General features: G+C 45.4%; 3 protein-coding genes across 5 annotated transcripts; 1 reads left to right on the top strand and 2 right to left on the bottom strand.

Annotated features, from left to right (window-relative positions):
* Positions 1-9,229: 9,229 nt before the first annotated feature.
* On the bottom strand, positions 9,230-9,609 carry LOC101678977 (P antigen family member 4-like). The gene has a single exon (XM_045073269.1). The coding sequence runs from the start codon at positions 9,593-9,595 to the stop codon at positions 9,260-9,262; it is 336 nt and encodes a 111-aa protein (XP_044929204.1). The 5' UTR covers positions 9,596-9,609; the 3' UTR covers positions 9,230-9,259.
* Positions 9,610-16,358: 6,749 nt separating this feature from the next.
* On the top strand, positions 16,359-50,058 carry FAM234B (family with sequence similarity 234 member B). Its single transcript, XM_004755804.3, has 13 exons — positions 16,359-16,490; positions 25,813-26,211; positions 29,743-29,841; positions 32,245-32,433; positions 33,488-33,618; positions 37,258-37,405; positions 37,983-38,124; positions 39,144-39,287; positions 39,457-39,538; positions 42,393-42,548; positions 44,644-44,761; positions 46,752-46,972; positions 47,551-50,058. Exons 1-13 carry the CDS (start codon positions 16,454-16,456, stop codon positions 47,554-47,556), a joined length of 1,872 nt encoding a protein of 623 aa, XP_004755861.1. The 5' UTR covers positions 16,359-16,453; the 3' UTR covers positions 47,557-50,058.
* A 712-nt stretch (positions 50,059-50,770) lies between these two features.
* GSG1 (germ cell associated 1) lies at positions 50,771-66,190 on the bottom strand. Of its 3 annotated transcripts, none has more exons than XM_004755800.3 (6): positions 65,943-66,190; positions 56,122-56,440; positions 54,754-54,924; positions 53,837-53,989; positions 53,127-53,238; positions 50,771-51,189 (listed from the first exon to the last, which is right to left on the bottom strand). In XM_004755800.3, exons 1-6 carry the CDS (start codon positions 65,988-65,990, stop codon positions 50,847-50,849), a joined length of 1,146 nt encoding a protein of 381 aa, XP_004755857.2. In that variant the 5' UTR covers positions 65,991-66,190; the 3' UTR covers positions 50,771-50,846. The 3 variants fall into 3 exon arrangements, with proteins under 3 accessions (XP_004755857.2, XP_004755858.1, XP_012913336.1); XM_004755801.2 differs by having other exon boundaries at positions 54,877-54,924; XM_013057882.2 differs by lacking the exon at positions 53,127-53,238 and having other exon boundaries at positions 50,771-51,184.
* Positions 66,191-66,438: the final 248 nt, after the last annotated feature.

Raw genomic sequence — 66,438 nt, 5'->3', positions numbered from 1 at the left:
TAACCCTGTTCCCTTTAACCTGCTTCCTTTTTCCTCTTAACAGTAACCATTTTCCATCACATTTTAACTTATTCTTCCACTTTTGAAAATGTATGCATTTTTTTTATTTCCTCACTTGTAAGATGAAAAAATGTAGAAGAGTATACATTTTATATTGTACCTTGCTTTTCTAACTGAACTAAATATAAACATCGTGGAATTACTGCCATAGCAGTATACAGAAATCTTTTTTTTTTAAGATTTTATTTATTTATTTGAGAGAGACAGAAAAAGAGTATCACTGCAAGAGAAGGAAGAGGGGCAGAGGGAGAAGCAGGCTCCCCATTGAGCAGGGAGCCGATGAGGGGCTCCATCCCAGGATTCCGGGAGCTGAAGGCAGATGCTTAACCAACTGAGCCATCCAGGTGCCCCAGAATTTTTACTCCTTTCTACAGTTGCATGGTTCTCCACTGTGTGCATTTATCCACATACAAACTGAAGACAGCACCAATAGATTTGAAATCAGTATCTTGAAGGATTACATTACTTACTGCAATGGGGAAGACTGCGAAAAGAACCGGTTTAAGGAGAATATTGGGAGTCTAGTTGAAGACATATTTTGTTGGAGGTGTCTATTCACATTTCGGGAGAGTTAGAGTAAGCACTTGTCTATTGGACTCTGGAGTTTAAGGGCAAGGTCCAGGCTGGGCATATAACGTGGAAGTTAACAGCCAGATGGCGAAGCATTGGAAGTGTAAATGCTTCGGTCTGGCGCCCAGTTCTCCCCTGTCTTCATTAACTCCTAACTCTAGCTAAGATTCGAGTTGCTTGATTTTATCCCCTGGGCCCCTATCTGACTGATTTCCCTGGTGAACAGGAAGACAATCTTTGCCTCAAAGCGGAGTAAGAAGAGGCAAGAGGAAATGTAAACTTGTTTTCACTAATCCATTTCTCCCTGCCAGTCGTCTGCCCCAGATTGTGGCCAACCTGTGCCCCCACCCGCTGCAGGGGAACCACCACCATCGCCCCAGCCCTTCTGACGGTCCATGTCATTAGTTCCTGGAATTCATATCCCCCGTAAGCCTTTCCTCACTTGATTCTGGGAAAGGGAGCCAGCACCCTGGGCCAGGTTTCCGTCTTTGCAGGAAGCAGAAATTCTATTTGATTTCTAAAATTAACAAGAGAAAGGGATATTTATTTTTTTTAAAGAGAGAGAGAATATGGGGAAACTCTGGTTTATCATCTCTTTCAAATACTCTATGAAAACATCCCACAAAGATTGAACCTGATTAGAGTCAAGTCGAGGAAAACAGGCATTCAACAAAGGTGGGAACTGCATGCTGGGTGAGAAAATAAAATATTGACTACTGCTAGGAAAAGGAAAGTATTCCTTGTGAAGAATTCTTATAATATAAAAACTCTGAAATTCTACTGTGGGCAAACACGTATAATGACTCCTTAAGAGATATTTCCCTAGTCTTCCGTATGCAAGGTGAAAGATATCAAAGTTCTATCACAGACCATTTTATAGGAAAATTGCAATTGATTTTAAACACAATCACCACTAGACTATAAAATTAAATGACGCGACATCATTTAAATAGACATTAGAAAAGTATTCTGATAGAAAACAATGTCTACATTTTCTAGAATTCCTTTTGATTGACCCTATCATTTTAGTACATCTTCTTTTTTCTATTTCTGTTCTGGTGGCAACTTGAAAAATATTTTTACAGGGAATATGCGCTTGTTATCTTATATTAACAAATGAATATAGAGTCAAAAATGAAAGTTGTTCTGTAACAGTACTCTCCTTCATGGATGCAGCACAACATGCCTCCCAGAGATAACCACTTTTGACAGTTGTAGACTTATCTTTCCTCTCTTAGTCCGTCTGGGCTATCATAACCAAAATGCCATATGTTGGGTGGCTTATAAAGAACAAAAACTTATTTCTCACAGTTCTGGAGACTGAAAAGTCCAAGATCAAGGTGCCATCACTTTGGTGTCATATTTGGGTTTCCTGGTTCATAGATGGCTAATTGCTGTGTCTTCATATGGCAAAGTGGTGAGGGAGCTTTCTGGGGTCTCTTTTATTAGAGCACGAATTCCATTCATGAGGGTTCTGCCCTCTTTATATAATCACCTCCCAAAGCTTTCGTCTCCAAATACCATCACACTGGGGGTTATCTCCAAATACTACCACATTCCCGTGAATTTTGGGAGGACACAAACATTCAGTCCATTGCACCTTTTTATATATGCTAAACATTTTTACATGTACTCACATACACACTGGATTATATATATATGTATGTATGTGTTTCTGAAAATTCTTATGGAATGATAGATATTTCCACATTGGTACATTTAGATCTGTCATAATTTTAAATCACTGAAATTCATTTTCTACATATATTAATAAATTACATTTTTTGAAATCTATTTTTTAAATTTGAACAACTCAGTAGAATGATGGGCAAAAGATATAATTGACAATTTTCAGGAAAAGAGGCATATAGGAGAAGGAACATATGAAAATATTCTTTTTTTTTCATATGAAAATATTCTTAACCTCATTAGTAATCAGGGAATTACATACTGCATACACCCCCCCCTTTATTTTAAATATTTTATTTCTTTATTTGAGAGAGAGTCAGAGAGAGAGCCTGCACAAGCTGGGGAGTGGCAGAGGGAGAGGGAGAAAGGAGCCCTCTGCCGGGTCAATCCTAGGACCCCAGGACCATAATCTGAGTTGAAGGCAGACATTAACCGACTAAGCCACCAAAGCGTCCATGCATATACCCTTCTGATTAGCAAAAAGAAGTCTTGGCAATACCATGTGTTGGCAAGGATGTATGTACATCAAAAGACTCTTACACATTGCTAGTGTGAATGACATTAATACAACTATTAATGATATTAGTACTACTTTCAAAAGCAAGTTGTTATTTTTATTTATTATTTTTATTTTTATTTTTTTAAGATTTTATTTATTTATTTGACAGAGAAAAATCACAAGTAGATGGAGAGGCAGGCAGAGAGAGAGAGAGAGAGGGAAGCAGGCTCCCTGCCGAGCAGAGAGTCCGATGCGGGACTCGATCCCAGGACCCTGAGATCATGACCTGAGCCGAAGGCAGCGGCTTAACCCACTGAGCCACCCAGGCGCCCCTATTATTGTTATTTTTAAAAGATTTTACTTATTTATTTGTCAGAGAGAAAGAGTGCACAAGTGGGGGGAGAAGCAGGCAGAGGAAGAAGCAGTCTCCCCACTGAGCAAGGAGCCTGATGAGAGACTCAATCCCAGGACACTGAGATCATGACTTGAGTTGAAGGCAGCTGCTTAACCAACTGAGCCACCCAATGTCCTGCAAGCTGCTCTTTTTAAATTTTTATTTTTTTAGTTGGACACTTAACAGGACACTCAGTTGGACACCTAACTGACTGAGCCACCCAGGTACCCCTAAATTTTCAAATTTTGATATTTAAATGTTAATTTTTTGTGCAGCTGTACATTTACATTTCCTTCAACACAGCAATTCGATCCCTATCCCAGGTAAACTTACCCACAAATACAAGAATACTTACAACAGTGCTCGCATATATGGAAAAAATATGAAAACAACCAACATACATTAACAGGAGAATAGCTATGCCAGCTATGATACATTCACCCAATGGAATATTGTACAAAGAAAAAGTGGTGAAATATAGCTACATGGATGAATCTTTGAAACATTTTGTTGAAGGAAAAAGCAAATCCAGAAGACGATATATGTATGATACTATTTTCATAAAATCAGAAACAGGCAAAATTAAATAGCTATTGTTTAGGTATATGACCATTTGTATTAGAACATTTTCATAAAGTAAGGAAACTGAAAGGCAGTCTTCAGTATATTGCTATCACTTGTGGAAAGCATAGAACAGAAAGTTATAGAAAATAAATACATGGGTATAAACTGACGGGAATGTTTTAGTTCTTGGGTTGGATATCAAGTTCAAGCATGACCACTAAATCATTACATTTGTAACATATATTTTATATCATGTATTCCTTTGTATCAAAACTTTTGTTTTGATGTGTAGTTGACATACTGTATTGTTACTTAGTTGCAAGTATTCAACACAGAGATTCAACATTTATTCCTCTTATGAAGTGCTCACCATGATAAATCTAACCTCCATCTGTCACCACAAAGTTGTTAATACTATTAACTATATTCCCTATGTATACATTGTATAGCTGTGTCTTACTTATTTTATAACTGGAAGTCTATACCTTTTAATCCGCTTCCCCTATTTTGCCCATCCTTCCCACAAATGTAATGAATTACATTTTTATTTCATTGAAATGATACACAAAAAGATAAAATCAAATGAACCATACCATTCTTTTATTTTTTTTTAAATGAAAACATTATACATATAATCTGAATAAGTAGTACCTGGTAATTGGTCCCAGTTGTATCTATTCTCTAAATTGCCAGTTTGTATTTTTTTTTTTTTAAAGATTTTATTTATTTATTTATTTATTTATTTATTTTGCTTATTCCCCCAGGGGTACAGGTCTGTGAATCACCAGGTTTACACACTTCACAGCACTCACCAAATCACATACCCTCCCCAATGTCCATAATCCCACCCCCTTCTCCCAAACCCCCTCCCCCCGGCAACCCTCAGTTTGTTTTGTGAGATTAAGAGTCACTTATGGTTTGTCTCCCTCCCAATCCCATCTTGTTTCATTTATTCTTCTTCTACCCACTTAAGCCTCCATGTTGCATGCCAGTTTGTATTTTTGACTCATTCACTAAAAGAGAGAACAAATCCACAGATCTATAAGGCTAAGGTGTAAAAAGCAATACATTTGTAACAGAAGCCAATGGACTCTTGCACCCCTGATCTTTAATCAGGGAAAGTGGGTGCCTGGGTGGCTCAGTCAGTTAAGTGCCTACCTTTGGCTCAGGTCATGATCCCAGGGTCCTGGGATGGAGCCCCACATCGGGCTCCCTGCTCAGCGGGGAGCCATGCTTGTGTTCTCGCTCACTGTCTCTCCCCTACCTGACAAATAAGTAAGTAAAAAAAAAAAAAAAAGATGAGAGAGTGGAGGAAAATGTAACCAATGATTTCTCAGATGAGAGAACTGAGTTGCTGGACTAAAATTAAGGCTAGAAAAAGAATTTGTAAAGAATTATATGAAATGGGCAGAAAAACATGCAAAAATCCTTTCTCTAAAGTGCTTTCTCTTATTTAGGGTTGACCTACTAAAGAATAAAGGAGTTTCATTCTTAGGAATGAGAACAAAAACTTGGTTCTTTAAGGTTAACACAGAAAGGGAAATAGAGAGTTCTGTGATAGAATAGGATAGGTCCAAGTAGCTCTAGGTACATTCTCTTCTCTTAAAAAAAAAAAAAAAAAAAGCCATTCTTGGGGTGCCTAGGTGGCTCAGTCGGTTAAGCGGCTGGTTTTGGCTCATATCATGATCTCGGAGTCCTGGAATGGAGCCTCACATCTGGCTCTCTGCTCCACGGGGAGCCTGTTTCTCCCTCTCCCTCTACTACTCTCCCTGCTTGTGGTCTCTCTTTCCCTGCCTCTCAAATAAATAAATAAAATCTTAAATAAAAATAAAAAGAACCCTCCTTGATCATCAAGCCTCTACAATGAAAATGGACATTTTCAGCTTTTAGAATACATACCTAAGGTCTGTAAAGATTTAAAGCCATGAACTGAGAGAAAACCTTTTTGAGAGGAAGGAGGAATTAACCCCATAAAACTTACTCTCCAAGAAATGTGAGGCTTGATTGCCGAAGAATTAATGTCAAAGGAAATATCTCGCACTAGTAGACAAGACCTTATATACCTACGGCAAAAGGTAGGAAGGAGAAAAAAATAATTTTGATAGAAAAGAGCAAGTAACTTCAAGTGAAATTTCTTGGGAACACTGCCTCGTATTTCAGACCTGTTAAGGATTGCCATATGGCACAGGGATTAGGCCTTGTTCCCTATGGCTTCAGAAGGGAGTATTACTGTTGCTGGCTGGGGGTCACATGGAGCAGGACTGAAATGACTAGGGAGTACAGAAGCAATTCTTACACAGTGGGGGTTATATTTGCAGACCTCTGAAATCCCTTCCAACACTGAGATCCTATTATTAAAAGAAACAACCCTCCCCCGCTTAGATCCCTTTCAGCAGGGTGGACACTGGACGTGGGGGTGGAAGTGAGGTGGGGTGGCTCTGTGTGGTGGAGAAATTATTAGTGGGTGTGGGGGGTGACCTGGGGAAATATTTCTAGCACGGCTTCACTAGTATAAACAGGAGTCTTCTCTGCCCTGGTGTGAGGGCTATACTTACTGTCCTTTCGTCTAAAGTTGTCATTCTGGATTTACTTAGAAGGCATGCCATTAAAGTTGGTGGATGAATGATGTTGGAGGCAAGTACATGGAGTGTGATTAAGGTTAAGGAAGTTTTTAAAATTTATTCCCTCTTAAACTAGATTTTTTGCCAAATTTTCTCCTCTACTCCATCATTCGAATGAAAACTTGAGAACATGTAATTAACTATGTACCAGGAACTGGAGGAGAGGATATATTATCAATGAGATTAATATTTTAAAACCTGCATAATGATGTAATAGAAGACAGATTGAAAATTAAATTGTTATTCCACTTGGAAAGAATTATGTAACATAAAGCCAAAGGGTAATACATTCTCCAGTGTCTAATATTTCTAGCCCAGTTTCAAGGTGAAAGAGAGAAGATGCACACACATTTTCTCAATAATGGAACTCAATCATAGGTATTTAAGGCTGGGAGGAAAAAAAAGAAAAAGAATTTTTTACTCTTAAAGAATGGGTTGACGTTATGCGCTATGTCCACTATCAGAAATCTACTTGTCTTAAAGGAGAAAGTTTTATGTCAATAAATAAAAATAAGTTTCTCATAGGCATGAGAAAGTAGTTTCATGTATAATCTCCTGAATAAAAGAATAAAATCTTACCACTTGGGTGAGGGGTTAGAATGAAAATGAAGTATAGTTGATGATAATAAGGAAATAACTTCAGGTATATCTAAGAATCCTACTTAACAGTTTGTAAAGCAGTTGATAAGGCAAACAACAATAGCAAAAAAAAAATCCAAGGTCTTAAACTCTAAGGTAAAAGAAAGAATGAAGAAAAAAACGGTTTTAAGTTCATGCAAGAGTAGTCCCAAGCACCATTATATCTCTAATAAATCCCAATTGGTTTATTTGGGGCTCTTTCAAAATTGGGGCCAGTGTCCTCTCTCAGCTAGACTGCACCTTGATGCTTTTGACCTTGAGAGAGAAATTTCAGATACAAAGGGCCAGAGGCCCCCAGAGAATTGCCTAGCACCCTTATGACCTTTGTGGCTCCTATTGTTTGTGGGAGGAGGTCTTTCTTAAAGCTTCGGGGGGTCCTTGGTCCAGATTCTGTTGTCTTATCCTATGAGGACATGGAAGAGACACCTGAGTGTCTGCAGGTATGACGTGCTGACTTTCAAACAGTAGGACTGTTTTTCACTTCATGTATTGCTTTGCTCAGAGCAGACACTGTGGGCTCATTGGAGATATTCCATCATTTCCTCTTCTTTGTTTGGGTCACCAAAGGGCATAGTATTCCTGTCCTCTTAGATACAGGAAAAGATACAAGCTTGGTTTCTCCATAAAGAGGGGTTTTTAATGGCAAAGTTGTTAAAAAAAAAAAAAATCCAGGGGCGCCTGGGTGGCTCAGTGGGTTGGGCCGCTGCCTTCGGCTTGGGTCATGATCTCAGGGTCCTGGAATCCAGCCCCGCGTCGGGCTCTCTGCTCAGCGGGGAGCCTGCTTCCCCCTCTCTCTCTGCCTGCCTCCCTGCCTACTTGTGATCTGTCTCTGTCCAATAAATGAATGAAATCTTTAAAAAAAAAATCCACCTTCTCCTCCTTTGTGTCTGATGTACAGCCTGGCTTCTGGGAAGAGGTTTATGAACCTTGCAGTACCTTGTGTATGAACAATAATTAAGAATGGTCTGTTGATCGCATCTGCTCTCCATTAGAAGGAGGAATCACTACATGGCTGGATTAGGATCTGGGTCCTTGTCAAGGTATCTACAACTACTATGATAGGTGTTAAAAGCTGAGCTAAAGAAGAAGAAAGTCACCTGGGAGAGAATCTAAGAGCAAGAAGAGGAAATAATATCATTTGGGAAACATGGTATAAGAGAATAGACATTCATACATATCAAGCAGAGATACAAAAAAAAAAAAAAAAAAGAAAGAAAGAAAGAGAGAAAGAAAAGAATATTTATGACCATTGAAGGTTTGGGGGACAATAAATTAATACCCATCTTCCCTGCACAGCTTTGACTGAACTAAGGATAGATCAAAGGGATAGGAAGATGAAGATAAAAATAGCAGCTTCACTATTAAAAGAAAGCTAGACCGAATGACATGGCTTAGATCTGTGGTCAAAAGGGCTTACAAATTCTTTCCTTGGGTTAGAGAGACTTATCCGGCAGGACAACTGCAGAGAGTAGACCACAGTGAATGCTCTGAAAGTGGGCAGATCACTCCCGGTCTATTCTCACTTGGTCTCTCTGCAGCATTACAAGCTTTCGATTACACGCCTACCCCCAAATACATTTTTCTCTTGGCTTCTGGGATACCAAATTCTCCTCATTATTTTCTGATCTCACTGGTTACTCCTGGTGGTTTCCTCTGCTGGTTCTTCCCCTTCTCCAAGAACCTCCAGTGTAGAAATGCCTCTGGGCTCATTCTCCCCTCCTTCCCCTTCTCCCCTCTCCTCTACTCACTGTTTGAGCGGACCTCTTTGAATACGGGCTCTATGCTTAACAACTCCCAAATTTGCACCTCCACCTAGGACTTCTCCCTCAACTCCACTGCCTAATCACCATTTTCATTTGTATGTCCAGCTGGACGTCCAAATTGGCACACCCCAAACGAAACCTTCATCTCCCCTTTCATCCTGGTCATCTCTGTCTCCCCTTCATGGTTTTTCCAGTTGTTCAGGCCAAAAGCCTCAAAGTCTCCTTAATTTCTCTTTCTTTCATAGCTCACATTTAATTCATCAGTAAATCCTGTAGGCTCTACCTTCAAGATCTATTAAGAGTCTTACCACTTCTCCTTAATTCTTCTGCCACCATTTTGGTCTAAACCACCATCAATTTTTTTTTCCAGAGTAAACTTTAAATCTTTATTGAGAGAATTTAAGCCATATTATCAATATAACAAACTGTATGTGTGGTTTCAGCTTCTCTTCTTTTTCACTTATGACTGTCCATCACCTGCTTCTTGAACTTCAGCAAATGCTAGATCAGGTGTAGTCTTCCCTTTCACATCAGGGCCATCTCCACGCTCACCCCCAGTCTTTTCCAGACCCTCTTCCTTTTCCTGGCTTTCAGCTTCCAATTCAGGTTCGTGAACCCCACATGCTCCTTCTTCTCTCTCTTGTCCAGGCTCAATATCTGGATCCTCAGTAGGTGGTTCCTTTTTTTGAGGTGTTTTTTTTTTACCTGGTTGCTTAGCAACTCCAGGTTCATCCAGCTTAGAAGATTTTTTTCCATCTCCCTTTCCTCTAGATTTTGATCTTACTCGAGCACTCATATTTCTTGCTATTGAGTCTTAGTGAGGAAAAAAAGCTTTTTTTTTTTTTTTTAAAGATTTACTTATTTATTTGATGGAGGTATATGGGTTAGGGGGGCAGAATCTTCAAGCAGACTCCCTACTGAGCACAGAGCCCTTAGTGAGGCTGGATCCCATGACCCATCAGATCGTGACCTAAGCCCAAACCAAGAGCTGGACGCTTAACCGACCAAGCCCCCAGGTACCCCCACCATCAATTTTTACTGGGATTATTGCAGTAGCCAAAAGCATTCACCACCCCTACCACCCCTACAGCCTGTTTTCGAACAACAAAGTGATCCAAAAGAATCCTTTTGAAATTTAAGTCAAATCAATACTTCTGTGCCCCAAACTTTCAAAGGCTTCCTATTTAACACAGACTAAATGTCAAAAAGTCTTTGCTTGGGCCTCCTACAAACTCTGCATACCCTGTTTCTGCTCTGGCTATATCTGATCTCATCTCTTATGAAACTTACCCTTGAACCACCTTTCCAGCCACATTTTTGCTAGTCCTCAAGCAGGCCAGGCTTCTGCCTCTGAGATTTTTCACTTGCTCCTCATCCTGCCTCCCTAAACTTTTGTTCAACTATTACCCTCTTTAACCCTCCCATTTAAAATTGGGCCCCCTGACCCCCTCACTGCCTATAGCTTCCATACTTCATTTTCTCCTCCCTATTCTGTTTTTCTCCTAACATATATCACCATCTGCTACAGCATATATTTTATTTATTTATCTACTGTCTTCCCTGCCTGACTCCACTGCTCCCACAAACACATTTCACTCTTTGGATGGCTGTGTAATATTCCATTGTATATACCTATACCACATCTTCTTTAACCATTCATCTGTTGATGGACATCTGGGCTCTTTCCATAGTTTGGCTATTATGGACATTGCTGTTACAAATATTGGGCTTCTTCTCTCATTTTTTAAGAACTTTTTTCTGAGTTGATTTCATTCTACTCTCACGTGAGTCATTTGTGAATTCACATTTATCCAATAAGCCATCTGAGGGCAGTGTGCTCTGCATTGTGTAGGGCTTAAAAAGACACAAGAATCTCACTTCTGTTCTTTAGGAACTCAACATTTAGCATGGGAGCTTTAATATGGTAGAAACATATTCAAATCATTACAAAACACAGCTGTCTATGACAAATAGTCTAAGAAAGGCAGAAAAAAGAGGCCAGTTAGACAACCTGGGGTACCTTCATGTACTGACTTTAAGAGCATCACTTAGAACTTATCCAGTGAGCTAGAAGTGTAGACCTAAAAAGACTCAACCAGGGGTAGAGTCTAAACGTTAACATATCAATACTGCCTAGGTCCTGACCAACCAGAGCGTGTCTGGCTCAGCAGCTAGGAGTCCCGACCACTCAGAGCAATTATTGGCCAAACATCAGTTACACTTAACACTGAATACATGAATCAGGGACCATCTTTAAAGGGGCTTTTGGTGTGGTTACTATGCTCTGAATGAGGCAGGGGTTACAAACAGTTTTTAGTTTTGAGGCCAAATAGAATTGACAGGTCCTGGCTCCCCGGAAAGCTGAGTTAAAGATGCGGAAGCTGTGTGCAGGCTCACTGGGAAAGAATATGGTGGTGACGGATGTTTGCCAGGGATGAAGAAAGGACAAACTGTAGTCCACGTGCCATGTATTTGGTGTCCCTGCCTGTGATTAAAAACCAGACAAACCTGCATTTGCGTCTGGGTGGCTCAGTGGAATAAAGCCTCTGTCTTCAGCTCAGGTCATGATCTCAGGGTCCTGGGATGGAGGCCCGCATCAGGCTCTCTGCTCAGTGGGGAGCCTGCTTCGCCCTCTCTCTCTGCCTGCCTCTCTGCCTACTTGTGACCTTTCTTTCTCTCTGTCAAATAAATAAATAAATTCTTAAACAAACAAACAAACACCTGCATTTGAATCCTCCTTCCTGCGTCTAGGGTGGGTGCGACTTTGGGCCAGTGGCTTTATCCATCCAGCTTATACATCGTCGTGGTAAGATTGGGGTGATAAGACCTAAGGGACAATATGGCACACATTGTGTCAGAATGCCCACTGTGTGAGGTAGATGACTTCCATGCCTGCTTCAGGATGGACATTAGATTCCAGCCTCCTATCAAGGCTAATGGCAGCAGAAGGCAGAAAAGGGAGAAGAAGAAAGAGCTTAAAAGTGTGGCAGACACAAGAGGGCCCCAGTGGAGAAAGACACAGTGATGAAGCTAGTAGCAAGGGTCCGGGAGAACACCTGTGCTGAACAGATATTTTTGGTGAAATGCTATGTGTCCCCTGTAACTCCATCCCTAGCCCCCTTAAATCTTCAGGAAAACTACATAAATCAAAATATACTTGGTTCACTGGATTTTTTTTTTTTTTTTGAAAGCTAGTGAAGGGCCAAGTTTTGGTTTTGGGTCAAGGTTGGCAAGGGTCCTCAACAACGTCCTCTACTGTAGGAGATCAGTACTCAGTACATGGTAGCTATTGGCACACCCATTACAACCACAAGTGCTTTGGTAGACATTGGAACAAGCTAGGATAAAGGCCAAGAGGAATGGGAACCAAGCTGCCCTGGGCAGATCTGTCCTTAATTATAGTGTTATTCTTAAACATATGTTCCAGCTAAAGACTTAAGGAGAACCTTTGTTTTAATCTCAGGGCCCAGAAGGCATTTTATAGTCGAGACTCTAGAAAGTTCTATAGACTGGGTGTCTGTATGAATCCACACCGGATGGGCCTTATGTTTGATTAAGGGACGCTCTGAGAACATAAACCTGTTTGTCTTCACCATAAGCCATGCAACTCCTGGTCCCAGAGTCCAGTTGTCTGTGATGACAAGTGAATACACCATGTGTGCGTGCCCTTTTAGAATGTCCTGATCCGAAAGCAAGGCTGATTTCATAAGACCCTTGACATGGACATTTAGCCCCATAATCATCTTTGCTGAGCACCTCTTTTGCTCTTTTCAGTCTCCCGGGTCTCAGTGCTATTTGCTTTTCTTTTTGTTTTTAAAATCTTATTATTGCTTCCTGATTCTATGTCTTTGGTACCAGTGTGGCAGAGGGTAGTACTCTGAGCCGGAGATGGGCCTGCCAGTTGGTTTGAACTTGTCCATGCCCTGCTGACCATTGTAAGAATGGCGCCTAGAGAGACCGAGGGGCCTCTTGGGAGAGCCTTACCTTACACGCAGTGGAAAGTCTTAACTCAGGACAAGGAGCTCAGTTCAGGAACAAAGCTTTAGTCTCTAGAGGAGAGGGGCGATTCTAAGTAGAGCAGTGCCAAACCCTCTCCCCACTACCAAGAACTCAAGTCTGTACCCCATAAAGATGTAGGGTGTCTCCTACATCACAGCTGAATAGATACTCACTAAACTGTTCCCTTTTCTTCCTGGGCTCATACCTTCCTGGCATACATGTTCTGTTTCTGAGTTCTGGCCAAATAAATGTGGGCAGAAGTCACATAAGCCATGGCACAGAAAACTTCCTGCCTGGTTGGGGATGCAAATAATCTAATGGAGGAATCCAAGGCCTAAGGATGAAGAAAGAAGCCCGAAAGAAACCCTGAAAATCTGGGAGGACCAGAACCCCTATCACTGCCTAGTCCCCTTCTCACTTTGACTGTGAGGTGAGCCCAAATGAACACTTAGTCTCTAAAACCACTGAAACTGTGAGGTTGTTCGTTAAGAGCAGAAACCCTGCCCTGGTTGACTTACTAAGTAAAAATGGAAAGCTCTGTTTAATGAAAACACTGTCTCTGACCTTGAAGAAGAGGCAGCATAGCATTTGTATTTTTTCTAATTAATAGTAACATAAAAATAGAAGAGAGGCAATCTTCCCTGCCCTGAACAGCTTTGCCATTTTAACAGCACTAAAATACGAAGTGGCATGGACTGGATGGGGAGACAGAGGAAGAAGGAGCAGTCTTAAAAGGAAGTAGAAATAGCCAGGAGGCCTGGAAATCTCAGTGGTACCAGGAGGAAGGGGTGGGAGGTGCTGGTGGACACAGCGGTACTGGTTCCAAGAGGAAGTGGGGAAAGCTAGTTCGGAGAGTCGGAAACAGCAGAAGTGGAAACAGTGGTCATAGAATGTTAAGGATTAAATGACCAGATTGGATCACAAATCCATGTAGGATGTGCAGAGATTTTGAGCAATGTTCGGGATATCACAAAGATGATAAGAGCCAGCCAATACGGGGTCCCTCTACCAAGCATTCGAACCTTGGGAAGCTTGGTAAAGAATATTCCCACCAATGGAGGAAGAAGAGAAGGGGATCTTCTGGCTTCTGTTCTGATTTTAAGAAATGGAATTTTTGCTTCTCATAGCAGGTACAACAGTTAGACAGCTTAGGCCGCCTGCGGGCATCCCTCCCCAGTTTTTTTGTTTCTCTTGGTTTACCTCTCGGGGAGGTAAGCCAAGTTGGGAAGTCAGGAAGCCCAGAGTGTCTGCATTTACCACAGAGACCTCAGTGGGTGTTGGGACAGTGAAGGCACTCTCACATGCTCTCAGGTACTGAGAAAGGAACTCAAAGGTTTTCTCGATGTAAAAGGCAAGGATCTTAATTTACTTGGTGGCCACTTTGAGTGTTTTTTTCCTTACTTGGAAGAAAAGCACATTCAGGTAGAGAAGCACAGTTTAAGTCCGAGGTCCTGTGTTAAGATGCAAAAAGATGTGGAGGGTGGAGGAGATTTCCAGAAAGGCCAAAGGAAACAAAGAGGAAGACCCCTCAGGGAGCTGGGATGGAGGGAGTCCTCAGCATCCGCTTCCCCCTGAAAATCATTAGGGCAAAGCTGAGTGATTACAGGGTGAGTGGAAATGCCACAAAGATTAGGAGCATGGAAAGCTGAGGGGCTTGTATGCAATATGTGTACATTCACACATAATTGTGTATGCCTATCGGTGCTTTTGGTGACTATGCCATGTGAAGGAAAATTTTAACCAAACTTTTTTTTTTTAAGATTTTATTTATCTATTTGATAGACAGAGATCACAAGTAGGCGGAGCGGCAGGCAGAGAGAGAGGAGGAAGCAGGCTCCCTGCTGAGCAGAGAACCTGATGCAGGGCTTGATCCCAGGACCCTGAGATCATGACCTGAATCCAAGGCAGAGGCTTTAACCCACTGAGCCATCCAGGTGCCCTTAACTGAACTTTAAACTGTACAATTTTATTTCCATCTCATTAAGGAAAATATACCCTTTCACTATGAAGAGTGAACTGATTTCCTCTTTACTTCCTCTTCTGTGCAACACAGCTATTCCAGCCCCACTGCTCTCTCCCAGAAACATAAATTCCTGTTCTTTTGCAGCTAAAACGGACCTATCCTACATCCTGCTCACTTTAAAGTTGTTTTCCTCAGTCTTCATTATTTCAAGAATGTGTTCCAATTAGTTAATCTGATATCAGGCAAGCCACTACTGACTTACTGTGACTTGTAGTGCTGCTCCTTGGAGATGACCTACATAAATGTAAAATATGGTTTTTAATCATACCTCCAGAGAGGTGGCAAACAGTAAAAATTCTGGGTATTATAGAACGTTAAAGGGATAAATGAATAAATTACAAATCCATTATTATGAAATGTATTATTTGTTATTAAATTATTAAATTGTCAAAATGAATAAATTACTAATAAAAAGAAGAGCTAACACTTATAAAACCCATACTAAGTGCCAGGCACCTTCTAAGTGCTTTCCATGTGTCCATTTAATTCCCAGGACAAGGCTGTGGAATAGGAACTATTTCAACCCATTCTGTAGATGAAAATTGAGGCAGAGAGAGATTAAGCAAGTCGCCTTAGATCTGACAGCTAGGAAATGGTGGAGTCAGATTTGAGCTCAGTGGCCTGTCTCCAGGCTCTGTGCCCTGTCAGAGTCCAGGGACATTGTTTTCATGGGGAAGAGGGTGATGGGATGGCTGTTAGGAGTCTCTTGGATTACAGCCTCAGGGTAGTCTTGCTGACGATTTCTCAGGGGAATGAGGCGGGGTCCAAGAAAGAGGTATCTTAGAGCATTTGTATGACAGAAAGAAGTCACATCATCCTTCTGAACCTGGGTTTTCTCTTCCGTGACAGGACGGGTGGACTACATGGCCTCTAAGACCCGTCCCAACTCTAATATAGATAACATCTTTAGCATTCCTGCACTAAAATGCTGATCTCTTGGTGCCTGTGGGTAAGAAGCAGGTCAGTTCCTGTTCCTAGAGCTAGAAGCTGCAGGGTAGAGTGTCAGGAGATAGCTGGAAAGAACTGGAAACCCAAGACGAGGGTTAGAGCCCTAGGAAACCTCTCCCTTTACTAAGAAACACAGAGAAACACACTTACTAGGTACCTGCTGCGTGCAGGGTGTCGAAAACAGTTTATTTAATTGTCACAGTAAGCCCGTGAATGAAGTAGTGTCTCCATTTTAAAAACGAGGCTGAAGCTTAGTCACACCAAGGGACTTGCCCAAGATGGCCCAGCGAGTGAGGGATGCAGGCAGGGTTCAAATCCCGTCCGTCCGCCTGCAAAGCCCATGCTCATTTCACAGCCGGCGCTTCCCGTAACACCTGCTATCTATCTCCCTTCGTTACCACTGCAAGCCTCGGGGGCAGTTTCCATTTCCCCGTTTCGCTGAGCAAGAAAGTGAGACTCGAGCGGGGAAGGGACTTGCCAGGTGAGGGGTCCGGCTCGGAGCGGCCGGGGGCAGAGCCAGCAGCGGTGTGCACGCGGGCGCGCGGGCCGCAGCTCCCGCCTCTCCCCCGCCCCTCCCCGCCGCGCCGCTCCCACCTTCGCAGGTCCCGGCCCCGCGCGCCGCCCGCTGTGAACTACTCTTCCCGGCAGGACGCGGGCGCGCGCACGCGCACCGGGGCCTCCGCCATGGCGACTGTGCTGTCCAGGGCGCTCAAGCTCCCCGGTAAGGAGTCGCAGCCTTGCGACCACCGCCGCCTCCGCGGGGCCTGGGGAGACTCGGAGGCGAGGCTCTGGGGGCGAAGCGGGCCGAGGCCTGGCGGCGTAGCTGCAGGAGCCCCGAGGCGAGCCGGTGCAGCCCCGGGCGGGCTGGGGTCTGTCGCCACCAGGGGGCGAGAGGGGCGCACGGCCGGTCGGGGGTCGCGGGCGCGGGGCGAGCCTGGGAGAATCCAGGGAAGGACCGCCGGGGGGCACGCGGGGCTCGTGGCCGGGAGCGGGCGGGCGCCGCTGCGGGGGTGACTGTCAGAGCGCGCGTCGCCGCCATCCCAAGGGGAGGGCTGGTGAGGGGAGCATCCTTTGCTGAGGAGCCGCGGACCACGTACGGCCGGATCCGGGCTCCTGCTATCTTGAGCTGGCCCTGGGGACCAGGGGGGACAGGGGGGATAGGGGCGGCAGGAAGCGGGCCACCCTCTGGAGCAGCCCCTCCACTTAACGACACTGACGCAGCCGTGAGGTAGGTGGGACAGGTGCGTACCCCTTCTAGTTTACAGAAGAGGAAAACGAGACTTAACTTGGCTCATTGGCTTGTCCAAGGCCGCGCGGACAGTATGGGAAAAACCTGGACTACAGCGTCGGGGTCTTTAGAATCTTGGGCTTTTGATTCCGCTTGTTCAGCCTTTGACTGTCCAGGCTAAGCATTTAGGAGGGAAATGATTCGGCACTTGCAAATTGCACGTAAATTGTGGAATATTCTTTAGGGAAGCTCTTGTGGTGATGACAACTTGAGCTAATTCAGTACTTTGGGCAGCAGCTCCAAGCTTTTTTTTTTTTTTTTTTAAATTTTCTCTTAAACCTTCAGAATGAGACGGTGTTGCTACAAACTTGCTATTTTAATAAAAGTATATTTACTCTGCCCAAAGAAATCTTAAACGTTAGGGCTTCTCAGAATTTTATGGTTCTACCTAAACAAGTTTTAAACCTTAAGCTATAAACATTTATTTGCTGATAATTTAAGGTGATAGTGGGAAAAGCAGGTGTTGGTAGGAAAAACAGCTGCTTTCACTAGCATCATTAGAAAGGGCTAGTTGGGTGTCTGGTGGATATCCATCAACGTGCTGCAAGGGGATCACAGGGACCTTATTCTCAAGGAGTTTCCAGTCTGCTGCACTGTGCCGGGGATGACACTGGGTTGGGTATGAATTTGCATTTCTGTTCCCAGACTTAATGACTTCAGAGATGTGTTTCCGCCCCCACCACTCCCCCACCCCCGCATAGGCTCCTGAGAACATTGGAAGAAACATTGATAATAATCTATCTTGAAATGTGTATGTAACAATGAAATGAAGTGGGAAATGTATCCCTGTACCTGCAGGATTATCCTTTGTCCTTTGTGTAGGATGATTTCCCCCCTGGGGGTAATGAGGTGCAGACATACTTAGCTTTGTTTCTTTTCTCTTAGATTGCTTTTCTTCCCCATACCACCCCAGCATAGATAATTGTACTTCTCTAAGGAGAAAATCACGAAATCACTTTCGAAACTCTTGAGCTCTTTTGCATTCTCACATCCTACCCTGTCATTATTACTCCCTGGAGTATCCAGTTGCAGAAACTTGGTCAGCTGGCAGGATAGGGAAAGTACAGTCTGGTCCTTGGGCCTGTGTTTGGACAGGTATGTCTGATACTTTTTAGGGCCCAGAAACAATGGCGATGTATTCTTCTCTGTGATGCAGGTTATGGTTTTTTGTTGTTGTTGTTGTTGTTGTTTGTTTTTTATCCTTTTGCTTTCCTCCCTTTTGCCCTTTCTCCCCACTGGCCTAAATAACAATTTTTAGCTTTTGTATTAGGTAGAAGTTGCTTTCCTAGAGCTCTTTTTGGGATACCCTGTCCTCGGGACTGTGCGGCTGCTGTCCTATGTAGGCTACCATGTTATGTTACTTTAGTGAACGTCCTCTCTCTCTCTTTTTAAATTGAAGTCTAATTGATATAGCCTATTAATTTTAGGTGTACCATATAATGATATTTGTATATATTGCAAAATGATCACCACCATGACATCCTCACTATTTCTATGTGACGAGAATGGTGACTAAGAACACAAGACAGCCTTGGGCTCCAATCTGGTCTTCACCAGATTAGTTACTTAACCTCCTTAAGTGTTAGTTTCTTCACGTGTAACAGTACCGTTATTATGGAACATTCACTATAAGCCACACACGCTGCTACATATCTACCTTATGGGGTTATTTGGTTCAGTAGAAGAAATGGATGTACTGAAGAGGTTTACCTTTGACACATGTTAATTATTCAGCTTTAGCTCTTATTACTCTTATTATCATCTTCATTAGCACCATGCCCATTTACAAATGTGACACCTGAAGGAAGGCCTGATGCAATCATAAGCTAAGGACAGATGTCATCAGCCTTGTGAAGAAAGAGCTGTTTCTTGGAGTCTGTTTCAGTCTGTTAAGCTCAAGAGGGAACGATATTTGGCTCCTATACATACAGTGAGGTTAATTAGTAACAGAAGGACATATGACATTCATAAAACAGCCTGGCAAACAACTTATCTTAAGTATATATATATTTTTAGTCCATTTTAAAGTTTGAAGGTCAAACACTGAAGGAACTATCAGAGCACAATGTTACTGTAATGATTTGTTTTAGTATGTGTAATTTGGAATCATTATATGTCCCTGGATAATCTAATCCCTAAGGTGGATTATGTATCTTTAGTAGCTGTAGAATGCATGGTATAGTCTATGTAAATTATAGTATCTATCACAGAATAGTGTATATTATAGTATGTTTTCCTGAAGGTGTCCGGGGATGATACAGTTGCATCTTCTCCCTGTTTTCTTTTGTACCATGGTGGGAATGCCATTTGACTGGCATTTAGTCTTCCTAGGAGGAAAAGTGAGTTGTGGAAAACTCATTTATATTCATGTATTATGAAATCAGCATCCTCTCCTTTATTCTTTGAAAACCTTGCATTGGTTAAAAATTTGAGTGGTGGCTGAAATAAGCAGAGAAAAGAGTGCTAAGTGCTCTGTGCTCTGGAGCCTGGATTCGATGTCCAGCTCCTTAGCACAATCGTAACTTTGGGCACAGAATCCCTTCTCTTTCGGTGAATAGATAGCAAAACTGTTTACCTGGGAGTTGTCTGATCAAAGCTCACAGTCTGCAGTAATTAAGCTGAGGTTTGTCTCTGTAATGTCAAAAATATACTATCTTTTAATAATACATGTTACCACAGAGAGGTTAGCCTGATTGTTGTTTCCATCCTTAATGACTTGATTCTTCCCCCACCCGGCTGCTCCTATGATTCATAGGATTCTTTTTTGGTCTTGAAGTTCAGCATTTCTCCTGTGCTATGTTTCAATATTGATTATTCTGTAGCAGTTTTTCTTGGGACTCCGTGTATCTCAGGTCTTGCTTTTTTGGTATGTCTTCTAAAGTTACTGTTTTTGGTGCCATTTCCTTTTCTGTTCTCTTTAGTTCCCCATATATTGCATCACCTTTGCTCTCTCTGTCCTTGCTTGTCTAGTCTTTTTTTTTTTTTTTTTAAGCCTTAATCTTTTCAGTGGGAGACACACAGATAGTCCGGGCACTTCCTTCAAAGCCATAATGTCTGGATTTGAATCCTTGCCCTGCCGCTTATTTGCTGTTTAACTCTGGGCCAGTTACTTGAACTTGAAACCTCATCCTGAAAATGGAGATAATAGTATGTCTATCTCCAAGAGTTGTTATGCAGAATTCTGGAGATAAGACAGTAAAAGGGTTTGGAAGAGTGCACAGAGAAGAGGGGCTTGGAACTGCCAGCTATTGTTTCCATTTTATTTTTCTCGGTTTTTCACCAGCCTGCCCTTTCTGTTTCCGACTCTTTGCAGGCACGTCTGCTCTCTTTGCTCATCCCTCTAAGGGTATCTTTTCTAAAATTGTTTTATTATTTTCTTCCATTGTTTTTCTGAGCCCTGCTTGTTTACTTCTCATCTTCCCTATTGAGTTGTCATTTCTTCTTAGAAATATTCTGTTTCTTTCTGTGAGCCCCTATTTCAGAGAAGACTGTTTCCTTTCCTTTCTTGGATTCCATAGTGAAGCGTCTGTTCCTTATTCCTTCCATGTTGTGGCATCATTCGCCCAGCGTTGGTTCCTTGGCAGATTTTGTTTGCTATGTTCTTTTGTAACTTCTTTCTTGGCTATCTGCACAACTTTGTAGTAGCTTATAGAATGTGTACTCATGGATGGCTTCTTTCTGATTATAAATCATATTTAATGGTCAGTTGTTTTATGGCTAGCTTTTGGCTGACAGGCAGGCAGAGGCTGGGGCCTGGCCAGTGAGCAGGGGCAATGAGAAGCTAGAATTGAATCTAATGGGACCCAGCCTGTTAAAAAATAAGTAAATAAATAAGAGAAAAATCCCTCTCTTCACGACTGACTGATCACAGCTGTTTCCTTACCCGTCAAACCGACAGCCTGTTTTTTGTAAAGCATTTCTCATTTCATCTTATCTCCCCTTTGTCTCTGTGGTGTTGAGGGGGAGTCATTGATGTCTTTGGGACGCCAGACTTCGTCCTTCTGAGAAAGAGATAAGTACTTTGGCTGTATAACCGTGGTACAAGAGAGGCAGTATAATTTATTGGTTAGGACCATGGACTCTAATCAAATTGCCTGGGTTTGAATCCTGGCTCTTTTTCTTCCTAGTTTTGTGATCTTATGCAACTCACCTCTCTATGTTTTCATTTTCTTTTTGATACAGTGGAGTTACATGGTTGTCATGAGGATTAAATGAATTAACATGTAAGTGCTTAGCCTGGTGCCCAGAATAGTAGGTCCTGAGTACTTTCCTGTTACCATCATCGCTGTCGTCATCGTTGTCATCATTAACTCTGTGAACTGTGCTCCTTGTTGGAGACCTGAGACCATGTGCCCACTCTTACTGTGCTTCTTTGATTGGGTACAAATTTTGTTGCATTTGGGAATTTTTCATAAATTGTAGTTTGGGGGGGGTGGCTCTTTTTTTTTTTTTTTCGTATTTTTATTACCTCCCCTCCCCAGTTTTTAGGAAGGAAACTGACAGAAATGTATTCCTTTGCCATTATCTACTGGAAGAGTATAATCTTTTATTTTTTAAAGATTCATTTATTTTAGAGTTGAAATGGCAGAGGGAAAGGGAGAGAATTTCAAGAAGACTGCCTCCTGAGCACGGAGCCCAATGTGGGGCTGAATCACAAGACCCCTGAGATCATGACCTGAGATGAAATCAAGAATTAGGCACTTGGCTGACTGAGACACCCAGGTGCCCTGCAAATTATTTTTAGTAAAGATTTTACTAAAAATTAGATTTAGTAAAGATTTCACTAGTTTCTATAGCACATGCAGCCAAGTTCTCTACCTATGATGGTGTGTGATATCATAAAAATGCATTTCCTTTAAACTATTTTGTTGGCCAGTATTTTAGTAATGATTTTACTTTGATTATTTTAGGCTGGTATGTTTGTTGCAAGGTGACAGCTGACTAGCAAGATTAAATTTAAATATCAATGGTGAATTTTTCACTTGATGCTAAAGATCCAGTTGTATTATATAAGCCAGCTTGAGCGTGTGTAGAAGATACTTGGGATTTTCAGTTGAATCAGTTGTGTGATGTGACTGCCAAGAAAGCTGGCAAGGTCTTAGGTTACAGTAATTGAATTGTAGTGTACCCTCTGGACTAGGGAGCGCAAGCTGCTCTGGTCAGGCTGCACCCTGGGGATCGTATCCAGTTCTGAGAACCATACTTTAAGAAGCACTGACATATCACATTGTGTCTAGAAAAGAGTGAACAGGATATTGTGGAATGTGAAACAGTGTTTCCTCAAGTAATGAGTTGAAAGAAGTGGAGACATTTAACCTGGGGAAGAGAAGATGGGGTGGGCGGTAGGGAGGAATAATGCCGACAATAATAATAGAAGCCGAAGTTTGTTTGTTTGTTTGTTTAATTTGAGAGAGAAAGCACGAGCAGGAGGATGGGAGGGGCAGAAGGAAAGGGAGAGATCAAATCCCAAGCACTGCTCCATGCTCAGCTGGACTCGGGTCTGGATGTTAGGACCCTGAGATCATGACCTGAGCTAAAGTCAAGAGTCAGTCGCTCAGCTGATGGGCCACCCAGGTGCGCCTAGAAGCTGACATTTATCAAATGCCACAGTAAGCCAGACACTAAAGGCCTTGCATATGTTGTCTTATTTAATTCTTAAAAACAGTCATATGAGGTAGGAAAAATAATTCCCATTTTAGAAATGGGAAGAATAAGGCTTAGTAAAGCTAAGAAATTTAATCAAGGTCACATGGCTAATAAGGGATAGAGTCAAGATTTGTCTGTTTTTGTCAGCTTTTATGGTATTTAAATTCTTAAATACCATAGCTTATGTTTCTCATGATTGGTATTTTCAAGTTTTGAAGGATTTGCATGTGGAAGAGGGGTCCCAGATATTAGAACCAGGACTGATGATTGGCAAATGCCCAGAAATAAATTTTTGAATCAGTGTGTGGAACTGCTTTCTGGATTGGAGAGCCGTGAATTCCCTCATGCTAAGTGACTGCTTGGTGTTTGATTATGTGATCTTTAAAGTCTCCTCCTACGCTGAGATTTGGGGCTGCCATCTATGTTTTCCTCTTTGTCAGATACTCTTTTTTTTTTTTTTAATTTAAACATTTTTAAATTGTGGTAAAACACGTAAAATTTATGATCTTAATTATTTTTAAATAATTTTAGTATTGTTAAGTATATTCACAGTGTTGTGCAGCCAATCTCCAGAACTTTCTCATCTTGCAAAGCTGAGACCCATTTTTTGATACTTTGCGTCATGTCATTTTGCTTTTATGAAAGACCTACCTGTTTTTGCTAACCTAAAGAAATCCAAAGAGGATTCCCTTTTTTATGAAAAAAGGCAAAAGGCAAAAACAGCAAATAAAATAAAATAAAATAAAAAACAGCAACAACAACAAAGTGAAAACAGTATTCAGCATTTGTTCTGCAGCAAGTCATTGTAGCAGCGGTGCTCAGCCCCACCCTCAGCAGTGAGGAGGCCCTACCCAGCTCCTTCCCCCAGGGGCCACACTAAGCATCTCAGCCTCAAGCCTCCAGAGCCTTGAATTATGTCTGTGAGCATCTCTGCTTGATCTGCACTTATTTTGTGCCTCTTTTAGCAAGATGTATCCTGAGTTTTCAGAAAAGCCTAGGAGAGGTTATTGCTTGGGTCTGGGAAAGCTCAAAAGTTTTTCCTTGTAAATTAATGGTATTTGCTTCTTTGCTTTATGCTATTTTAGCTTACAAGGAGTTCGATAGGAACCCTCTACTTTGGGATAGTGAGCGATACCTGTGCCCATCAAATATTAGCAACTCCCCATTTACCCTCACTCCCAGGCCCCAGAGACCACATTGTCCTTTTTCTGTGAATTTGACTAGATTTAGATAGATACCTCATATAGGAGTTATGCAGTATTTGTCCTTTTGTTATTGGCTTATTTCACTTAGCATAATGTCTTGTGGCATGTGTTAAATTTCTTTACTTTTTAAGGCTTGGTCATATTCCACTGGATGTATATAACACATTTTTAAGCCCATCAGGTATATTCTTTTAAAAAAAAACTTTAAAAAGTTTTAGAATTAATATTGTTGCAGTAGCCTATGGTTGTGTTTGAAAATTATTGTAACTAAAGTTAAATGGGACAGTTAGGGAATGGTGTATCCTAATTACTGGAAGAGTATACTATTTTGAATTCAGTTCTTAATAATTTTTATAATTTGTGCCTTTAAAAATCAAATTCAGTATTTGTTGGATAAAATGAAAAGCTTTGAAAGTGAAAATACATAGAAGTTTCTAGTTAGTAGAATGCCAGTTTGCTCAGTATCTTCTGTGGGTTTTCTTTGTAAAATATTTAATGTTATAAAATATTTCTGTGTAATGTTTATTTTTAATCAAATATTTATTGACTTTCTATGTACCAGGCACCAAGCTTTACACTAAAGATTGTACTTCCCATATTAGTTTCCATATAGTGTTTTATTGCTTCATTTTATGTCTTGAGTAAACAAGACATAAAACATGAAGTGATATCAGCAAGATAACAGTGACCAGAGGCAGAGATTTACATCAAGAATTCTTCTTGCTTCCTTTTTAATTAGCTGGGCTGCATCTTCTTTTTTATATCTCTTCTTAATAAAAGATTTAACCATATAGTTTATATTAGTATAGCTTACCATGTAATTTCCAAAATGAGAAATTTTTTCTTGGTGTTTGCTTGGTTATAGCATGAACAACAGGCATAAAACTGTTCAGTGCTTGGCGGCCGGGGCCAAGGAGTGACCTGGGAGGAGGTGTGCTTAAGCTCTCCTGTAATTTTCCCCTTTCCCCTACCCCAAATAAATGTAGTGTCTAAGTAAAAACAGGGTGCTTGTTGTGTAAGCCAGCTTTGGGTCAGGTCCTGTACCTCTGCATTCCTGTTTGGTCCCTCCCCTCCTAGAACACTTGCTCAGAATAGCATTTTTAAGTGTAAACACTGTTTACTGAAACATGTGCTGACAGGGCATTGGAATTAATCATAGGAAGCTCAGAAGTGAGTTTTTATTAAGACGTCTCCAGGTGACATTTAGTGTTCAACTTCCCAAGTTGTTTTCCATGGAGACAAGTGGGAAGCCGCAAATATCTGTGAGAAGCAGTGTACAGAGAACTGTTCTAAAGTTTAGGCAAGTTCCAGGAAAGATGGAAACACCACAGATTTAAGAAAATCAATGGGAATATGCAAATTAGGCATATGGGGGTTGATACAAGAGCCATGTCTTCTGATTCAGAGAAATTAAGAGAGTGTTTCTGGTTTTTGGTTTTTTCCCCAAACTAAAAAGGTATTTGAGGGGTGCCTGGGTGGCTCAGTCAGTTATATCTGCCTTCAGCTCAGGTCACGATCTCAGGGTCCTGGGATCAAGCCTGGCATCTGGCTCCCTGCTTCTTGGGAAGACTGCGTCTCTCTCTTCTCTGCCTCTCCCCTTGTTGTGCTGTCTTTCTCAAATAAATAAATAAAGTCTTTTAAAATAATAATAAAAAAGGTATTTGAAATTTACCACTTTCTCTGTTTCCTTTCCAATTTTCTTAAGCTCATGAAAGCAGTAATTCTGGAACACTGATTTCATTTCCCTCCCATTCTTCTCCTTACATATAGCCATCAAGTTCTAAACTGTAAACGTAACTGGCTTTGTTTTCTGTGTTTTCTTTTAGGTGTTCACAGTTACCATGCATTTGGTAAGGGTTTCTCCTTCCTAGTTTGCCCTGACGCTCTGTCTTTCTGTGTTTCAGGGAAGAAGAGCCCAGACCTAGGGGAGTATGACCCCCTCACACAGGCGGATAGTGACGAGAGCGAGGATGATCTTGTTCTCAACTTGCAGCAGAAGAATGGAGGGGTCAAAAATGGGAAGAGCCCTCTGGGAGAAGTGCCAGAGCCTGACTCAGATGCTGAAGCTGTGGGAGCTGCAAAGCCACATCTTTCAGAGGTCGCCACAGAGGGATACCCCTCAGAGCCCCTTGGGGGCCTGGAGCAGAAGGCAACCTCTTCCATCGTGTCTTATGTACGCACCTCTGTCTTTCTGCTAACTTTGGTCATCTCCATGATCCTGGTGCTCGTATGTGCTTTCCTGATCCCGTGTCCTCCCAGAGATCTGCACAGCACTTGGAGCCGCCACCTGGGCCCCCAGGGAGGTGAGTTGTAGGATTTCTCGCCCCAATTCTGTAAAATTTCATGATTACCTGTAATTCTGTAAAACTTCTGGTTACATTGAAAATTCCCTCCAGGTCCTACTACAAATAAATGTGTATCCTATAGCATCTCTCTCCCCATGTGTGGAGGTGGTTAGGAAGTTAAGATTGGAAATAAAACAAAAAGATAGATTGATACCGCTTAAGAAGATCACTGCCCTGTTGTGTTTCTGTTGGCGTTGGCCTTAATTAGATGCAGAGAGGACAGAGTTTTGGTTTCCTGGGTCCCTGCAGTGCAGCCAACACAGTATGAGGAGAAAACAAAGCTGTAGGTCAGGCTGTTGACCAAGAAGAGTAAGTCTCAGGGCCTGGCAAGACCAGAGGCCGGGGCTTTTGTAGGACCCTCAGGCATTTGGTGATTATAGGAGCCTGACCTGGTTTGAATTTTAAAATAATTTCAAGTGAAATCAACTTGCTTTCTTGCAGTAAGTTTTCTTTCTTGCTCCTAATGGTTGGGGAGGAACCACCTGAGTGACTCTAGCTATTGTGTCTCATTCTGGAGCAGGTTTCTTTGAAACGGCTTGCTCTGGGTCAGCAAGGGGTTTACATCTCGACTGTGAGTGCTGAGCAGTCTTGTGTTTTGTCAACTTCATGGGGGTGAAGGGGTTCAGAACACACTACCCCAAAATATGTTGCTTTGGCATATTGTTTATTTTGAACCGAAGGCACATGAATAACAACAGATGCAAGAAGGGCACTCTGACCTTGACCTCTAATTTGTCCTGGAAGGCAGGAGATGAAATGCCCATGTACAAGATGCCCTCCCAGTACCAGGAGGAAAGAAACTCATCAACAGAGACGCGGAGTTGAGGCCGAAGGGAGTGTGTACAAACAGACCTTGTTAAAATAACTCTTATCTTCCTGTAGTCTCAGGATCCATGTTCGTTCCCCTTCCAGGGCTGTTCAGGGCTCTATATTCGATGAGTACAGAAGCCCTGAGGCCTCCCCACCTCTGCTGCAGGCCTTTATGTTCCTGTGAGGGCTCCCATGGACATGGGGAATCTTATTAAATAAATTTGAGTCCTTTCCTTTTCTTAATCTCTCTTATTAATCAGTTATCTCATTATCTCTCCTGTTACTCAGTCCCAGCTAGAAACCCTAAGAGGGTAGAGGAGAAGTTTTTCCTCCCCTTCAATACTCCCAGATCCCTACATCATCTTGATCTAGATATATTTACCTTTGGCGAGTCACTGATCCCAGCTGATTCAGCTTCGGATCAGTTGTTCTGTGATCTCACTATTATTGTCTCTCTCAAGGCAAAACTGAGTAGATGTGACTTACGGTGTGTTCCCACCACATAAGAGATCTCTCACTTCGTTTTTTGATGGTTCTTTTTTTTTGAAGATTTTATTTGTTTATTTGTGAGAGGGAGCAGAGATAGGAAGAGAGAGCATGAGTGGGGAAGAGAGGGAGAAGCAGGCTCCCACTGGGCAGGGAGCCTAACAAGGGGCTCAATGTGGGACTCAATCCCAGGACCCTGGGATCATGACCTGAGCCAAAGGCAGATACTTAGCTGACTGAACTACCCACATGTCCCCCTTTTTTGATGGTTCTAAGTGAGCTCTTATAATATTTGTATATGGTGTAAAGACTAGGAACAGGTTGTTGGTATACCCACCGACTTTAGGAAATCGGACATTGAGGTGCCTGGGTGGCTCAGTCGGTTAAGCATCAGGCTCTTGATTTCAGCTCAGTCATAATCTCAAGGTCCTGGGATCAAGCCCTGTGTTGGGCTCCATGCTTAGCAGAGAGTCTGCTTGAGAATTCTCTCCCTCCCTCGCCTTCTACCCCTGCCCCTACCACTCCTGCTCTCTCTCCCCCTGTCAGTCTCTAAAATAAATAAATCTTTAAAAAAAAAAAAAAAAGAAAGAAAGAAATAGAATATTATAAAGACCATTGAAACCCCCTTGTGTCTCTCCTTACCAAAGCTACCTCTTCCTGCCAAAGAGTTCTACCATCCTGAGTTTTGAGTCATTATACTTTTTTTCTTTTTTTTAAGATTTTATTTATCTGACAGAGATCACAAGCTGGCAGAGAGGCAGGCAGAGAGAGAGAGGAAGGGAAATGGGCTCCCTGCTGCGCGGAGAGCCCGATGCAGGGCTGGATCCCAGGACCCTAAGATCGTGACCCGAGCCGAAGGCAGAGGCTTTAACCCACTGAGCCACCCAGGCGCCCCGAGTCATTATACTTTCCGTTAAAATTTCACCACATGGTAAAATAATTTTGCCTATTTTGAATTTTGTATAAATGTAATTAAGCAGTCTTCTGTGACTTGTTTTTAGCATGTTCATAAAAGCATTTTATAGACATCAGTATTGATGCTGTGTAACTAGAGCTTATTCATTTTTTCCACTGTCTCATTTCCTATGGTGTGGAGAGCCCATGGTTTATTGGTCTATTTTACTGTTGATAAGCGTTTTGGTGGCTTCTGTTTTTTAAAAAATCATTATTGCCACTAGGAAAATTCCTGTGCATTTTTCCTGATACAATATGTAAGAATTTCTCTCAGCCATTAACTTATGACTGATATTGCTAGGTCATACGGTGTGTGCATGTGCCAGCCTAGTAGTTTATGTTAAATTGTTTTCCATGGTGTTTTTACCAGTTTGCACTTCCACCAGCCATGCATTGGGTTCTCTCCATATCTGGCAGACATCCTCTGACTGTACACTGTCGAGGGGCAGGACAGCACTGTCTGCCTTGTCGCTGCCCAGGCTGGAAGCCCAGGCTTCCTGCCAGGCCTCTGCTGACACCGCTCTGGCAGGGGTGGGCGTCTGCCTCATTAATGCCGGGTCGGGTAGAGCTGTAGGCTTCCCTGGTGTGTGGAAGACCCTTGGTGGGGAGGAAAGTCCTGGCTCCCCACCTGGCCTTCTCTGACATGACCTTGGTTGGGAGATGAAGGGGTGCCTTCCTGTAGCTGGGCAAAGGTGGAAATCTAGGCTCCCGTTTAGGCTTTGTTGTGGGGATAGGGCTGCAGTTCTCTCTGTGTGGCATTTGGTTGGAGTAGAACATTTATGATCTAAAACTTTTTCTTTCTTGCTATGCTGTTCTTTCTTGGACCTTCAGCTAGAGGAGTCAGCTTTTCTTGGGCCTTTTTTGTCTGTACCTGTTGGCATTTCTGGGTTGCCGGCTTCTGCAGCACCTTGTCTGGGACATGGGAGGCCAGAAGAAAACCCGGGGTGGAGGGTCATCACCTGTCGTTCCTTGGGCTTCTCAGCCCCTAGCCAACCTACCTTCTCCCCACCTTAGAGTCTTCTTACATTTGTGTTCTCTGTAATGTGCAGGGAGTTTAGGTATACTTAGAGGAATAGGCAGAATTGTGTGTACTCTATCTTATTTAGGAATCAGGAGTCTGCCTGGTTTTTATGAAGGTGCTGGCAGTGCCATGTGTCTGTTCCCTTTCTAACCTGGAGTAGAGAACTGTTTTGTGGTGACTTAACTCAGGACTTTTTTTGTTTTTTATGTGCTTATCAGGTGGGGACCTGTCTCCATTGGAATTGGCTGATGTGAATGGAGACGGCCTGCGTGATGTCCTTCTCTCCTTTGTAACTTCACGGAACGGGAGTGCAATTGGTAAGAGACATGCATGTGTTTTAGAGGCTACTACAGGAGAAGCTCAGTGATTGCAGGGGCTGTGAGCTAAGAGAAAGCTCCAGGGTTGTGTCCTGAAGGGCACTGTAGAAAAGGGTCAGGAGTGAACAGAAAGTCATCATGGGTCTATCATACATGACAGACATTGTCAGTAAGCTCCTGCGTATCAGTAAAGCTTATTTGAAGAAATCATGGAGATCTGCAGCTGGAAGGAATTTTAGTAGTCCCCCAGTCCCATGAAGAAGGGAGGATCCAGAGAAGTGACTTATGCACACACTTGAAATGGCGATGAACAGCATTAGTCCTTAAGGTTCTTGAGTTTTCTCCCAGCCAACTTTCCATTGCTTCTTAGATTATAGTAAATGCTGACACAACCCTACCTTACCAACCACAGTAGAAAAGCTTCTTGTTCATCTTCTAAAATATCTTTACCCACATTATCATGGCCGTGTGCTTTCTTTTTACTGATTCTGTTTCCTCCTTTCTCTCTGCTCTCCGTCCTGCTGTCTGCTTTGGAAGGCTGACCAGTACACGTTATGTCAACAGGCTCCCTTGCCTGCCGGTTTCCTGTTGGGTTTGGCCAATGGGGAGTCTAGGCAAGAAACTGGAGGAGAGGAAATGAGTGGGGAGAGAGGGCATTTATTCTCTTGGCTTCCTCCCCTTCAGGATGACCTCAGGCCAGCTACTTCCTTGATCCTAGGTCACATCCTCTCTAATGGTGGTCTTCTTATAGGACTTTCTTTTTCTGGATTCCAGGAATCACTTTCTCTCCTGTCTTTTTCGGCCTATGAATGATTACGTTCTGAGGGACTGTGCTATCTCTCATGGTTTCCCTGTACCCTGACCACATCTTTGTAAATAATCTCTTTATTAAACCTTACACAACTTAATTGAGTGTGCTGATACACATCAGCTAAAAAAAAGAAAAAAGAGGTTGTATTTTCAGCGTGGGTACACAGGGGCTCCTGGTTTGTCCTGTGACACCCATTAAAGTGACAGCAACCCACAGTCTGTGAACTGAGACAGTAAGTCTGGTGTGCAGCTGGGGTGCCCTGGTAGCTACCCTTTAATGATCTGGGAGCTGGGATAACATCTAGGTATGTTTTAGAGAATTCTAGGCTGCCTGCCTCTCTGGGATTATTAGAAGAACCTTTCTGAGTTTTATGTAATACGTAGAAGCAACTTAGGAATAGGTGTGTTTACAGAGAGGACCTTCAGCCTAGAAGGTTGACTTTTGGCTTTAATTGACTTTAATTTACATTTTTTTTTTCTGCCTATGACTCATTAGCCTTTGAAGTAAAAATTTTCCCCAACCACTTTTAGATTTGGAGATCTGTTTTAATCATTTGGTATTTTACACAGTTTGCTATTTATCAGGACTCGTATGGTAAGGCTATGGGTTTGGACATAATACGGGCCAGCCTGATTTGGTTGCAGATTATAAAAACAATAGAGCCAAGTGTAAGTGCATAACATATGTTGTGAGTGAATGTATCCCTCCACATAACCCAACAGGGTAGACTAATATTCTTACCCCCTATTTGCAGATAGGGAAACCGAGACAAGGGGAGGTTAAGGAACTGGTTCAGATTCCACACCGGGTAAATAAGAGAGCTGGTATCCAAACGGTGTAGCTGAGAGACTGTCTCTGGAGTTCATGTGCTTGGCCCCTAAGTTTTCCCAATTATTCTTGGGAAACTGCAGGGGCTTTATCAGCTGATTCCATGGGACTCTCGACCAGGAAGATCTACTGATCATTGCTGAGTTGTAATCTTCAGGTTTATTTTTCAAATATTTACTTTTTCTGCTTTCAGGGAGCACTTGCTAGCAACAATTAGAATTCACATATTCCTTTGCTCTGTACATATTTTAGATCAGTCTCACTTTTCTGAGCATGCCTTTCCTTGATTTTTGTTTGTTTGTTTGTTTGTTTGTTTTTGTTGCTGCTGTTGTTCTTAACAATGACTTTCCTATATTCTGGATTTTTGCTCCTTTTATTCAGCAGATTGATTGGTTGCTGTATGTGTAGGTGCTGTGTGAGGCTCTGAAACTCCAGAAATGAATGGGATGGTCTTTATCCTTCAGGATATGACAATTTGGTGGGGGCTGAAGTGACAGACATGGAAGCAGGCATGCTGGGAGGGGTGCAGGATGCACACAGGGTGCCTGGATGAGGTCCACAGCATGTCCTGACATGAGGAATGTGTTGAGCTTCTATACTAGGTACTCTGTTGTCAGACTTAGTACCAGAAGTACAGGAGGCCGTGGAATGCACAGGTGTGAGCTGCCTTAGCACCATTTACTTGTGGTTCTGGCCTCCTGCTCACCTGGGCTGTTTACCTTCTCTGCCTTCTTTCCATTCCTGTGTCTCTTGTGTGCTTTTAGGTGTCTCAAAGGCAGCCGCTATTCTCGTGTGCCTCTCGGGAATGAATGGCAGCACACTCTGGTCCAGTCCCCTCCCCGAGGAGGCCCGGGATATTACATGTTTGAATCTGATGCCAGGAAGCGTGGCTGAAACCATCTGCCTTGTGACAGGGACACACAGAATGTTCAGTGCATTCAATGCGACATCAGGTAAAGGTCATTCCACGGAAGTCTCTGTTTGGGGATCAGAACGGTCTTATATGGAAGGGACCTTTCCACTTTCACACAGTGGAAAGTCTGTTTGGGCTCCTTTGGAAGGTGAATTTAAGGTAAACAGAGAAAGGGTTTGACTAGGTTGAGTAATAGGTCATGGTTAAACCTGTTTGGTGATAGGATGGAGCTAAACTGAGTTACCCAAACAGAAACTACCCTGAGGCTTTTGGTTTCTAAGTAGTCCTACTTTGTACAAGACAGCTGGGCTTTGTCCCTTCATATTTGATATAGATGGGGTCCTTGTGTAAACTTACCCATTTACCACTTAAAAAAATGGTCAGGGAATTAAAGTTTTAAAAATTCAAAAAAAAAAAAAAGATCAGGGAAGAAAGTAAGGTTTGTTGATGCTTGTTGAATTGGGCTTTTGACTACTTTCTATATTTAGACACCCATGACATGAGGAACGAGAGAGAATCAAATATAATGAAAGCCCCATGTAAAACCGTAAGTGTCCTGCTTGTGAATGCTTTAGACTTGACCAAAGCTGGACACGTAGCAACCTTCCAGTTTCAGAGGTTGAAGTTTGGTAGTGGGGTAATTCTGAGTGAAAAAAACTTTAAGTTAACTGCAGAATTAAAGTCCTTTTGAAAACCTGTGACTCCCTTGCTCATGTGAGCACATGGTGGGACAGAGAGAGTTGGTCTGGTTGGCTGCCCCTGGATGGTTCCTCAGAAATTGTAATAATCTCTAACAGATCAGTTCCTCTGCCCCAGACAAGTGGGCTCCTCTTTCTTGGAGAGACTTCAGCACCTCCATTTTATCTAAAAAACCTAGGTGTGAAGTTATCACATGGGTTTCTTAGTCAGACGCTTAAGGATTTCAGATCACACTCCTGTGCCCTTCATCCCCAGTAAGATTAAAACTAAAAGAAAAGGTAAGGAGTTGCTGGCTGTCATTTGCCCATTGAGTTTCTCTCTTACCTGGAAGCTCTGCATCTGCCCTTTCCAGAGGCTGAAGCTATCATTGTGATCAGCTTATTTGTCACCCCTAGGGAAAGCCATTTGGACTTTAAACCCAAACTACTTATCCAATGGTACCCTGGCTGCCCCAGGGGTGGTGCTGCCGGACTTGGATGAAGATGGCGTTAGAGACCTTGTCGTTCTGGCCATTGGGGAATTGCAGGTATGCTCTACGTCCGATTGTCTCTGTTTCTCATAGGAAGTGCTTCAACTTCAGTCAGTTCTAGTACGGGTATCATAAATGCTGCTTGAACCTTTTAACAAGGGCTTAGGCTTAAGAAAATTCTCTCTCGGAGATTTAATGAAAAAATTGCCATCATGAACTTATTTTCCCAGCAGTCTCATTATGTTCCCATTGACTGTGGCAGGGTGGAACTTGGGCACCAGAGAGGTTTGTGTTTAAATTCCTGCTCCACTGTAGCCCTGTGGCCTTGGGCAAGCCATGGAATCTCTCCAAGATGTAACACAGAAATGTTCTATCTAGAACAGGGGCTGTTGTGAAAGCCGGAGCTACCATATTTGAACTGCGTAAAGTAGTGCCTATTTTTTACCGTGTGGGTGTATTGTTAGTTGTATTAGACATACTTAACCTTTATGTAAAACCACAAGACAGCTCATAGAATAGATATGGAACACATCATATATTGAGTAAGTAATAACAGCAATGACCTAAGAAAGGACGTTGTATACAGGCTATGACAATAGACCTGGAGTCCAGGACATTTGTCCTTAAATTATGCTCCTTGATTATGCTTTGCAGGAGCTCCAGTGGACTAGGGCTAGTACTCTGTGTACAGATAAAATAATAGTAGTTTTCCTTCCTAAATCACAGGAAAGAGTACATTGACGAGCACATGTATCTCCATTTTTACTCCCATATCTCCATTTTACTCCGTATATCTCCATTTTTACTCCTAACACTTTTTTTGAGCTTGTGCCAAAAGTTCCTTTAAGACGTCTTCTCAGACTTCCTACGTGGGTTTGCCAGGAAATGCTGGTGGACGAAAGAATTGAACAATTGGCAACTAATATTTGTGGGAAAATGTGGATATAGATCATTTTGCTTTATTTGATTTATTTTAATTTTAAGAGACCTTGTGTTTGCTGTTTTGATTTTTGTAGTGCATATACATGGTGTAGAGTTATGAAATCTGCAAGTAAAATGATTTAGAATAGAATGAAATCCATTAGTATTTTATGGTTTTCTGCCAGGAGCACCATAAGTAAACTGAAAGTGCTTCTCCAGTCACTGAGCACTGTTTGGGGAGCATTGTTCTAGGACATCTGGCAATACTTTGTGAGATGAGAACAAAGAAGTAAGGTAAATTTCTGAAGACTAGTGAGTTTGGAGGGTACTTTATTAGTTTTCCTTCCACTAGCAAGTTGGTCTCAAAGTAGATTGAACCCCAAACTCAACAAATATTTACATAATCTTTTTTAATCCCAATCATTGTGAATTTCAGTAACTACATCCATCAGGGAGTGATTTTCTGAAGTTCCCGAAGTGGAAAGTATGGGGAGTTTCTTCTTAACGGTTTAATGAGGTATGGTTAGTGGAGGCATAGCAAGTTTATATGTCCTGAGCGAGTTTAACAATCTTGGCCTTCATACCCTATTCATTGCCAGTGGTGGCTGACAGGCTAGAGGTTGAGGCTTTTAGGGACCCTCCACAGTGAGGCAGCCTCTGTTGAAGGAACTGGCTTCTTGCCTACTCCTACTCTGTAATTTTTTTTCTTTCTTTTTCTTTTTTTGTCTTAACCAAACAGCAAAAAAAGTGTACTGTCCAACTTGCCTCACAGAATTTACTTATTTACACATAGTGTAGAGATATGAATAGTGTCCATTCTGTCTGAAAAGTGATAGTACTAGAAAAATCGCAGAAAAATGATGGGTTTAGAGCAGCCTCACCTTTATACTGACCTCTTTTGACCTCTAATGCCAGCAACAAGGAACCTGGGGAACCCAAGCTCTGGTTTATTCTAAGCTACAGTATGGAATGTTCTCTCTTCTTAAGGAATGGAACGTATTAGGTCTATGACTTAGAGTGATGCATTCTTAGATCTGGGTTTAGAGTGAGGTGGGCTTGGGACAGAGGAACTGTTGGCTTGGGGTTAGTGGAACTTATCTGGCCTAGAACGTTAGTGGGAAGGGACCTCAAAGCCATGTGGTTGATCCTCTCACACCATGTTAGAATCACTGATACAGTATTCCAGACACATTGGCCCCTACTCTCCTCAAGTCCTCAGGCCAATGGGAATATCACTGATTTGTAACACTGTTCTTTTCATTTTTGGTCAGGTCTAGAAAATTCTGTCATATTGGTAAGAATTCTACTTTCTCATGGCTTCTACTCACTGTTCCAGCATCAGCTACTTTGAATGAATATATTCCTCTTTCTACATAAAAGCCCATTCACCTTAGCCACATCGCACTAAGCCTGCTACTTGCAAGGCTAACTGCCCCCAGTTTCTTCTGTTGTCCCCCATGCATCATGAAGTCTAGAGTCCTCTCTTTCTTGCTTTCTTTCCCTTTGCATTCCGTTTTATCCATATTTCTTAAAATGTCATACCTGTGTCTGGAAACCGTATTCTGTTTGTGATATAACCAGTTATATCAGTGTAAGGAAATACTACTTCTTTTGATACAGGCCTTGTATTTCTAATAACATAGCTGAAGATTGTGGTGGCCTTCCTAAGATTTTGCATTTATTTATAATCTATTAAAGTACCACCCCTTTTCATTAATCAATTAATTAATGGCCCCATTTCTTCTTTCAGATTTTGACTCATCTTTCAAACCTAAGACTTCTTTGAATTTCTAGTTTGTCATAGAGCATATTAGCTATCCCTTTCAGCTTTGTGATGAGCTTGTGATAAGCTATTCATTCATTCAAGTCTTTGAGAAGAGTGATTAGTAGGAATGGGACAGTAGCAGGGTGGTGTGACATTCCACAGAAACCTCCCTTGTAGATTGGCATTGACTCACTCTGGGTACACTGAAAACTGTATCTTTCTGTCTTGTCCAAAAGAATTAATGACGCTAAACTTTGTCAGAAGCTTTACGGAAGTCAGCTTATCAGTACAATTCTCATATTTCCCAATTGGTGATTCTATTGCTGAAAGAAAACCCTCTAGAGCAGAGGATGGTAGACTGTGTGACCTGTAGACCAGATTTGGCCCACTGCTTGTTTTTGTAAATACAGTTTTATTGGAGCATAGCCAATGCCTATTTTCTTATTATTATCCATGGCTGCTTTCACGCTATGGCAGTCAACTAGTTGCTTCAGAAACCATCTGGCTTGCAAAACCTACAATGCCATTTGACTCTTCACAGGGCAGTTTTGCTGGTCTCTGCTTGAGAGTAAGGTTGATAGTAGCCAGGCAGGCTGGACATGTAATGTTACGATGGGAGAGGCTGCCTGTATTGATTTCAGTTGGGACCAAATATTACTGGCGATTTCTGGGTGTCAGAGTAGAGACCGGGAGTCAGCAGTCCTGTAGTTAGCTCTGGGCTAGAAATCTGTGCCTCAGAAGATTTCATCTAGAAACAACCGTGTTTCAGGGAAATTGCCTGAGCTACCGTACAGATGGTTTTTGCACATATCTACCAAAGGAATGGGAACGTTGGCTTCATTTTCTTGCTTCCAGGGGAAGAACGTGAAGCAGGTTTGGCTTTATGCTTTCCAACTTTGGGAAGTGTTTCTGAACCCTTAGCTAATCAGGAATCAGTAATGTCTGGAGAAACTACTTGGTTAAGGAAACAATATGGCATCTACTGACTCTGTCTTTTTCTACTTCTTCAGCCAGATCTGTGCTTTCTGCTGGTGTCTGGCCGGACAGGGAGTCCAGTGGGCCGACCCGTGAAGTACAACATCGTGGGAGTGGGGAATCTGATTGGTCCTCAGGTTTATGTCACCACAAATGGGGCTGTCTACATCCTGTTTGGCTTTGGTAAGAAGCAAAGCTAGTTTTTTTGCCGTTCCCCATCTGTGTGTGTGGTAGGCCTCCCTTCTGAGACAGAGTGAAAGTTTGGGAATTGCTGACATCAGTCAGCCCTTTTGCCACCTCCTATCCCAGGGGCCTCTCATTCTCTGCCACCCGTGGCCGGTTATTAACTCAGCTTTCCCCAGTTGCCTTCTCCAAAGAGAAGACTTCTTGCCCAGAATCTGCTTCATTCCTTTCCCCATTCCATGTTGAACCATTCTGGGTGGGATCTGTGAGACCCATCTTCTTTTTTTTTTTTTTAAAGATTTTATCTATTAATTTGACAGAGAGTGCACAAGCAGGGGGAGCAGCAGAGGGAAACGGAAAAGCAAGCTTCCTGCTGAGCAGGGAGCCCAGTGTGGGGCTCGATCCGAGAAATCTGGGATCATGACCCCAGCTGAAGGCAGACGCTTAACTGACTGAGCCACCCAGGGGCCCCTGTGAGACCCATCTGATCAGGCTCTGTGTCTCTCGCTCAGATCCTCACCCTGGGAGAGTTCTAGTAAATTCAGCTTCTCAGTGTTGGTTCTTCCTGTGGTGCTAGGAAATATCCAAGCTGTCGCCCTGCGGGACATTTTTGTTCAGGCCCAAAATCGAGACAGCTTACCACCTTCTCTGCAGATAGAAGAGCCGGAATGGGAGAAGCGAAGATCCATCAACCTGTCTGAGCTCATTGACATTTACAGGTAGGGCAGATATCTGACCTTGTCGCAGTTCAATCTCCTGAGATCTTACGAGCCATGGAGTCTCCGCGTTTGAATTGGGCGTGAATAAGGGGCCAGAGAGGTCTGTGGGGGAAAGAGCGCTAGCCTTCATATACCATCTTCTTATCTGGTGAGGTAGATACGTTCTTTTCTTGGGAACATAAGGTGTTGGTGATCATGATTTGTGATCACTCTACACACAGACTGAAAAGAAGGAGATCTGTTTAGCGTTCTGAGTCAGAGCAGGGCAGGCTGAGATGGGGAGACCTCTAGGCAGGGAGAGAGATTTATGTAAAAAAAAACCTGCTTGTAAACTGGGCAGAAGTATCTGCCCTACTCCTTTTCTGTTTTTCTCTTAGTTGAAGAATCGTTTTGACAGGAGCAAGACTAGCATCCATGAAATCTTATTTTTTATTCTTGTTTATTTCTTAATCAAAAGCATGTCCTTTGTCACATGTGGTGGATTTTACCCATTTAACCCCAGGCCGGGGTAGTGATTGTCTTCATTCTCTTCTGTCAGAGGTTTCAGATCATCTTCTAGCATTTTCTCAGGCACTAGCACATTGTTTCAGTAAGAATTGGGCAGGTATTAAATGGAATGGTCCCAGTTGTTCAGAAAAAGAAATAATTCAATGCAGTGTAGACCATGGGTTCCTGTCCAAGTTCAGTGACAATCTCAGGCCTCCTGTCCGGGTCTCCATCTGCTTTCTGTGTCATTATCTTTGGCTCTGTTAACCTCCCCCAGAGTATCCAACGTGAGAGATCTGGCCTTGTGGCCCTTCTCCTAGGAGTTCCTTTTGAACTGGCATGAATTTTCCAGGGATTCTTGCTTTCTAAAATGAGATTCGACTGGAACGACACAGTGCCTCCCTCGTGAGATAATGGTGGGAGGTGAATACAAGAGTATAGAGAAACACGTACCCCGAGAGAAAGAGCCCCAACTTGTGGCTCCAGAATCTCATCTAAGCCAGAGACTAACCATTGGGTCTTGTTTAATTCAGTGATGGTGTTGAGCTACTGCAGATGGTGAAGGCACCTGATTCCAACTGCAGCAACCTCCTGATTACAACCAGACAAGGCCTCATCCTGCTGCGGGGGCAAAATCTTACACCTTCCTGGACACTGAGCCTGCAAGGCCTGCACAGGTTTGCCGTATGCTCCTCCTAATGTAGTTTTGATCTGCTTTCCCGTGTTTAAAAGTTGCCCAGAACAATTGCTGGATACCTGGGGTGGTGCGGAAGAGGGAGAAAGAAGTCCTTGTTTTCCTCTCCTTCTGCTTTACTACTGAGCGCTTAACTTTGTTCTCATTTGCAGCCAGCCTACTCCTGGGTATTTCACCGATGATCAGACCTTGGACTTCCTTCTCCAGAAACAGGATGGAGTTGGGATGAAAAAGGTAAAACTTTGGGACTCAGATCAATGAAAACATCTAGAAAGTCTATTTGTTGTGTCCAGCCGTATGCTAGGTACTGTGAGAAATAGGAACCTAACATATGGTCCCTTCCTTCAGAGAACTCAAAGAGTAGCTGAAAACTCACAAGCTAGTGCTGAGATCTCTAGCATTGGAAGCTTTTCCAGTTAACCCCCTTCCAGTATGTGAATTTCCTCTTCTGAATTCTTACAGTTAGGCAGTAAGAACCTTCTGAAGTCTCTCGGTGGGGAAAGGCAGGCATAAATAAACTTAGTACTTCGGTACCTAGTTTCCTAAGCTCTCAGAGAAGGCGGGATATCTGGGGTAGCTGGGTTATTATGGAGGACTTATTAAGGGAGGGAAAGATGAGCAGGACCTCGAAAGTTGAATTATATTTATATGAGGAGGGGTGGATGGGAAGGCCTGTCGGGTCAGGACCACCAATGCCTGAGGCCCAGAGACAGAATGGTATGGCACGTTCCAGAGACACTGAGGAGGTCTTTCTGATTTTACATGAGGTTGTATATTGTGAAGATACAATGATTGGATAGGCAGTTTTCATTCTCTCTCTCTTTTTTAAGGATTTATTTATTTTAGAAGGAGAGAGTGTGTGTACACATGCATGAGCAGGGGGAAGGACAGAAGGAGAGGGGGTGGGAGAATCTCAAGCAAACTACATGCCCAGCACGGAGTGGACGCAGGGCTCGATCTCACAACCCTGAGATCATGACCTGCACTGAAATCAAGAGTTGGATGCTTAAATGACTGAGTCATCCAGGCACCCTCAGTTTTCATTCTTATTATAGGGAGAATTAAGGTTTTGAAATTTTTTTTTTATAATTAACCTAGCTTTTGTGTTTTCCTTCACTCTAAAATATGTATTTATATATTGCACACTGTTCCCTGGGAGCCAACTCAACAGTTAATCATCACCTCTAAGGTCCACCAAGTTCTGCTGCAGATGCACAGATAATGTCTCTGGAGACACAGAGTTAATGAACACAAGACCCTGGTCCTATGCAGCTCCTAGTCTCTGGGGTGTGCGTATGCACATGGCTCTGCCACGCCACGGCGCGTGCTAGGTGGAGGTCCGCACAATGCCATGGAGGCGCAGGGAGCAGACAGAAGGAAGGGAGTCAAGAGGTGCTCTGTGTTGGTTGCGGGCTAGATGTTCACATCCTGAAAGCAGAGAAGTGGTTCACTGGATTGATATGTAAGGAGGAGCCAAGGGGCATTTCCACCACAGAGCTCTGAGTGAGCTCAGCTGATGGAAGGCCCTGGAAAGCAGGGCGGCAGCGTTTAGGTGAAAGTACTGGGGGCAGTGGGGTCATTTGATCCTGAGTGGAGGACAGAGCTGATGATAAAGGCATCACTTCAGGGAGAGTCTTCCAGCAGTGCTGTGTAGGAAGGAAAACAATGTCCAATTGTGTTTCAAAATAATTTCAGGTAGAGATTGGAATTTTCATTGGCATTCCTGGCAGGATTAAGGGAGAAGGGTATACATAGCTTGATTAAGAGCTGAGCTGCTGGGGCTTTAGACCTGGAATTTAATCTTGGCTCCACTACTTTCCAGTGGCCTCGGGCAAGTTACATAACCTCACCTAACTGCAGATTCTACGTCTATAAAGTGGGGGTTGTGATAGCACCTGGCTTCATAGGGTTATCATGACAGGAAAATAATGCATGTGACTGGATCCAGTTTTTTAGTGTGGTGTCTCAACACTTTTGTCCCGAGACTACCAGAGGGAATCTGGAAGTGTTGGCTCGGGGCGGGGGTGGGGGGTAGCTGTTTCCCCAGGCAGTGCGGCAGAGTCCGGGCAGGGATGCAGAAGGGTGGGCCTGAGGGGCTGAAGAGTAGGAAAGTGATTGTTGATGGGGGTGCAGTCCTTCCACTCACCGAAGAACAGACACTGAGGACCGGGGCTGGGGCTGGGTGGGGAGTTTCTTATGGATTTGGACCAAGGAGAGGCTCTAAAACTGTGAGGTATGAGGTATTTGGGGTGAGAAGGAGATATATGTGCAGCCAGGGATTAGGAGCTCAGTCCCCTTCATTATCCTGTGAGAGATGCAGCTGAGGAGTGTATTTTCTCCTAGTTGATTTGCCTGTCTCGATGTGCTGTCTTGACTTTAAGACCAACCTAGGGCTGAGCTCTGTATGCGTGACGCCCAGGAGTCAAACCTGTAAAGCTTGGAGCACAGCGCGTAGCACGGGCATCCACTTGGTCACTGTCCCCTCCATGGGCGCTGCGGTGGTGGGAGGGAAGGAGCCGGCAGGAGGTGCTGCTGTGGGCGTCTGGTGACAGCACCTCCCCTCTAAAGGGCTGCTGTTTCTGGATGAGGACCGCCACAGACACTGAGCACTCTTGAGCTCCCTCCTGTCCCCGAGCTGCCTTCTCTCACTTGCAGAATGACAGGCTGATTGGGTGATTTCTAATGTCCCCTTCCCGCTTGAGAATTCAGCAGACCTTTAAACTCTGCTAAGTGGGGACAAGGGCTGTGGAAAACTAGGTCTGGTCCCGAGTCACTGTTTAATGCTTTCCGAATGCCTAGCTTGTTCATGTGGACTAAGCTCAACCTGTTAATATACATGAGTTTTCATTCTCTTGTGTGTTTCCTCGGCCTGCTGCCTTTTTTGGGGGAGTAGGAAGGGGGGGCCAGGAGAAGAGAGAGAATCTTGAGGAGGCTCCACGCCTGCTGCAGAGCCTGATGTGGGGCTCCATCTCAGATCACGACCTGAGCCGAGATCAGGAGCTGGTCACGGAACTGACTGAGCCCCCCGGGCGCCGCAGCCTGCTTCCTTTCTGAAGGTGGGCTGTCCTCACTGTCTCCTCTTTTGCAGATGGTGGTGGTGGATGGGGACTCAGGCTCCATTCCCTGGAGTTACAGTGCTCCCTGTCACCTGAAAGAGACACCAACCACCTCAGCAGTGACTGCAGACCAGAAGTCTGTCTTCCTCTTTTGGGCTGAAGGGACGTCAGCTGCATCTCCCAGTTCTGTGAGTGAGCCTGGGGGGTGTGGGATGGGGGGCCTTTCGTCACTCAGTGAGATGACAGCTGCTCTGCGGGGCTGACTGGGTCTGGAAGGTTTAGTGGAGCAGCCACGCTTCTAGGTGAGTGTGGGTAAAACATAGCAGCACCCGATGGGCAGGGCTAGAACCTGCTCCCTCCTGAGCTCTGCTTGTCCTGGCCTTGCCTTTCAGCTGCAGTCAAGGGAAAGCTGATAGCAGCCCCTGGCTGCTGGCTGCCAACAGTGGGAGGCTAGATAAGGCATAGGTCCTCTCAAGATGCTAGGTCCAAAATTCCAGATGATTCACATGTTCTGTAGTCAAAGAGAAGTAACGGTGACTGGTCTGGAGGGGGCAGAGGAGGGTTCATGTGGGTGAGGCTAGGCTTCGAGGTGAATAAACTGAGTCTGCAAAAATGGCATGGGCCAGGAAGTTGGAGAGAATATCGTTGAAGCTGAGATTGAGGGTTTGTCTGGGGGAATTACAGGGGAGAAGGTCCGAAGCCCAGAAGGCAGATTTTCCAAAGTCTTTATTTATTTGTCAGAGAGAGCACAAGCAGGGGCAGTGGCAGACAGAAAGAGAAGCAGGCTCCCTGCTGAGCAGGGAGCCTTATGCAGGGCTCCATCCCAGCACCCTGGGATCATGACCTGAGCTGAAGGCCTATGGTTAGCCCACTGAGCCGCTCAGGCGCCCCTCAATAAAGCCTATCTTGACCAGCACCTGCTCTGTGCCAGGCACCATGTTCTCCATAGGGACCTAAGGATAGACTAGAAACCGTGGTGCTGCTCTCTCAGAGAAGGTCCACAGATGCTGGGGGGACCCAGAAGGACGAAGAATCCTGAATTCATCGACTATGCACTCTTGGACAAGCCATCTAACTTTTCTGAGCCTCATGCTCTTTATCCATCAATGAAGATGCTAATATAGTCCCTCATTTTGAGGATCAGATTTACTCAAAATCTAGATTATGGTTGTAACTCTGCCCTGCCCTAACATGTGCCCACGACAGTTTACCTGACATTTTAACTTCCTGGTTTCCTCATTTAATAAAGTGAGGGGATTAGAACAGGTGACTCTCCAATGTAAGTGTCTGTAAATAACCCCAAAACAAACGTGTGGTACAGATGCTGTAATAGAAGCACAAATAAGAGATTTAGCTAGAAGCACAAAGGGAGGGCAGCTGGGGAGCTTTCTCTAAAAGAGATAGCCTTCAGATGTGATCTAAGGATGAGGATTGTTTTCAGTCGTGGAAATGGGCTCCAGAGGATTGTTAGACGCCTAAGGGGGACGTAGGGTTAGATGGAGCAAAGATGCCAGTCAGACATTCCTGAAGCTTGGCTGGCCAGGTGAATAACGGTAGGAAGAGGCTGGAAAAGGCAGATTTGGGTTAAGTGGTGTAAGACCTTGGCTTTCAGGCTGAGGAATTTGGGTTCCATTCCCTTGACGTTGAGAAGGGAGTTTGGCTCTTTGCTTGTCATGTGGACGGAGTCAGAAGTCTGTCCTGTCAGGTGTGGGACTCTGAGGGTCCGGGAAATGCCCTCTTTTGCTGCGCAGCACGTCGGGGCAGTGCAGCTGCAGCCGTCCTGCCTGTGCTCCTCCTCCGTTCATGTGCTTCTTATGCTAAGAATACAGGATTCCTGTTTCCTCCACTAGTGCGGCCAAGGGTAGTCCCGGGGTGGGGGAGGCACACAAGGAGCTCAGTAGAGCAATCATTTACTGACCTGTACATGGTCTTTCACACGCATGCGTGTGAGCCGAACGTCATCCCTGCACAGAGGTCAGGCTGGCAAGGGCAGTTCTTGTGTGCATTTCTTCTGCTGTGGGGACTTGGGGGGCTGCCACTTGGAATTGGAATTTTTGTTTTATAATTAATGATTTTCTTCTGTCTGGGCAATGCTCTGCTTATTTTAGAAACTGAGATTTTTGTGATTTTAGCTTGATATTTGTAATTGGCTTCAATATCCAATGAGAAGAGGTGTCTTTTCGTGTATACATTTTGTTTCCACAAAACCCCTTTTCATTGGAGGGCTGTCACATGTGGGAATGAGAGTTAACTACGTTCTTCCCTTTTGCTTCTCACTGTCAGGATGTCATCCCCGGAACTGGGCCACCCAGCCTTCACCACCTATACCTCCTGCATCCAGCATTCCCCTCTATTCTTCTGGATCTGGCCAATGCCACAGGCACAGTGACAGCTTCAGAGGGTAATGTGATGTGACAGTGGGGGCTGTGTGCACAGATGAGGGGAGACAGTGTACTGGCTGGGTGTGTGAAGATCCCGCTGTCTCAGTGAGGGAGGGACACGTGTCGTCAAACAGCAGCAGGGGGTGGGGGAGTTGAGCCGCTCCCAGGCTTCCTCAGGGCTGTGGCCGGAGTGCCCCTCTGGGAGGAGCAGCAGGCTCTCAGGCTAAGGACCCAGCCCTCCGAATAGGCTGAAAGCTGAGGGCAAGTGTGGCCCATCTCAGAGGTCCTCAGGTGGATGTGGTTCACGCAGCGTCATTCAGCAGACGCTTGCTGAGCATCATCTGTGTGTCGGGCATGGTGCTGGTGCTGGGAGTACAAGTAAGACTAGACTCTTGACCCTCTAGGAGCTGAGGATTTAGAATTACCTGTGAGGGGGACGCCTGGGTGGCTCAGTTGGTTAAGCAGCTGCCTTCGGCTCAGGTCATAATCCCAGCGTCCTGGGATCGAGTCCCGCATCGGGCTCCTTGCTCCGCAGGGAGCCTGCTTCTCCCTCTGACTCTGCCTTCCACTCTGCCTGTGCTCGCTTTCGCTCGCGCTCTCTCTCTGACAAATAAATAAATAAAATCTTAAAAACAAAAAAAGAATTACCTGTGAGGAAAATGGTGGGGGTAGCATGTTGTGTCTAGGACATTGGTGTAGGATCAGTGGAGACTTTCTTCTGACTAGCGCAGGTAAACATGCCCCTTGCATAGAAGTGGCTGCCAAGAGAAAAATTAAGGGAAAAAGAAAAATCGCACAGAATCTGACCACTTGTTACCCTGTTAACATTTTGGAAGTAGTCTTCAATTTTATGTATGTATATAAATAATACCATATAGCAAAATCTGGATCAAATATCATTAGAGACCAGTAATTCAGGCAGTCAGAACCCTGGAAACTCAGCCACTGCGACCTCCTGGTCTTGAAGTGTCTGAGGGGCTCTTCCTCAGAGATCCTTTGCCTCACTCTGAACTGAGGGAGTGTGCAGTTCTTGTTGTGGCGGGGGAGGGAAGAGTGGAGGGTATGGGGTGAGGAAAACCAGATGGGCCACTTCTCCTTTGTCTTTCCGTATTTTCTTGCCATTCAGAGGCTTGCTCTCCATGTACAAACTCATTTGCCTGGAAGTTAAAACGTGCTTGTGACTCTCAGTTTGTTGGGATACATTAGGAAGAATACTTCACAAGGAATTTGCAAGAACCCCTGCCCCCTGGCTTTGTGTGTGGTGGGGAGCAGGGTCAGGGAGGTGGCATTCTACAGAATCCTGTGGTGGGATCTAAATGAGTTGATGGGTTGTTGTTGTTGTTGATTTTAAGATTTATTTGTTTGACAGAGAAAGACATAGCGAGAGAGGGAATACAAGCAGGGGTAGTGGGAGAGGGAGAAGCAGGCTTCCCGCTGGGCAGGGAGCTTGATGTGGGGCTTGAATCCACGGCCCTAAAATCATGAGCTGAAGGCAGGTGCCCCTGAGTTGTTTTTCAGTATTGGTGAAAAACATTATTCAGTGAACATTAAATAGTAGTAATTAGGAATCGAGACCCTTTTTAGTACAACAGCTGTTTTAAGGATAAGGCAAAATAAGAGCTGGTGAAGCAGATAGCATCTGTGACCGTGTCCTGACAGTCCAGGAATTCTCCAGAGTTCTAGTTTGCTGTGCTCACTTTGCTATCAAATTGTCACCACAGTTGGCATATCCTCGTTTCCTGATTTGGGGCTTTCTTAGAAGCAGCTTCAGAAAAGGAAGGGTCTAAAGACCAAGAGGAATGAATGTGCTGCATTGCTGGCATCCTGTCGTTCCCCACTGTGCACCCACTGTCTAGCCCAGTGCTGGCATTTAATAAGTGTTCAGTAAACTTTGTGGACAAATTAATGAAGGGGTAAATGAATGAATGAATCTAGTTGCAGAATCAAGCCACTCCCCTGCTGCAGAAGTATTCTGTCCTCGTTAATCGCTCTTGTTTTTGTCCTCCTCAGTTGGAATTAACGACCTCTGGAAAGATGCCTTTTATGTTACCAGGACAACAGGGCCAAGCTCCGAAGGCCATCTGGCACCCCTGGTGGTCAGCAAGCTTAGTCTACGGTGGGCGCTGATGGAAGGCCAGGTGGTCCAACTTGAGGACACCACCCCCAAAATTGGCCGTGGGGAGCTGCGAAGATTCCTCTCTAGAATAAAGTTTGTTGATCCTCCCCACCAGGTGAATCTCTTCTGGTTTATTTGATTACCAGTAAGGGTTTGGGGCAAATGCTACGAAATCCAACTTTGTTCTCGAGAAAGTAGATGGGAGTAGGAGCCCTCTTGATTAGCCGGGTGTCAAGAACCAGCTGTTCGAGAGCAGCTCTGTTTTCTTAAGGTGCGTTATGACCATTCAGAAATGATACTCAGTTGTTTTTAGCTGGCAATGGTACTATCCCCTTAGGGGACACTTGGAAATGTGGGGTCATGGTGTCTATTGTCTCAGTGACTGAGGGGGTGGGCACGACCAGTATTTTCTGGGTAGAGGCTGGCGAGGCTAACAGCATGCCACACTTGGAGCAGTTATGTATCCAAAGAATTATCTGGCTGCTACCCTCACAGCCCTCAAATACTATGGTCTAGTTCAATGTTCAAGAGTTTATCATGGAAAAAAACAAGGTTTCTGGATCTTTCTGGAAGGACTTATGAACTTTCCGGGTTAAACAGAAGGACAGAAGAGTAGAGAAATAGCTTGGGTTTCCTCCATTGCTCTGTCATGAAAGGAATGAAAGTCGCTGACACCTGCACTTTTTCCCCTAGATGTAGTCTCATGGAATCTTCCGTTTCAGAAGAAGTGAACAGAGTGGTACCATCTCTCTCCCAGCAGTGTCAAGTCAGTTCTTTGGAGAGAAGGAAGACTTCACCTCATTTTACCACCTTTGTGCGATTGTCACAAAGCACTTTGGAGGGCACGTTGGAGTTCTCTGATGACGGCACGATCCATTGGGCTGGGGTTATCTGACCTCTAACTTTTCAGTCCCTGCATTAACCCCCTCCTCTAGGCACTCCAGGGATAGTTTGGAAATGTGAATCTTATGGTTTATTTTTTGTGTGTCTAATTTATAAACTCCTGCTGGGAAATCCCAGTGAAGTTCTTCCCTGGAACATTTTGTTTTGCGTTATGCCACATGTGTGTATGCATTGGTGTGATGATGAATTAGTTTCTCGATCTGTTCTAAGCTCCAGGGACCGAGTTCCTTGTCCTTCTGAAGTACACCTGGTTTGTTTGGTTGTCTTGAGATTTCCAGTGTCCTGCCTCTGATCAGGATCACTGGTCCTTGCCTTCCATGTTCTCTCATCGCCTGTACCTGGGCTTCTTCCCACCCTAGCGGCAGGGAGACAAGACAGTGGGAGGCTGAGGGAGCTGTCCTCGCATTTGCAGCTTTTATCTTCAGTAGCCTTCCACCTCACAAACTTTCCATCTCTGCACACTTGGTGACCATAGCTACCACCACATTCCTGTCGGAAGGGGAGCAAGAGCAGTGCGTAGTTCATGAGCGGCCTCTGATGGAGTCTGTGTGGTATCATGTGGTCTGGATTGGCCTGCTGGTCCTGACCTTTTCCCTGCTAACTTCCGAAGTGCTGGGTGTGTGTGTGTGTGTGTGTGTGTGTGTGTGTGTACACGTGTGTATGCGCGCTGTCCTAGGTCTGTGAAGTCAGGAACGACTCAGCAGGCAGCCTAATCCCTGCCATAACTCCATTCTGTTCTCTTAGCATCTCCTAGGGGCCATCCTCTGTACTGCCTCTCATTTGCCCGCTTATTCAGAGATAGTTTTGCTTTGCTTGCATGAGAGCAAAGCTGTTCCTGGGTTTTTATCCTTGACTCCCACATGCAACCATTTTGCCTGCACATCTCCTTCCTTGTAGAGCCTTTGAAACACTGTATTTTGAGAAAACTCCAGTGTAAATACTCTTTTATAATTGGTTAAGTTCTTTAGAATTATCACCAGTGCTTACTTCTCCCTTCTTCCATAAATATACTTCTCTTAAGTTCTTTTCTAAACTTCTAGGTCATTGTTTATATAGCAGAAAGTCCCACATTAGCTGGTGGAGAACTACTTTTCTTTTTGAATAATTTTGATAGGTCATACCCGAGTGCAACTCAGGTTCTGTCTTACTTGAGCCTGTATCTTTTTAGCTTGTATTAATAAAGGGAGTCGAGACAAATTTATAGAGATTACAGAAATTTAGGGATCTCAGATTTGAAGGGATGTGTATTATTTGCCCAGTGGTAGGCATTATGACATAACAGAAGGTTAGTACCAATATCAGGTTGGCCTGCCAGGTTTCTGGGTACCCCCTTGACTTAGGGCCCCGAAAGGAAATTTAATTTCAACACTTTGGGAAGCTTTGTGAACTTGGGGGAACAATGAGAGGATATCCAAGAGGATAGGGATGATTCTAGATTGACTTCTAGAGTTTGAATCTGGGTAGAAGATTCTAGGATCTTGTTTAGCCTACTAGAGGATTCTGAGGACTAATTTATAGTTGACTGAATAGCTAAAACTTGACTTGTGGTTCTGTGGCCTGGGCTGAGCCATCTATTTCTTACCTTGTTCTTCACCATGTTGAGGCTTTCTGGGAAAGCCATTTTGGGTAGAGGAGCAAAATGCCAAGTCGCTTACTGAGGGCCTGATTTGAGGGTATCCTTTTGGGTAGAAGATGGTGTTTATGCGGGGTGAGTCCCAGAAATAAGAGGAAGCTAGAAGAGCATCAGTCCCTAAATTCTTCATGGTGTGTTTACAAACTGTTGTCTTAACTATGATAAGTTTGAATCCATTTTTGCTAGACACAGGACAGGCTCTACAGCCAGGGCAGGTTGGAGTGGTGGCAGAGGATTGCAGAAGCTTCACGTGACCAGCACGGGTGTTAGCTGGTCAGGTGTGTCCTGACACTCCCTTCTCCTTGGAGGCACCCACCCTACCGGACCTCTAAGATAGGAAGCGCTCCTCCCTTCTCCCACTCCAGCAAGGCCCCTATGACTGCCTCTTAGGGATAGCCATGACTTGTGCGGGTATAAGGACCTTCCTTCTCCCAAGCTCTCCTCCTTGCTATCCGGGTAGCTCCTTCCACCCTAGACAGCATCCTCCCCTCCCCCAGATGCTCTCCACTCCCCCTCCCTGTCGGGTATGCTGACACCAACCCCCTTGAATGTGAATTGCTGCTTTTATTGCCCATACTACAGACAAGCCAGCTGGTATATTGTCAGGAAGCACTATTTAAAATGTGAATTGTTGCAGAACAAATAAATACTATATAGGAAACATACTTGTGTGTCATTCTCGTTCTTTTTAGCCATCGGGTTGTTGGTTTTCCCTTGATGGAAAAGAGGAAGGAGGTGTGAGTGAGTGAGTTGGGGATCCGGAGAGGAGTGTATGTTCATTGGGGAAGTGTCCCTTTCCATAAATACCCCAGGAATAACTCCAGTGGACCATTTCTGGAAGTGGACCTGTCCCTGCATGCTGTCCCTACATGTCCCTGCATACACTTCTCATGTATTCTAGCTTCCTGGTGGCTTCTACGATAATATTTAAACTTTCATTGGGTCCCTACTATGTGAGTGCAGGACCCTGTAATAGGCAGTGTCGAGGGCATCTGTCCTACGTGTCTAAGCTCCCAGGAGGGCCTTTATCTTCCATTCTGTGCCTTCCGGGAAGGCTGAGCCCAGTAAATGACTGTTTGAGTAGCCTACCTGCACCTCCAAATCCCAGAGAGGGGGCAGATGGATAAGCCCCTTAGGGGCAGGAACTGGATTTTACTTCTGTCTGCTGAGCCCCAAACCTGGCACATAGCAAGCAATCAGTGAAGGAGAGGGGGTGATTCCAAGCATGGGAGATAGGGAGATGCTGAAATGAGACAAGGAAAGGGAAAAGCTGGGAAGGAAGAGGGGGGCAGCAGCATCCGCACACGCACCCCTTAGCTCCTGCCCTTTCAGACACGCTTGTCGCAAACCTGTGAGAACCATGCTCGACACACAGACTCTGGCTTCAGTACATGTTGATAAGCAAACAAACATGTAAGGTTGGGTTCAGCCTGCCCTCTAAACCCTACTACTTCTAACACGGTTCTTCCTCTATGGATGACCCAGCCGCCTCTTCCTTCAGCCTCTGGCTGGGTCCTTGAAATCCCTTGTGGTGTAGCCCGGAGTAGAAGTCAACTCCTTCCGAGACAGAGCGGACGGGCTGAGGGTGGTACTGGTGGTAGCTGGTCAGAGGATGCCCCATGGGGGCTGCACAGGACAGCTGCTCCAGGAAGCACTGGGGATGGTGCGGCGGGCAGCTCAGCTTTCCTTTGAAGCTCTTACTGTGCTTACACTTGAACTCCAGCACCAGCTTGGTGTATGCGTTGAAGGTGGTGACCGCCGACACCATGCAGCAGGTGAAGGAAAGCCACGCTGTGCTAGGGAGGAACCAAAAAAACCAGACGGTCAGAATCTGAGATACGCACAGGTTTGAGAGGAAAATACCATGATCTCTTCCCATTAGTAAGTAGGCTGCTGCCCTTTAGGGGCTCAGGGACCGGGGTGGGCTCCCTTTCACCGTGCTTCGGGGAGAGCACTGTGGGCCAGAGGCCTGAATTGGGTCTCATTAGGTATGTTCTGAATGTTTTGTAGTCAAAGAGAATGACCCTGGTAGTGTTGCAAGTTGGACTAGGAGTTCAACAGGTTCGTTTTCACTGGGTCGATTAGCAGTCAGCGCGGTGCTCCTTTATTCTCGGTGTGTATCTTCTGTGTACATATCACACACCCATCCACACGTAGTTTTCTGGACTAGGGCTTCCCCACCTCAGTTCCGATTCACAGACTGGTAGCTCAGGTGTATGGAGGGGACATAGCCCAGTGCTATAAGCCTCCTCCTCGCCCCACCCCCCACAAGCACACACACACATCCCACCCAGGATTTTCCCTCACTCCGAACAGATGGTGGGAGCGATCAACCCCCTTCATCTCCTTCTGTTCCGCGTTTAGTGGTCTTTGGGAGCACAGAGTTGAGCCTCTCAGTGTCGTTCAGGCAACATTCGCTGCAAACCTGGAGCTGCTATACGTTGTACCAGTGGAATTTGCCTCAAGAAAACAAATGTGGTTCTTGGCCTCAGGGAGTTTATAATGGATGGAACGAAGCTGGAGATTTAAGAGAAGCTGGATGGATTTGACGAATCAAAAAACCAAAAAAACAACCAAAAAAACCCCACCAGGGAACTAGATCAAACGCGTTCCTAAACACTTGGGAAGTCAACCCTTAAATTTCCCCCATGATTCTGGGAAGCCCAGGAAGGAGGAAGTTGTGTGAGGTTAGTGAGGAATTGCATGAGGTCAGGTGATGGGTCAAGCCAGGCCACACACTGGCACAGCGTGTTCCCATCTGCCTGCCTCTGACGGACTCTGCCGACTGAGGCTGGGCTGCTTCTGCTGGCAGAGTCATGCCAACAACGGCTTAAAGACAGACAGAAGGTGCAAAACGATGTGTCTGGAAAGCAAGCTCCAGGGGCCGGTTTTGGAATAGCCCAAAGACGCCCGAATCCAACAGCACGTTATATCACTAGGAAAGGGGATAGGATGACCTTCAGGACTGCCTCCGCTAGCATGGAAACCAAGACCAGTGCCCTGTCTCTTCAGCACTGGTAAAGGGCTTAGCACCGACTGCAGACTGTAATGCAGGCCCAAGTGGGCACCTGCACAGTCAACAGAGAGAGAGTGTTCCTCAGGGGAGGAAGTGAAGGACTCTTAAAACAGACGGTGTATTTGCTTCAACTATGTCTGTCATGGCTGCTGCTACTCTCAAGAGAAATCGAAAATAACTGACCCCTTAGTTCTTTGAGGGTCAGAGAATGGCTGGTAGAGGAGATTTGTTTCTTAGACAGTTGAGTGGAATAAGAGCAGAAGTAGGAGGAAGTGGCTCTTCGTTACAGGAGAAGAGTCAGCCATGCACAGGGGGTAGAATGCGAACCGCACCTCAAGGCTGATCTCTTCCTTTCTCTGTCCTCCAATATCTTGAATCATAAAATGTATAATAAAGGGAGCATCATCGGCATAAGCCATACAAAACCAGTCTTATTTCCCAAGGGAACATATGCCATCAGGCGAGGGAGCAACTGCGACAGCTATATCATTAGAAAGACCCGACAGAACAAGCCGGAAGAATCATCCCTGTGCCTCCCAGCAGGTGGGAAGAGAGCCGCGGTGGCCTAATGGTCCCACTCTCTGGTCAACGGACTCCTGGCACGAGGGTTGAAGAGAAGATGGAAGGACACGGAGCAAACATCTAGTTGAGGGCAGCACGTCCAACACAGGTTGGCTGGGGAGGAGCTAGAAGGTTCAGGAGATGGCAAGCACTTACTAGAAGGCCCAGCCATAATTCCAAGCATGTGGCCTCCAGTCTTCTGGACCCAAGTTGGCAGTTGCCTGGAAGACTTGTGAATACATCATATGGGCCACCATGCCCAGAAGGCCTACAGAGGGAACAGAAAGGCGGCGGCCTTAGACCCAGGCTGGCTTTGCCATTTATAGGGAGTAGGAGTTTGGAGCAACCTCCTCATTTTGTATCTGTTACAGCCTATGTGGAGATGTCCCCATCACCCATCGGCCCCCACACTTCCGGGATGCTAATCTGCGATGGGGGCTTTGCAATAAGTCCCCCCCAGGCTTTAGGTGGAGAGCTACAGAAAAAGTTTCTGAGTCAATGCTGCACTTGGGGCATTTTACTTCTTCCCACCCATGCCCTCAACGCGAGCTTTATTCTTGATCTATCTTTATATCTGCGTCTCTTACTCCTACTTGATCCAGCGGAGTCCGGAAAAGCTGTGTGCATGGGCAACTGAGAAGTGAACCAAACTGTATTTCACATACTGATAAAGCTGGCAAATAAGAAGAACCCAGAGAGAAATCATTTTGCCAAGCACATGATGATCCAATACAAAATTTCCATCTCTCATCCCTCCATTCTGGACCCCGCCTCCTCGTTCCTGCCCTTTGGATGGACACAGGAGCCCATCAGAGGGGCCTGGAAGGTGGCCAGGCCCCCGCCCACCCCAGCCTGGGAGGCTGCACCTGACAGGACGGAGGAAATGGCGGCGAAGGCGCTCAGCTTGAGTCCGCAGCCCGGGTTCCGGGTGAACAGCAGGTCCATCAGTAGCAGGAGGAAGCTGACGAATTCAAGTCCGATGGACAAGAACTGGGCTCCAAGTGATAACCATAGGATCTCTGTCAGAATCCAGGGAAGAAAATACAATCCAAGTATTAAACAACAAGACAAAAGAAATCACAAGAAGAGCCTTCACCCTGACAGTTACATGACCGAGCGCTGAAACGCGTACGCGGAGCCCCGCAGAAGGGAAAGCCTCCCAGAGTCAGAGAAGGGGAAAAGGGGACAGGGCTGGCAGCAGCTGGCTAGGGTTCCCTCCTTGGGGTCTTTTGCTGTTACCCTTGCGCTTGCTGCTCTCAGCTCAGGACCTGATAAAGACTCCAGTAAACTAGATTGACTGGAAGTACCATTAGGGAGATTCAAGAAAAGATCAGCTAATCGTCACAAAATCTGGCAGAGGCATGACTTTGCTGTGGGTCATTTTTGTTCTCGTTTTCCTTACTGAATTTTGGAGCAGTCAGTTCTGTTTTTTTCTCCCTCCCTCTCCTTTTTCACTCCCTCCTATTAAAAAAATATATTTTTTAAACTTAAAAATATATATACATATTGGAAGGAAAAAACCTCTTGAGCTTTTCAACATGGTTACTTGGCAACAGGAGGAGGTTAGAACTGTTGGTGGTTTTCTATTTGTGAACTTTATTTGTTCCTGCTGTTCCTTTTTTGCATTCCTGCATATGAATGAGAGTCAGCTCTGGAAGGAATGTGGGTCACCCCGCGGGGCTCAGAAAAAGAGAAAAGGAGACCACAGTACAGTGTAGAGAGCACAGTTGGTCCAGAGAGGTCCAACTCAATGGCGACTAAATTGGTGATCAAACCCACATACTTGCCACAAGCCCCAAGGGAGGGTGGGGGAGGAAAGCCTTCTCCATCAACCGCTTCCCTCCAAATCGGAGAGTGGGGTGACGTGGGCCTTGCAACGTGGCAAACTCCAGTAGTCCTTTCTCACCTCTCTCGGTTGGTGGTGTGAGTTCATTGAAAGTTCGGCACCTCTCCCCTGAAACACAGACAAGGTACAACTTCAGGGGTACGTCCCGCAGCTGGCGCCGCTCCACTGGTTGGGACCTGTGCCTGCCCAGCACACGGTAGGTGGGCACTAGAAATTTCTCTCTGAAAGTGGGAAAGAATGCATTATGGACGGATGGTTGCATGACCAAGGCAAGAATCCCTCAGAATTCATTTCTCTGTCCCCAGCTCCTGACCGTGAAAAAGAGGATGTGAGCCTGAGAGGGCTTCCACAGGGAAATGTTCCCATTTCTCAGGTCCGGGAGGGTTAAGAAGCCTGATGTTAACCAGCACCTTTCCCTGCCTCCGTACCCTGGTCTGCATGGCTTGAAACTGTTTCTGGGACCCTGGGGTTGGAGCTGAGCTAAATGACATGTCAATAACACATATAAACACACACACACATTTATATTCCTCGTCCCCCTCCTTTTTCCCATGTCCCAAATCAGGAGAAACAGGTTAACTGTACTGGATTCTGGGCTTTAGGACAACATCACTACCAGGTGATGTCCGAATGCTTTGAGCAGGGAGGAGGACTGTCCTTAGGTCAGCTGCTCCCAAGCTGAGGAGCACAGGTTAAGGTATGCACAGTGACACAAGACTGAGCTACTGGAGACCTGGGAGGTCAAGGGTAGCCTCACTCCACCTAGTTACCCTCCTGAGGCTTCAGCCCCACCACCTTGTAAATCGTAATGGTAATACTCCGAACAAGAAAACCCTTTTGGTGGGGTTGGGGAGGAAGAGGCTTGACAAGGGATCTCCTCAGATCCTTTCATCTCACTGGTGAGAAAGTTAAAGTCTGTGGAGAGGAAGCTGCTCATCTGGGGTCACAGCTGGACAGAGCAGGGGGCCTTTTCCCCAAGAATCCTCTTTCATTTGGTCTTCAAACAGCAACACTAACTCGCTAGTGTGGGGCTTCTCATGATGTTACAAGTCTAAATGGAACCCTTTGAGGTTTTAAACCAGCATGTCTACGAGACAGTCAGGAGGGGAAAAGCTAGATGGACTTTCGGGTCCCATCGAAAGGGAGTTCTAGGGAAAAGGGACGAGATGCAGAGTGGGGAGATGCTGAGACCCCGAGGGGTGTGGGGAGTGCTGTATACTTCCCACTGGCCCTTCGCCCCGTGTGAAGTTCCCCGGGGCGGGGAGAGGGGGGGATATGAGGCAGCTGGGCTGACGACAAACCCACCTGGTTCTTCCACAGTTTCCTCACAGGATAGCCACATGCCACTCCAGAAGGTATGGAAGGAGAAGCGGTCATCCCCAGCCTCCCAGCTGTATTGCACCACCTCCGGGGATGATGAGTTGGCGCCGCTCCCATCCAAGGGCACCGGCACATCAAAGCATTCGACGGCCAGACCTTTTCCGCACACGGGCTTGGGCACCTTCTGTGTGCCCACAAACCAGCAGTTGCTGAGCAGGGATGCTGTGGAGAGGCTGAGTGATAGCATGTTGAGGATGGCAGATAGGAGTGTCCGCTGGGCAGAGCAGCCCTTCGGGAGTTCCATCTGGAATAGACAAGCACAAGGGGAGAGCCTGACTTCAGAACCTCCCAGGAGATCTGGGTACCCTTCCCGGTGACTGCCTGGGCTCAAGCCACACTAGTCCTCCACGATAATGGGGCCCCTCTGGTCCCCGGGGAGCTTTCTTGCAAGGAGCCACGAATGAGAGGGTTTAGCTTCAGGAATGGCCTGGAGTGGGCACCAGGGTGGTGATGTTTATTGAAGCTGGACCTCATTCTACTCAAGTGCTTATTGAGGATGATCTGAGCTAAGGATCCCATAATAGTCTCTGTGGGAATGTGGTTAAGCCGCAGAGCTGGGGTCTGTCAAGTGAGGACAAGAATTGGGGCCACTCTAAGGCGCTCAGTGATTATTACTTTGGGTTTTGTCTTCAGTGAAAGGTAGGAGCACCCACTTGCTGAGGTATTTCTTGTAACTACACACGTTTTTTGGTGTCCTCTTCTCGGTATGACGGATTCCTCTGAGAGGAGAGTAAAGGACGATATGGCTCTTCTCAGTCAGTATTAAACTGGATCACCCCAGGGCAGGGAGCAGCAAGGATTAGGACTTTCAGCATTAAAGAAGGCAGTGGACCTACTGGGATACGGGGTTGTTGAAACCCCTGGAGAGGACAGGAGGCTGTAGGTTCTGAGAGAGGTGATCTGGGCCTAGCTTTCAGACACGGCCACAGAGAGGACAGAATCTCCAATGGGAGGTGGCTGTGTGGTGCCCATGGAGACTGGGCACCAAGTGTCATGGTCACGGAGCGAGGAACCTGGACAGGCATTGCCACTGCTCGATGCAGCTGTGGTGCCTGACTCCTGGGGGGACAGTGTGGCTCTGGCTGGAGCCCCCGAACTCCCCGTCATTTTTAGCCGACAAGAAGAGGAGAGCCCCCTGAAGAATGACCAATATTAGATGTTTCAACCTTGGTTAAGCGATGGCTCAGAGCCAGACTGAGCTTTAGAAAAATAAAGAAATCTGATGGGTCTTGCACTTTATGTTATAGAGTGGTTTATGCTGTTATATTAATACATACTGAAGGGAAAAGAAGCCCATATTTAGTTGCTGACAGATGCTTCTTAAAGTAAACCATCTTGAGCTTTCCAGGGGACCTCTCATATCAGAATTAATCAGACCTAAATCTGCTTAGCTAAAGAAACGTAAATAAAACCATAGCTAAATGCACAGGCCCATAAATCTGCCTCATAATCTCCAGCTTAACATTTTCTACATTACAGGGAACTTTATCTTAGAAATGTAACAGTTTGTTCTTCAGAATTTCCAGGGACTAACACAGTGCATACCACAAAGTGATTATTTATGGGCATAAGAAATATGCAAGGTTCATATGCATATAAAAATCAATATATAAGACATATGATGAAACAACCTCTGGAAAGCAATCTGCTAATATGATTTTTAAAAAAGCACTCAACAAATTAAATTCACCAAGAATTGTCAGTCTGTGCAGGATGCTGGGTGACCTTGGTAAAGACTAAAAACCACAGCATCTGAAGTGAAGAAAGATCTTCTATTACCCGTATAGAAGGCACACACCGCCCCGTCCCCCCAAAGAATGCTCCCACCTTGTTTTTAGCTGTGCAAACCCTATTGGTTTTAGCCATTGTTCCATTACTGTAATTTATTCTTTCTAATTATTTTCATATACATTGGGTGAACAGGAAATGAGACTTCTAGGTAAAACATCTTCATTAATCTTTCTGTCTGAAGACTGAACTAATGATTTAGGCAATTCTACATTTTCAACTTCATTTTCAATCGAATATGACTTGGAAATTTGTCCACTATCACATCATCTTTTTATTCTAGCCTCAATTCGTTCCAAGTTACACATATTTGTAAGTTATTCTGCATATTAATCACAGATAAGAATAAGGAACCCGGCACCAAGGCGATAGACAATTTAAGGAAGAAATGATTTGAGAAAGAAAGGATGAAAAAGAGCTTAGAATGAAGCTCAAAGAGACTGCTTCCAAAGGAGTATCCAACCAAGGACAGACACAAGGAGCCTCGCTCAAGAATCATCTTGACAATCGAATGGGAATTCATTCAAGAGACTTTTCAAGAATTATCTTCAACAACTACGGTACTGCGCCCTTCATCATGTGTTTTATTTCTTCCTACACATGCCTTTCTCTCCAGGATCCAGATAACCTCCTCAATTGCAAGAACCGGTCTAATTTTGCCATGATCTCTTTAACAAAATCACAAAGAAGTAGCGGCCTTAAGAAAAGTTTCATCTTTGCATATGCTGACAAGCCCCATGTCAAGGTGACTCTTTACTCTCTAGAAAAGGGAGAGAGTGTGGCTTCCCAGATACTCCGGCTCAGATCAACAGGAAGTGCAAAAGTGCCAAAATGTCACTCTTCCATCAACACAGATGAACAGAAATACTCAGAGTTAACATAGACAACAAATTGATGAGACAGGCACAGCTCTTAAAATCAGATTCAAAATAGCTATGCAAAGTTATGTTTCAAGCAGTAAGAGGGGGAAGCTGGTTACCTTGGCCATGGTCAGTGTCTTGCAGCTGTCTGGACCACAGGATGCCATCTGTGCCCCAAATCCCCTTGGTTTAATGTCGACAGAATGAAACCGCCTTCCTCCCCTCCTGCCTCCCTTCCCATCCCTCTTCTATCTCCTATTTTTTTGGAGTGCCTCATGATTAAATGCTGCCTTGCAGGGAACTTGGGCATTTAATAATTGACAGTGCAATCATGGCCCAGCTGTTCTGGAAGATCACACAGGAGAGCTTGCCAATAGGGATCTGGGATTAAGCACAAAGAAGCAAGGACCTGCTTTCACAGAGGGAAGTTTCTTTAAAAAGTTATGTGAAGATTCAGTTTCCACCTAACTGCCATTCCCTAGGAAGCTGGTAAGAATGGCTTGGGCTTGATTTTATGGCGGACACAGAAAATATTGCAGGGTTACCATTACTACAAGAGTTCCCATTCCTTTGTGTAAGGTTTTCTACCTTATTATTATTTTTTTTTTAAAAAAAGATTTTTAAATTGGGGGCACCTGGGTGGCTCAGTGGGTTAAAACCTCTGCCTTCGGCTCAGGTCATGATCCCAGGGTCCCAGGGTCCTGGGATGGAGCCCTGCATCTGGCTCTCTGCTCAGCAGGGAACCTGTTTCCCCTCCTCTCTCTGCCTGCCTCTCTGCCTACTTGTAATCTCTCTGTCAAATAAATACATAAAATCTTAAAAAAAAAAAGATTTTTAAATTTATTCATTTGAGTGAGTGAGTGAGAGAGCACAAGCTAGCAGGAGGAGCAGAAGGAGAGGGAATAGACTCTCCAAAGAGCAGGGAGCCTGATGTGGGGCCATCCCAGGAACCTGGGATCATGACCTGAGCGGAAGGCAGATGTTTAACCGACTGAGCCACCCAGGCGCCCCTTCAACCTTTTAGTAAGCAATTATCTGCAATGTCGAGGCCCCATAGAGCCATGGGTTTGAAAGAGCTTCTGTGTGTCATGGGTGGTCTCCACCTCCCAGTCCCTCCAGTGGAATACTGAGAAGGTCCTCCGCGCCTTTGTAGATTCGCTTCCTTCTGCGTGGAATGTCTTCAGTGTCCTCATCTGGTCTACCTCCCATCAAGACTAGTCTAAAAGTCGCTCATCCTTTGCATGAGCGAGAACAGCTCCCTTCCCTCTGTCCTTCCATACTGTACCCCTCTGTAATACTTTCTATACTTCATGATAGCTGTCTGGACGGTGAAGTCCTCAGAGGCTCCTCCTCTGCTGGAGCGGCCGTCCTCAGTTCTGAATGAATATCAGAACAGTCTTTGAAACTGTGGAAAATATTCAGATTCCTGGGCCTGGCCTGAGATTCCACCGCAGGGGTGAGGCCCAGGAATCTGTAATTCTAGAAAGCTCTTTGTACATAGGGATGGACTTCTGGTTTCCGGTTCCGTATGGAAAGAGCTTGGAAGTCTCCACTTTGGCTTAACAACAAGAAAGAAGCTGAACAACCTGGAAGATATGGAGCTAGGGAGTTAATGCGCCTAAGTATGACCTGTCTGATTCCTGGGGGGGCTTACATTTAATGAAACCCTCCTGTTCTGCCCCGGCCTTCCCCCACCTGGAATCTTCCAGATTTGCCACCAACCAAGTCATGGGTTTCCCATTCTGTGTCTGTGCAGTTAGCTGGGGGAATGAAAGGCCGTCCCCAGCCCCCAGAGGGAATTAATCCACATTCCAACTGGAGGAGTCTCTCTGGCTCTTGCTTCCTACTCTTCTAGGACTGACGTGTCCGCACATTTGACACACATGTGCCTGTGCCCAGGCGTGAGTCCCACAGCACCCACACGACCCTTTATTCATGGTGACAGAGCTCCCTCTCCAGAGCTGGAATTTTGTGGTCACTTCACCTTTGAATTGGCTGTCGGTTTCCCGGCCACGGCTTTTGTCCCGACGCTGGGTGGCGCTATCTCCTTACATTTCCCCCCTTCCGTCACGTGCTGCCCCCACCATTTCCCCCCCCACGCGCGGGTGCAGGTGGCGGCTCCTCCCCCAGGGAGGGCTTTTTCTCCTTCCCCGGGCCTTCTTCCCACTCACACATGTATAGCTTGCGTTGTGTCTGCCCTGGGGAATTCAGGGGTCGGAATGAACCCTGGGAGCCTCCAGCCGCTCCCCCGAGGACATCTTGTAGGATTATTTCCTGTAGCACATTTTTCACGGGCTGTTCCAGTTTTCAGTGACTCACAGAGCCTCAGATACTTCCCCTGGGAAATACAGACTCCACGGTGTCAGAAAATCCAGTTAGCCAATGCTTCCTGAGGAGTTTTGTGCACATTTTTCTTTATTGAATCGTATCCTCACTCCCTCTCCACCCTAGAGCAGTGAACAATTCTTTTCCCTTCTCTGCACTTAACGCCCCTTAAATGCTTGCAGACGCTTCTCACATCCCGCTTGAGTCACCGTTTGGCACAGTCTGTCGTCTTTGGTTTTTATGGTCTCTGCTCAGAAACCGCACCCCCTGTGCCTTCATAGGCTGAAATTTGCCTTCTCCGGGGAAAAGGATGGGAGCTGCAGTCTTGAGGTTATGTGAGGAGGCCTGGAGGGAGACTGGAAGCGAAGCAAGCTCGTGACACTCCAGTTTTGGGGGCTTTCACTAACTCGGACCCCTTCCAAGACCCCGACATACTTGTCACTTTGCATTATTTTTTCTAGAGAGAGCCTCTGAAGTTATATTATTTTAGGCCTCCCCAAAGCCTGAATCTAGGCCGTGTACTTTGCATGGCTGGGCTGGCTGGCTGGCTACTGATCCATCTTGAGGACACCCCTTAGCCCCATGGACCACATGCCACAATGTTTAATTTCCTTTTTTTGATGAAACATGAGCTTCTCTGCCTGGCATCCCACTCACTTCCTTTCATTATAATTTAGGCATGCTAATATTTTTTCTTCTCTTTCTTCCCTTAGAACAGAAAAAGTAATTGCCAGTCACTGCAACATGACTGTGATTATGTTGGGCTCAGAAGCTCATGACTCAGGAGACACACAGAGATTCCGTATCTCAAAACAGTATTTGACTTTGGTATGTTGGACTGCTACCATGTCAGGATGACCTCCCCCTCCCCAGGGACCGATATGTGACTCAGCATTTATGACATCACAAAGCCAAGGCTTGGGACTCATCTGTGCTTGCTAAGGTCCTCAGTGACTCTTCCCTGCACTGTACCAAACCATACTAGTATACACAAAGAGAAACAATGGTCTTGGGACACCCACACGCAGTTCAGTTCGTAAACAGGAATCCAATTTATTGTTTTGTGAATACACAGTGGTAAGAATGCCCCACCAGAGCAGACTGTATGCATACAACTTGCCTGATGGCACAGCCTAGGGCTAAGGTATTTGGGTGTTTTTTGTTTGTTTGTTGTCTTTTTCCCATTATCAGTAGTGGCATCTTCTCTCAAGATAGGTTCATTTGCAGCTGCCATTACCACCCCCCCACCACCCTCCTTTGCCACCATCTGCCCCCAACCAGTAGTAGTATCTTTGTCCTTTGCCCTGGAGTCAGATTTCTGACCCATGCCTCACCAACTAATTCCTTTCTGTTACTCAGCAGTCAAAAAGCTGGAACAGGACATGAATGTTTCTGCTGTCACTGGCTCTGATCTCCAGGCTCCTGTTCTTTGTTCCTGCCTATTCCACTGTGTGCCTTTCTCCTGCAGCTCAGAACATGCAGGCTTGACTTGAAGATGCTAGATAGAGGAGCAGCTGTGTTTTACTCATGGTTGATCCTTAGAGCCTAGCAATTTCTACTATGAGGGAATGAGTGAATGAAGTCTGTAATGGAAACCAGGCTCAGAATGCAATTGAGAAGCCTAGGAGCGAGCAGAAGTTGTGAACAGAGCAAAGCGTCTGGTCTTCTATTGTTAAAGGACACACCAATCCTCCTGATACACATACATAGGAGCTGCAAGAAGGTAGAAGGTGGAAGAAGGTCTGCAGGTCCACAGACGCACCCTGTGGCTTTCTACACAGAAGCGTGCATAGCCAACAGATCCTCTGCCAATACATTTCCTCCCACCTGTGGAAACAGTCCTGCTTTTTGACCAGCAAAGCCCAGAAAACAGCAATGATCTCATGAACGAGTATTATCTTTAGTTCACATGGACCAGGGTACAAACAGATTGCTTAAACGCCAGTGACGGATTGGAAAAAGCCATGTTCTTTCCCAAGCTCCGGGATTCCCTACCGATTAGAACCCTTTTGGATGACATTATGCCCAACCATCCGAAATTTCCCAGCTCCACAATTTTTGCTTCAGTGCATTCACTCATTCACTGATGAAGATAAGGAAGATAAGGAAGGTCCTCACACATTTTGATGTTCCTTGAAGGGTAGAGTAATGGCACCAAAACCCCCATGCTGAGTGTCCGAAATATTACCACCAGTATAGGACACTTAGCTCTGGGGTTTCTGGGCTTTCAGGTTAACCTCCACTGCAACAGTGTTTCATGTCCCCAGGGCCCCCAAAGAGGGGCATAGGGAATAAGAACAACTCCCTTCTTTCTAACATGGGTCAGGAGCATGGACCCTGTTCAAGGGCAAGGACCTAAGAAAAGCACTTTAGGGCCTCTCCTCTCCGTCGCCTTTCCCTTTCCGTTGTTAGTGGAATTGTTAGAGGGCTTTTGCTAATGCAGTCATTTCCAGGAGAGGAAGCCGCCTTTCTTCCATGCCCCAAGCAGCTGGAGTGAATCAGAGGGTCAGCCACATCTGCACATCCTGTGGGGCAATCGCTCACGCGCGGGTGACCGAGCCCTCGGGGCCTGCGGGGGCTGGGAGATCTTGGGGACCGCGGGGCGGGGCAGGGATCCGCCTCTCCAGGGTCGCTCGGGGCGCGCAGCTGGGTCGCCCCGTTTCCACTCCGCGTGCCCCCGACCCCGTCCCTTGTTTTCCTGCTTTCTCCCCCTCCCCCTCTCCGGCAGTCGCGGCGCCCGGGCCCAGCCGAGGCCCCGCCGGCTCCGCTCGCCCCCACCTCCCTCCGTGAGTAACACGTCCGCCCCGGGTTTACTACGGCGCCCCGGTCGCCTAGCAGCGGGCGCGCGTTGCCACGGCGACGCGCGCGGAGCGTGTTTTGAATTGTTTGGGAGGCTCCGCCCTAGCGGCCCGGCGCCTGGGACTCTGCGAGCGGGTGGGGCCCGGCCTGGGGCCCTGGCTTCCTCTCCCGGCCCCGGCGTCGGCTCTGAGCCGCGACCCGGGGGCCCCCGCGAGAGGAGGAGCCGGCGAGCTCCGGCCGGAGGGAGGCCGAGCCCCGGGCCTGGCCTGATGGCTGGCTGCCCTGGCGAGGCTCGGCAGAGGGAGGGCGGGGAAGAGTCGGCCCTCTGATCAGCGCCTCACGCCCAGCCTCTGGGCCTGAGGGTCGGGAGGTGCGGGTGGCAGGGGAACCCCAGAGTCAGGTATTTCCCAGCCCCCGCCCTTTCCCTAAAGGTACAGATCCCTGGCGGCTGGTTAAGTCTTTGCTTCATTTGGCGGCTCTGAGAGGGAATCCTGGAGTCCGCGACTGCTTGTCTGATCTGGGCTCTAGTCCCAGCTGCACCCACGACTGGACTCATGAGTCTGGCCAAGGTGCATACCCCACCTGAGCGATTCAGAAGCAAGCCAGGCGACAGAGCCGTCCTTCCCAGTGCTGCTGTGAAGACCAAGGGGCAGCAGGGAAAGTGGAAAGGAAGGGGAAGGAATCTGCCCTTGCTAGACTCTTTAGGTAATCCTTACAATCAGCCTGAGGGAGAGGCGGCCACTCCGTTCTCTACAGGGAGCGTTGGACTATCTCAAGGCCACAAGGCTAGTAAATGGTAGTCAGTGTTCAAAACCTCTGGATTCAACCCCAGGCTGCCAGTCGGGAAAGGGAAGATGCACGCCACTTAGCAAAAGGCACGGGAAACTCACGGAGTGACGAAATGGATTATGTTTTATACTTAAGATACAGATTGATAAACTCATGTTCCCTCTGTCCTCCTAAATGCATAATAAAAAAAGATAAAATTTACCACGCTTGGCTTTTTCATCACCTTCTTACCCATTTCTGTGGGTTCTCCTATTTATGATCTCTTCACTTGGGCTGCAGTCCCACCGCCGCCTGTGATCCCCAACCACCAATGAACAGCACAAGCCACCGTGCTCTGTGTGCGTGAGTGTGTGCGTGTGTGTTTTATTTCCCTGCCTAATGGGAAGCTTCATTCTTCTGAGAAAGGCCAGAGGTGTGAGAAATGAACATTTGCTTTTTTTAGTAACCCTTTGAGCTAAAAGTTGGCCGTTCCCAGCTGTCTCAGATGGGAGGCAAGTCATTTCCAGATGTGGGTTCTCCCAAAGGAGCCAAGACATCTTTGGCTGACAGAGGGTCTTTCTGGATCTGGAAGGCTCCCTGCACATTCTCCCAGATTCTCTGAGACTGGAAAGAGAAACTAGCACAGCTAAGGTTGCATTCTCCTCAGTTCCAGTAGATGCCTGGTCAGAGCTGGCCACCAGCAGGACTGGAGGGGTGCCTCGCCTTTCTCTGGCAGAGCATTTACTATCTGCTTCTTCCGTTCATTAGAGTCTTACACAGCTCTGGGGTTGCCCCCGCCACCGGGCCTTTTACCAGGAACCAGATTTTGGAAACAGGAATCATACAGATACCAGGGGAGAAAGAAGAGCGGGAGGGCCCCAAGCCGTCCTGGGAGCAGTGAGTAAAAGTCATGAAGAGGCAGAGGAGGTGGTAACAAAAGGTTAGTGGAAGAAGATGAAAACAGAAGGTCAAGGTATGGACATCACCAGGTTTATCAATGAAAACGGGCTTGAGGAACAGATTTCTGTTCCCTTTTGGGTAATCCTGCAGTGTGTTCTCCAGTTCCTACCCTGCACATGTGAAATAAAGTGTAAATTTGTATAACTTGTATTACAAACCCAACATTGTATACCTGAAGCTAGTATTACACTGTATGTTCACTGGAATTTCAATAAAAACCTAGGGGGAATAAAGTGGGGTACTTACCTTCTGGGTGAGACAAACATTTTGAGTCAGTTGAGAAGGATTGCTCATTCACTTTTCGAAGCTCTGAGGCAAAGGTGTCTCAGGTCTTCTTCTGGTCGGCCCTGATTGGTTGCGTGGAACACGTACCTGGCGGGAAGATGAATCAGGCCCCCTCTTGCCAGCAGAGGGGTGAGGTGGTATGAGGTGGACTGGAGAAGATGGAAAAGATATCCTGGAGCCAGGATGCCAGTTTGGGCGGGGCTGGCTGATGCAAGAGGTTTTTCTCTATGACATCACAATGACATCACACAGGGCCATCTCTCTGCTGGTCCCCACCCCTGCCTCCTCGGGCCACCCCCAGAAGGATGGGGAGCTGCTCTGGGGTACCTAGCAGAGGCCTGGATGTCTTCTGAGTCATCCAAGCCAGAGCGTCTCTTACTGTGTGTAAGAAGCACCTGGGGACCCTTGTAAGCAAGCAGATTCTGAGGGGTTGAGATCGCTCCTACATGGTGCTGCC

Source organism: Mustela putorius, unplaced genomic scaffold, assembly GCF_011764305.1.
Source record: "Mustela putorius furo isolate JIRA1106 unplaced genomic scaffold, ASM1176430v1.1 tig00537227_pilon_pilon_pilon, whole genome shotgun sequence".
Classification (NCBI taxonomy): Eukaryota; Metazoa; Chordata; class Mammalia; order Carnivora; family Mustelidae; genus Mustela; species Mustela putorius.
The sequence above is the reverse complement of the archived record's forward strand: the minus strand, read 5'-3'. Positions and strand labels throughout refer to the sequence as shown.

Bases quoted from the DNA above. Each gene is read 5' to 3' on its own strand.
- LOC101678977 (XM_045073269.1), bottom strand. From the start codon at position 9,595: ATGAGTGCTCGAGTAAGATCAAAATCTAGAGGAAAGGGAGATGGAAAA.
- GSG1 (XM_004755800.3), bottom strand. From the start codon at position 65,990: ATGAGCAATCCTTCTCAACTGACTCAAAATGTTTGTCTCACCCAGAAG. The intron at 53,990-54,753 runs GTATGTGGGTTT...GGATTCTGACAG, and splicing joins TCCCTTGGGGCTTGTGGCAA to AGATCCTATGGTTATCACTT. The intron at 51,190-53,126 runs GTAAGTGCTTGC...GTTCCTCCCTAG, and splicing joins AATTATGGCTGGGCCTTCTA to CACAGCGTGGCTTTCCTTCA.
- FAM234B (XM_004755804.3), top strand. From the start codon at position 16,454: ATGGCGACTGTGCTGTCCAGGGCGCTCAAGCTCCCCG. The intron at 26,212-29,742 runs GTGAGTTGTAGG...TGTGCTTATCAG, and splicing joins CCACCTGGGCCCCCAGGGAG to GTGGGGACCTGTCTCCATTG. The intron at 37,406-37,982 runs GTAAGAAGCAAA...CTGTGGTGCTAG, and splicing joins CTACATCCTGTTTGGCTTTG to GAAATATCCAAGCTGTCGCC.